The sequence below is a fragment of the Nelusetta ayraudi genome, unplaced genomic scaffold (genome assembly GCF_046127955.1).
Source record: "Nelusetta ayraudi isolate G7.1 ecotype Tasmania unplaced genomic scaffold, CSIRO-AGI_Nayr_v1 ptg000026l, whole genome shotgun sequence".
Classification (NCBI taxonomy): Eukaryota; Metazoa; Chordata; class Actinopteri; order Tetraodontiformes; family Monacanthidae; genus Nelusetta; species Nelusetta ayraudi.
In genome coordinates this window covers 247,190-302,500 of record NW_027466076.1, presented here as the reverse complement: position 1 = coordinate 302,500, position 55,311 = coordinate 247,190, and the positions used below count along the sequence as shown (strand labels likewise).

Below are 55,311 nucleotides of genomic sequence, written 5' to 3'. Positions count from 1 at the left end.
ATACTTTGAATTTTCCAAAACAAAAGAGGACGTCCGTCTTTAAAATTAGGTTCATCTATTTATTTGTTTTTCTCTCGGATTAGGAAACGGTTTCTGCGTAATTAGATCAACTCAAGCAGGGATGGGTTTTTTTTAGACTGAAATCTGCAAAAACATTTTTTAGCCATGTTGCTCGTTTTTCCTGTTGATTCAGTGTCTGGTTTAACATGTTTTGATTCAATGACGAGAATTAAATCAGGGTGTGAATCGCAATGTGTCTTATACTAAAGGAATGAGAGCCGCAGCTCTGCTAATTGTTTGCATTTCAGCTTAGTTTAGTTCAGTTTTTGAGTACTTTTTGTATCCGTTTAATGAGACAACCAGGACCAGGACTATGAGACTTTTCCCACTTTCTGAATAAAATGCCTCAAATATTTTTTTTTTTTGCAGATTTTAGTGAATGGACGTCACTACATGGTGAAATTTTGCAGCATTTCTTTGACTTTGAAAACAGGCTGAAAGTGCTTCAATATTCATAAAAGAAGAAATGATTGAAGATTTATTGAACTAATCTACTTTTAATGTGTGTACGTTTACGTTTTGTTTTTACCATCTATTAAAAAAGTTGATTGATGAATATTAATTTCAGGCTTTTGTAAAACTGGATGGTAATAAGAATAAACAAAGAAACAAAAAATGGGCATTAACGTTGACCTTTTCTGTTTTTTATTTATTTTATTTTTTTTGCACATGCATTTAAGACTAGATTTTATCCTTATAGCAAGCTCTGGCGGTCTTCATAAAGTGCATAAAGTCACTCACAGCAGGTGGAAAACTCTGGCCCAAGGCACTGTGAAGTGCCGCGTCACGCACACAAGGATTCAAAAGTTCACCTCGGACGTTTGGAATCTTGCAAACAAACAAGTGAGCTCCAGTTACACAAAGCGTCCAAGGCCAAAGGTAACTGGTGCCCCCCTGCAGCCCCCCGCTCCCCGCTAATTAGCTCCATCCAACCTTCCATGTCGTGCGGTGACAGCGAGTTAATTTGAACCGTACAGACCAAACAAACACATGATACCCCCCGCGATAAAAAACAACAACTATAAAATGAAATGAAAATAGATAAAATAAAAAATAATTAAAATGTGGCGTCCAGATGCGGCCTGCAGCTGTGCTGACGTCGCTTTATGCAAGAGGGCGGCCTGTCATTACCGGCGAGCTCCCCCTGCAGCCCCCCTGCGGCGCCTGCATCCCATCAGCCCCCCTCTGGCGCTCTCTAAAACATCCTCGCACTCATCAGCCGGAGGTTATGAGGCCTGTGGCACGCGCGCCGCATTCCTGATGGCTGACGCCAGGCAGAAATGCATTAAATTCCCGATCTGGAATCCATCGCTGGGGGTGTGTTGGAAAATAGAGGCAAGATGGCAAAAAAAAAAAAAGCGTGTGTGTACGTGTGTGTGTGTGTGTGTGTGTGTGTGTGTGTGTACAAAGTACAAAGTGTCTGAGGATGTCAGAGGAATTCCATCTATACAGGGTTTGGAAGTTCTGGAATTCCGGCCGTTCCCCCGGGATGCTCCTATAAAATGCCTGCACAGCGTTTAACTTCCTTCTCAATATCGCACTTGACAATTCACGGCGCCCAGGGGTGCGATCGGGCGGCATCTGGCGTGAGGCGAGACAAAAATAGCACATCGCCGGATCTCCGTCCACATCGTGGATCTCGCCGTGATGGATTGAAGGCTCCCTTGGGGGTTGGGGGAGGTGGAGGGGGTTCCCGCAGAGGGTCAGAGATGCAAACAGATGTCGTCCTCCTCTTCCACCTCCTCCTTCTTCTACTTCTTCCTTTTTCTTTGCCTTGTTGAAGTGAAGAATCCCGAGAGTTTGGCCCCCAGACCGAGGAGTCAGCACTAGTTGGGCCTCCTCTCCGGTGGAAAAGGAGCCGTGAAGCACCTGCCAGTCGTCCCTCAACGTCCAGCTGGATTGTCGGAGTGAAACTTTTGGGGTTTGGGATTTTTTTTTTTTTTTTTTTTTCAAGATTCAGGACAAAGGATCTGGCTCCAGTTAGCATCAGCATCTGACTAAGGTCAAGTGTGCACCCACAGGAAGGCCCGGGATTGGGCAGGGGAGCGGGGGGGGGGGGGCCCAGTGGGGAAATCAAACCCGTCTTTCCCAACTCTTCATTCCACATAGAAAGATCATGTGACAGCAGGAGGAGGAGCTGAGCTGTTGGTCAGCCTTGCGCCACTTTTCACACCTGCACATCATTGACCCTTGACGGTTGATTGTCTGCAGGTATCTGCAGTGGCCGCTTCATATGGACCTCGCAGAACTCCGTGAGGTCACCACCTTCACCGCTCGGCCTCTCCATCCTAAACGCTGAACTGAAATCGTGCTGTGTGCGTTTCTCTGAAAAAACCTGGAAAATCTCATTCTGGAGGTGGAAGTGGCGCGCCTACGAAAATCATGCGCCGACCAGACGCGCATTTCTCCACGACGGTCAACAAGCGCTTCTGCTCAGCTGTTGTTCTCAGAAGCCTGCTTCCTTTCGCCGCCCACGTTAACCAATAGTGTCTTTCACACCAGACCCGAAGCGGCGCGCACCTCTGCAGTCGCTTCCTGTCCACTTGAACCAAGCTGGACAGGAAGTCACTCAAAGAAACACGAGATAAAGTTAAGTTACATATAGAGCAGCGTAAAAAGTTTGCAATTAATTTGTGATTAATCACGAGTTAACTCAGGACACTCATGCGATTAATCGCACTTAAAATGTTGAATTGACTGACAGCCCTAATGTATATATGTATGTCCACATAAAAAAAGGACAGAGTGAAACTTTGGGACTCAACTCACACGTTTGATCGAAACGAATCAACATTTTTTTTCACGTCTTGTTGGGACTGTGAGGTGACGGACGGATGAAACGGAAACAGGGACGCTACTGTGCCTCCAGCATGCGACGCCTCGCAGAGAGCTGGTGACTCACGGTGGCAGAATGTGTGTGACTGAGCAGTAAACATCTTCTCGCAGGCTCCGGCATTGACCTCGCAGGGGGAACCAGAGTCAGCTGCAGCTATTTTTGTAAGCTGTTTTTTTTTGTTTGTTTTTTTACAAGCCACTTGAGGAACATTAATCTCTTGGAAGATGCAGAAAAAGAAGAAGACGAAGAAGAAACACCTTGAAACGTGATGCATGTTTGTTTTTTAGTTAAAAAATGTTAAAAAGTTAAACAAATACAGACAGTGACTGGTATTTGTTTGTGGCGTCACGCGTTGGTGAGTTTGATTTCATTTCAGCTGGCAAACGAAGTGGATCTGTAATTGTTGTAACTGTTGAAATGTACACGCAACTGAACAAAGAATCTAATCAAAAGTAGCTGTTACCATGAGTCAAATAACATCTATGTGTTGTTATTTGACTCGTGCTAACTCTGAAACCCTTTGATTATTGGATCATGATGATGAGCTAGTGGAATTTTAAATTTCCCTCCAGGTCTGAGGATTGTGCGGCGACGTCATTGTTTGTGCGACTCAAAAAGAGATACGTTTGTGTAAATATTTGGACCAAATCTGAGATGGTGTTGAGCAACTTAGCCCCGCTTTTGTTGACAGCGTGGACAACATCAGCATCAGCGACTTGTAGATTCTCAGAAACTTGGCTTTTAATATTCGTTTTCTATTCTGCACCCCACCCGCTGGAATTCTGAAACTTTCCAAAGCAACCCCTGACGTGTTTGGGTTTGCAATGCAAGAGTAGAATTCAAGATGATGAACCCGCCCCCCGCCTCCCCCAAAAAAACAAAAAAAAAAACCTGTTGACACAACACCTTTGACATGCCTCTGCAACCCCAGCTCTTCTTTAAGGCTTTGCAGCGTCAATAGTTGGTTGAAAAATTGTAATAATAATTTTGTCTTTTGTTTGTGCCCTCAGTCCTACATTATTTGTGGGGTTCCACTGGGACTGACACTTGGACCAATGTTATTTTCCCCAAACAGGTTAAAAACGTGTGATCCTATCGTTGCATTTCAAAGACTCCACTGCGGTGACGGAGCTCACGGTTGTTGAGAGTCGCATAATGGAAAATCATGGTCATTCCTCTGGATCTTCTTCGAAATAAACTCAATTAAACATTTGAGTGCTTTGAGACCGACAAATCTTTGATAGGTCCCCTTGCTTTTGCCACTTTGCGAAATGTCTGAAGTTGTTGGAACGTTTGTCATACGATTTAATCCTAAGGTTACTATGGCTACGCTATATTAGCCTACGACATCAATACAGTTAGTCATTGCCTTTGTTGATACAAATCAAAGAACAAAAAAACAAAAAGAAACAATAAAGGGTGGGGGGCACAAAAGATGGAAACAAAAGAATGTCTAAAATATGCAGATGAAGCTGTGAATATGGAACATCTGAACAAGCTATGGCTACTTGCTATAACAACCTCACAGGAGCACGGTTTTACAGTTTCACCACTAGATGTCGTGGTTTTGCACAGACTATCCACCACAACAAACCGGTGCAGGCACAGCGGCCTCCCGCCCCTCGGCTTTGCAGCGTAGCCTAGCAGCACCACCGTGCGAACAAAGGCGTAATTGACTGGTTTGTGGACAGTGTCACGTAACAAAGTAAGTCCAGAACAAAGCAGCCAGAGGGTGGCGCCCTGGCTGCTTTAATTTAACCACCAACACACTGGCACCAACTCCTCCCACCTGGGCGGTAAAACCAAGAAAATCAAGGAGTCGGTTGCCCTTCGCCATGTTTCATGTTCTCAGGTAAAATTAATTTCTGTCGTTGGCCCCCACTAGCATAAATTGTGAAACTTGCTTTGTTGCCACATTGACGCTGACGTCATCACCGTTTACTGCTGTGAAGTACAAAGTAAATTAGACCATATTCCAAAATCTGCCTTTTAATTGTACTTCCCGATAGAGTTTGTTTGCATATCAGGAATCAGGGTTTCACGGAACACCGACTTTGCCTCGGGCTAATTGGAATTTTCCACCTGATCTGAACAATCTGACGTCGCAATTTTCCAAACAACAGAAAATAGATTCTGTGATTTCTGCTTTGTGGAGGAAAACAAGTGTAACACTTTTCTTTTTAATGAAGGTGTTACCCTTTCTTTTCCTGACCCATAATGAGTATCATGGCTGCATACCAGAGTTAATAAAATCAAGAGAATTATCTCTTTTGTGTATTTATAGTGAATTTCGAGGCTATAAATAGACGCACAAACGTCTCACCAATATCTCACAAAGTGGCCATCTGCCAGTGCTGAGCTCAGATTGAAATCAGGGACGTCCTCCGGCCGGCATATGATCACAATGCCAGGATTTGTCCTCAAGAGCAGGTAAAACAATATCATGTTGCAGTGGGTTGTTTTTGTTTTCTTTGCTATCATAGCTATTTTCCAAAGAGATTTGTTGTCTCTGCCTTTGTTAAAAACAGCACTTCGGTCATTGAGGATTAATCTTCAAGCTTTTTCATACACTGTCCGTCCGTGTGCACTGGTTTGGATCAGTTGGAGACAAACTGCCCAGCGCACAAGAATAATGATTGTCATTGAGATTTCGTAACAATTCTGTGATTATTTCCTGAATGTTTACAGGACATCTTTATTTAGTTTTAGAGGCTCTTACTCTGCTTGTGTGTTGCACTGTACATCATGGATGGCTAATTTAAACTGAGGAAAAGAAAAACAAACCTCCAGTGGACATTTAAACTTCATTTGACGACAGCGTGCGTGACCCCATGCTGCAACCTCACCACTTCCAACAACCGGCTCCAAGACGAGTGCCGGCTGGAGTGATCAGATTTTCTTGGTTCACATCGGTGTCCTATTTGCAAAATCCCCTCAAAAAAAAGAGAGAACTTTTTAAGGCCAATTAACAAAATCCAGAAAGTCACCAAACCAAATCTTTCAACACTTTTCAGAGGAAGTGGCTGCATCCAATCAAAAGGAAATATGCACAGAGTTTGTCAGACCACTTGCAGGGCTGCTGACTGGATCAATAGCAGCTCTTGGTTTTAACTGTCCATACGCGGGTTGGACGAGCTCGACACCGACTGTCCCTCGGCCCCTCCCACTGGCTCTGGCATTCAGGTAGAGCCCCTCCCTCCCCCTGTCTATAAAGTCTCTCATGCTGGCGGCGTAAACCCCAGACTTCCACTAATGGTGTCTGTCGCTGCCCTGGAAACCACAGCCGACGCTGCCGCACCCTGCGCAACACACTCGGATGAGCATCCCTTGTCCCACAGCATCGTTTTCAAACTGCGGCCTGAGGTAAGTCACTTTGGAGCCAGTTTTAATAAACCCTTCTTTTTTTTTAAAATAAAAAAACAAACAGAATGTTGTGCAGAACAATTGAACTGATATTTATCAGTTTTAATTTCTCGTCCTATCAAAGTTGCGATATGGTCATATAGGTTATGGTTTGTGTTGATTTTTTTTTTTGGTTAGTATGATTTATGACGATTTTAGAATTTAAAATCAATGGTTTAGGCTGTAATGACAAATCAATATCAAAATAAAAAGAATCAATTTTGGAATGAGAACCAGAATCTTGAGTTTCTGTATTTGCCAATCTACTCTTGTCTCAAAATTTGTCAAATGTGTCAAATGTCACACTTGTTAAACATGCATATTTTTTGTTATGTTTTCTTAGTTGTATTTATACTTTACTTGTTTTATACTTTCCAGCACCACCAACAAAAAAAATCCAGAACAACCAAACATGAGATTCTCTCTGCACGCTGTCATCTCCTGCTGCGCTTTCGCCACAGTCATGCTGCTGCCTGTGGTCAGAGGTGCTCCAGTGGAGTCCAGCAGCAGCCTGAAGCAAAGGTGAGCCACGGTGTCGACACTGAGGTGGAAACTCACACCACTGCTGTCACATCCACCACACTGGGGAGGAGGGAAAACACCTGGATTTTGCTAATTCACAGAGAATTTACATGAAGTAAATGTGAAATTTTGACAGTTCTAACCTCTTTTCTTTACTGCTCGTAGCAGGGTTAACATGCTGCTGCAGGACCAGGTGGAGACAGACCGGCAGAATCTCCAGAGCACATCCAGCCAGGGGGTCGACCACTCCCAGGTCGAACCCCAGCAGGACAAGGACACAAAAACGGCTGCGCCTCTTTCAAGGTAAATCAAAAAAAAAGAAAGAAAAGGTCATTCTGACCTTTGGAAAGAAGGAAAGCTGATGGTGAAAAGTTGATGGTTTGTAGAACCAGGAGTTTAGGGTCTGGTCCAAACGGGTTGCCAGAACCCGGAAGACGCTCCAGAGACTGTCAAGGTTGAAAATAAAAAAAGCCACACTGTCAGAATAAATTGAGTTCCAAAAACACAGACTGCACAATTTAATTCAATTCACATGAATTCTTCTAAATCTTGATAAAAAAAAAAAAAATACATCTGAGTGTTCTCAGTTTGTGTCCTGTCTAGACAGGTCAGCCTCCCTTCCAGCAAAACTGGAAGGGCACGCATTGGGGGGAAAAAATGCCTCCAATATGTTTCTCTCTATTTCAGCTCTGGCCTGAAGATCAGGCAGCGGAGAGCCGGCTGCCTCCTTGTCACTTGTGCTTACAACGACCTGCTGCACCGGCTGCTGCTGATCACCAACAGGGAGACCGACAGGAACGCACCTCAGGCAAAGATCAACTCATCCGGCTACGGCCGCCGCCGCCGCCACGCCCCGCAGGACGGCGCTCAAAGCGAGCTGGAGGCGGCCGAGCCGGGCCGGGACAGCGCAGCCGCTGGGCAACTCTGCAGGGTCAGGAGGTCATGCACGGCGGCCTAAAGAGGCCAAGGGAGATCCTGGTCGCTCGGAAGAGATGCCGCTGAGGGGGGGGAACCAGGGAACCAACCTGAGCTCACCAGCCTGGACCAAGGCAAGATTCCACTTCAGCATTCACAAGATTGCGGCTGAAGTCACATGTCTTTGATTTATAACGTGACCATGTGTCTCTTGGTGGCTGAAGTGCCAGATCATCCTCAGAGTTCTGTCTCGTAGCTGCGAAACTGAGGGGGAACCGCAACGTCAGACGGTGGACTGAATGTATGAACTGTTTCCAAGTGCAATTTATACAGCGTGCGGTGTCTAAAAATATGTAAACTTTTATAAATGACTTATATTCTTGTGGAGGGGACCATAAATATTCAAACGGTTTTAATCGTAACTTAAATGTGGTGTTTTAAGTGTAAATTATTAGCCGCATCTATATTTGTTTACGCGAACTTCTGATATAATCCTACACTTATGTATGTATTTGTCAATTGTACCTTAAATTTAGAAAAACCTTTTGTTTTTAATGAAAACCTTTTCACGTTGCAGCATTGAGTTTTGTTTTTTGGAAGGGATGGACGGAGATGAAGAGAATCTTCTCACCGCCATGGGGAACAGGTAGTGAATCAAAGTGCTGTGCTGTGCTGCCATCTAGCTTCATACTGACTGATGTGTGAGAAGCTGAGAATAAACATTTCAACAAGAACATTTCAAACGTTTTCAGTCTTTTTTCTTTTATACATTATTTCTCCTATACAGTGTGAATGCAATAAAACAAGTTCATGAGCTCATCATTTAGCTTGCAAATTCCCATCTTGTTATTACGTCTTGGAAGAGTCTTTATAAAAATGCTTAAAAAAGCTATTATTATAAAATTAATGTGTGTCCTGTTGAAGGAAACACGTGATGGGTGTCGGTCTTCCATTGAAAAAAAGGAACAAACAAACAAACAAACAAACAAATAAATAAATAGATAAAAAACGACAATCTTTTCAGAGGTTGCTTGGTGACCTAATATCGAGTCTTCTGCAGAAATTCTTCAGAAATTTATGGGTAACGCAATGCATGAGCCCCGTCATGTGGTTATTGAGTGCGGGTTCTATCAAGAGCAGCATGTGTGTACACTGACGCCGTGCATTCCCTTCTAAAAATAAAGCCTGATTTATTGGCTGCGCTCACACAGGCAACACATGTAGCGGATTACACTTTGGGTTGTTGGGTCGATGCGGTCTTCAAATTGTGTAAGCGTTGCACTTGAATTAAATCAGTTTTGGCAAAAAAACAAAAAAAACAAAAACAAAACACTGCAAGTTTTGATGAACGGACCAGTCAATCCATCCAATGCCATCCTATTACCGCTGGAACACTCCAATAAGAACTAAACACATTCATTCAGCACTGTGGAATGTGACCCCCGCTGATAGTGTGTGGATGCAAGTCATTCTGTGCAAATGTTGCAACAGTTGAGCCATAAATCTGCTCATTGTCCATAAAACATCCCCTGAAAAAAAAAGAAAATAAAACCTCCCGCAGGGATATGTACAAAATTAATATGGTTCAATGGTTTGATTTTTTATTTATTTATTTGCCTGTGCAAGCAGTCCCGTATCCCTTGGAGTCTGTTTTAATTGACAAACAAATACTATGCTTGTTTCTATTTATTAAACACACACACACACACACACACACACACACACACACACACACACACACACACAATTTTGACATCCAACAACATTTTCTTGGTTCTCGGTAACAGATGTGACACCCTCTCAGCTGACTAACACACGGGATGATAAATGGAATGGAACACATCAGCACAAAAGTACTTTTACTATAAACAGTTCAGTGTCAAAGAGAAATTCCACAAGTTTGATTGAAAAAAGATGTTGCAGTTAAAAAAAAAAAACCCCAGTTCATTTAATTTTAATTATCGAATATCTACTGTATATAGATATATCAGACACTCATCGCGCATCTTTAGTTATGCGTCTCGGTGTTGAGACCTAAAGTGCAGCGGCGTTTAGTCAGGCATGGTGAAGTTCAATTAAGTCTCACGTGACTTGACGACCTAGCAGCCGGGACTTCCGGCTCGCAGCTAGCTAGCCGTTAGCTCGTTAGCAAAAGCCAATGGCTAGAAATAGCAGGACTCAGGAGATCAGTTCGTGCCTGCACCTCACAACGCGTCAACACGCCACGGTCTGACTGACTGACATTAATGTATGTTTTTAAATTACTTTGTAAAGTGTTGTAAATGATTTCTTATCTTCTTACATTTAAAAACACGAAGATATTTTTTAGGAAATACAACCTAATATTTACCTGGTGTCTGTTCCGATTGGACGTTAGGGGGCGCCAAAGCAAAGTTAAAGATACACCTCTGACAGGCCAGTCTACTACTACATCTACAGGATCAGGTATTGGGCACACACGTAATAGAGTGGCGCTGTGGTCTCACAGCAAGAAGGTCGTGGGTTTGATTCCGGTCCTGGGGGTTTGCATGTTCTCCCTGTGTCTGCGTGGGTTCTCTCTTGGTTCTCCGGCTTCGTCCCACACTCCAAAAACATGCTTGTGAGGTGAATTGGGAACTCTAAATTGTCCGTAGGTGTGTATGTGAGTGAGTGCGAATGGTTGTTTGTCTCTGTGTGGCTATGAACTGGTGACATGTCCAGGGTGTCTACCCTGCCTTCCCACTATGATACCTGGGAAAGGCTCCAGCAGACCCCCGTGACCCTGAGGTAAGGAATAAACTTGTATTGAAAATTGATGTAATCGAGTCAGACTAGGGGACGAATAACAAGATATTTTGTATTAGTATTGATATAATAATAGTATTTGGGAAACAGTATGGGAGGCGGCAGATGTACAGTTACAGTCTATATCCAGTCAGCCACAGCAATAGTAGTGTCCAGATGGTGGCGCTATTTGCCAAAGAACTCACACACCAGAATGCCCTTCGTGACATCACAGTAATCTGTGGCAGCGATCTTGAGAAAACTTTTCTCTCAAACAGCTGAAGGACCTTCACTGTTTTACAATCCCACTTTGTCATCCAAATAGGTCATCACAGACGAGTGACAACCCTGTCGGCACTTTGGAACTGCAAAACCAAATCATTCTGCCAGTCAGTTCATAGGACAAGTCGAGGAGTGCTGGATGTGAATAGTGCGGCGAGCCTCCTCGCCCTGAATAAACAAAGTGGCTCGTGGCTTATAAATAGTATTGCCTTATGAAAAAGTTGCCAGAGCGGTACGAGCCTCTCTCAGTTACAACTTCCTGTGTTGCAATGATATGCAAAGAACTTCCCCTCTGCTTAGTTCACCAGTCCATCCTCCACTCCTCCCCCCAGACTGCACACCTGAGGCTCCAGCGCCTGTGACTGTGGTTTCTCCGGCAGTCAAAGGGTCCTGCAGCTGACAGAAGCTACTCTGACGACGCTCTCGTGCTGTGACGCCCTGTCAGACTCCGCACAGTCCCAGAGGTGTTCGTGTCTGGCTCTGCTCCGCTAACTGTGAGTACACTCTTCATCTCATTCACTTCTCTGGACTCGGTTTGCAGAACCACTTCCTGGTGCCATGTCTTCCTTCCATCACTCCTGCAGTGTTTTTAGTGCCAAGCATGGTGTTTGTGCAGAAATGCCATTGCTGCAGTCGGTCTTGATAGAGAGCAAATAGTAATAGCCAGGAAGAATCTTTGGAAAACATGTTGAGGCCTTTTTGGTGTTTGTTTTGCAGCTAAAATTTCAATGCCTGATTAAACTAAAGTATTCTTTGACCTTGTTGTGCTGATGAAAGTTCAAAACGATAACAGACCCTCCACTGGGTCAGGAACGTATCCAAGCCCAGAATAAGCCCTGGTACCTGCAACACATCTGTCTTCTCTCTTTTTACCATCACACTTCCACTTTCAACACCTTCATGTATTTTGAAACGTTTCTAGGGGAGGAAGAAACTTAAGTTTTGCAACAGGATTGGCTCTAAGGCACATATTTGCAATTTCTTGAGAGGTGGGTGTCAAGTGCAGGAATGAACTTGCCTTCAATTTTAGTGTACTTGAAAAAAAAATATATTGTTAACTTGTTGTTGCAACTTCAGGTGTCACTCAAGACGAGTTATGTAGTACATAGAAATGCCCTGAAATCACCTGCATTCTAATCATGCTTTTCACATATGACACAAGTAAATTTACTCTTCTGCACACGTTCTCCGCCTCAAAGGGTTGCACAGCGCCGCCGGCAGACAAGACGAGGCATGTGACTCCACGAAGAGTTGTTTCAAGCCAAACGAGTCGGAACTAAGGCAAAGACAAGGCTGTCAGTTAGCGTTGGTCATCTGCAGCTGGTGGGTGCAGCACATTCCAATCTCAGAACCAAGTCCTTTCCCAGGAAGCCCAGAGGCCTGAACAAGCCTTTTAAGTCCAGTTGTCTGAAGGACAAGGTCCCGCTGCAGATCCTCAGTAGTTTGTGTTCTGCAGCCACGCTGTTGAGCTCCACAACTCTGAGCCTAGCATAACGTCTCAGCCCCACAGTTCCACCCAGCATTTTATTTTTATTTTTTTTTACCACCGTTTAATTTTGTACGTATAGAAACACCAACGCTGTGAGCGATGGTCTTCTTGCGGCACAGTGCAGTGTGTCTGCGGCGTCCTCAATCTTCAGAGCTTTGGTCATATTTGGTATACATTAGGGTTTACTTGTTTTGTTTTGTTTTAGATCAGGAAATAACAGGAAATTCCGAAGCCAGCGGCTTCAGTTCCTTATCTCCACTGATGGAATCTCTCATGATCCACAGGGAAAGTGAACAACTGAACAACTCAGGTAGCAGGAGGCCGCGTTTCACAAGCGGCCCAGCTTGAAAAAGAACGTTTGCGCTTCGGCTGCGGCCTGAATCTGTCGGCTGTCCTTAAAGAGACGAGAGCGGATGAGATAAGAACCACTTCCTCCATCTGACAGCAACCGCCACTGTGAAAGAGGTGTCGCAGTGTAATGACAGAGGGCAGAGGAGAGCCTGGCTGCGTGCAAACACGCTGCAGAAAATCCAAGTGATGTAGGTCAAAGCGTGGCACAGTTTCACTCCCTTTTTTGTTAATTTCCTGTTTCGTGGACAACAGTGACAAAATAGAATAGAGAAAATATGACTAACTTCAGAAGAATCTGTGTGGGTCATCGAATACAGCTGTTCAGTGTTTTTTTTTAATCTAAATGTTTCATTCCTTTTTTCTTTGTCTCTTCGGGCAAAAATTCTCATCTGCTTAAAACAACAGACCCTCAGAAAAGTTGCTCCATGACCTACTTTTTAGAATCCAGTCTTGACTTCAACAAAGTTAGAGGTGGAACACACAACTACTGTTTCCTTAGCATAAATGTGTAAATAAGAAGTATATATGATCAAGATTCGGCTGGAATCAGTTGTACAATCTACACCGTCAAAATCAGTCTGACTTTCATCAGCAAAAAAAAAAAAAGACATTATCATTATTATACATTATCATAGTTGTTAGCTGCAAGGCCTCCAGCAGCTAACAGGATGCAGACCAGCAGCTACAGACCTTAAACAAGTACAATCAGACAGTAAAAAAGTGTTCACGGCTCAGCAGCGGCCAGGCCACCCTTTAGCTGTCTCACTTTAATCCCTGTTGGAAAAACCTGTTTCCACCCCGGCTGCCTTCCTCTGATGTGAACAAAGTGCTTCTGATTTGCTCCTGTCAACGCAGGTCAAGATGAAGAAACGGGACACGCCCCTTTGTAAGCAGCAGTCCACGCCCTGCTACAGCAAAGGTGCGACCACACTCACGCACACACACACACACACACACACACACACATACACACACACACACACACACACACAGGGTTTAAGTTAGAGATTGTTGTTGCGTCTGTGGACCAGCGTTTGACTGGCGCCCGCCACGAGACCACGCCCACTCATGTCCTGTATGCTCTGATGGTGCGAGAGCGAAGCAGATCCAGGTCGAGCTAAAAGTAAAAAGTTGTGACAGCGACCCGGACAAAAGGCTCTGTCAACACTCAGCTGGCCTCCTGCCGGCCAATCGCGCGCCTTGTTCCCGTTCTGTTCCTGGAACACGTTTACATTCTGTTTCCTGCAGGGAGACTAAAACTCCGCTCTGGAAAAACTCTCCTGTGTTTATTCTCTTCCAACCACCTGGAACCCAGAAGCTTTGTCATTGTTATTATTGTTATAAATTTTATTGATAGAGTGCTTTTCCGAAATCCTCAAAGATACTTTACAAAAGAAGGTTAAAACATTTCAAAATAAAATTTGCAATCAAAAAAATACTTCAAATTCATTCATTCATTCATCTTCCATTACCGCTTATTCCCGAGCTCAGGGTCACGGGGGTCTACTGGAGCAGCTGTCATAGGGCGAATGCAGGTTACACCTTGGACAAGTCGCCAGTTCATCGCAGAGCTACTTAAAATTATACAGACAAATAAATCAAACGCAGATTAGAGTAAAATAAGCGAAAGCAAGGAGATTAGCAGTAACTAAACATTAGAAGCAGTATGGAGAAGATGCATTTTAAGCAGTGATTTGAATGATGGCAGGTCAGTGCAGTCATGGATGTCAGTTGGGGGTGAGTTCCACAGTGTGGGGGCAGCAACGGAGAAGACACGGTGCCTCCAGGTTTTTCCGACCTTTATTACCCACTGATCAGTCAGTTTTAAGAACCAAACTCTGCGTCCAGTCGGTGATTGTGATACCTGGCGGCGACGTTTCTGCCTCTCTTGCCACATTCCTCGCACCCGCGTGCGTGCCAGCCGCCAATTGTGACATGCCGGCGTGAAATTAGCCCGGCCTGTTGCCAGGGACGCCCTGGGAGCCCCAAAATAGAGGGAGAGGGACACTCAAGACGGCAACAACAAGCAGCAGCTGCATGGTGCGTGCAGCCACCGGAGCTGATAAAACAGCAGCAGCAGAAGCCCTGAGCAGCCAGTCGCAGCTCCAGAGCCGCCAGGGACGCAGCGCAGACACTCAGGAGAGATTCAGAAGGAGTCGGCAGGGAGTCCGTGCGTGTGGGTGCGAGTGTGTGTGATAGAGAGACAGAAAGAGATAGAGAAAGAGCAAGGGAGCAGGAGGGGAGAAGATCCAGTAAAATAGTGTATAGAGTGTATAGAATAGAGTGTTGAGAGAGCTGCCAGGAAACAGGCCTTGGCAAATGAAAGTGACTTAAACTCCAAAGAGTCAAACATGGCCAGAATCCCAGAAGGTAAGAAAGGAATGTTTCCTCTGCTGAGCTCGGAGAGCTTTTCACTGCCGGCACGGAGATGGAGGAGAAGGGGGACGAGGTGGAGGAGGAGGCGGAGAAGAAAGTTGCTTTGGGATGAGAAACGGTTACAAAAGTAGTGAAAAAAAGAAGTTGTGATATTTTAGCACAAATAAACTTTTTGGCTCAGGCAAAAATGCATTTTGACAAAATACGTCTAGTTATTAAATAAATGTAGCTATTTTGTTAAGACCAGTCTGCGAAATTAACAAAAACATCTGGGTGCAAAACATTGTATTTAATAATAATCATAATTATAATATAATATTTCCAGGAATACTTCCTGCACAAGCTGCTGTGATGTCGAAGGACTGAGCTGCCTGCTGGCTGTGGCTCTGCCTCCACCCCTCACAGAGGGGATGTAGGTCAAGGTCACCGTGCCAGCCCTCAGCTGTCCTGGCCCCAGTTCTCACACATGCTGGAAGGCTCGTCAGGAATTACGCCTTGTAAAAAAAAAAAGAAAAAAAAAAAAGGAATGTGCCGTTGGCTGGCAGCTCTCTGGTGGATCCGGTTCCACGCCAGCCACAGACTCTGCAGCCGACACGTTGTTAGCACCACGTTGCTAGCACCACGTTGTGCCGGTGGCTAACTCTAGCGGTGATATTATTAGCAGAGGGTTACAGGAATAGTGGTGGGATCCTGGATGGCAGCAAAAGTTTGTTTACGCTGGTGATGAAGCAAGTTGGAAAAAAAAATCTCAAGTCTGCCGCCTGTCATCACGTCCAGTTGAAATATAAACAGTCTCCAGGGCCGCGGGCTTAAAAACAAGAGTGCATAAGAAAGTCAAGCAGGCAGAAAAGTAAACAGAGATGTTTTTCCAACTTAAAAAAAGTCATGGGAACCAGAAGACACTTTAAAACACTCAAAGTAGGCATTTTCTCTTTTTATAGATGAAGCTACACAAGAGGCCTCACTTGAAAAAAATGCAGTTCTGCTGCTGGAGATTTGGAGTTCAACCCCCAAGGGTCCAGCAGGTTGAGACGATGTCGAAGGAAACAGTTATATTTAGCATAAAAATACAATCTGAAGCCAAGGAAATCGCCTTAAAACTCCTCAACACCGACATTTAAGAAGATATTTTTCCAAGGTACAGATATTAGATATACGAAGAAGGAACTGTTTCAGAGTCGGACTACACCTGACCAGGAAGAGGATCAGAATTCTGAGGATGAGACTGAAGTGGATCCAAAAGAGGGCAATGCTGAGAATGAAATCGATGTAATTCCTTTTTGAACGGGTTGTGTGAACGGGTTGTGAGATGCTTTTCTAAAAACTGTAGTGGACAAAAAGCGGTGAGACATTTCTTTATCTTTGAGCTTGTGTGCCTCCAGCCCTGCCGCCAAATCTCTCAGTGGCCTTGAGATGAAGCACCTGTTGCATGTTTTTGTTTAGTCTTGATTTCGCTCTCCGTCATGTATTCAGCATCGACGGCCAGCGACCAGCGTCTGGTCACCGCGGCAGAAAGTCTCCACGCGCAGAAGGAGAATGGGCGGAGCTTAGCGTAGCTCGGTTCTTTCTTAAACGTTTGGAATTTTAAGATTTTGACATATATAATATTTATGATTCTCTGCACTGACTCCTAACTGTCAGGCTACATTGCAGTCCTGTTAGCAAAGCAGCTGCTCACCTCCAAACCCTCCGGGGGGGGTCAAGAGGTGAAAGCGGCCGACCTGGTCGGCGGCGACGGTGATTGACGGCGTCCCTCGACAACGTGCCCGACACACAGGGAGAAAGAGCAGCGGGCAGTGAAACGGGAGTCGGCCACCGGAGACGTGTTTACCGCGGCCGGGCATCTCGGGGAAACGTGCCGAGCTCGTCGGCTGCACTCTGGTCTATACTGCCAGTAATAATGTTGCTTCTCCTTCTCATCCGCAGCCATCAGGGTTTTATGACATGTTTTGAAAATACGACTTGTCCAGCAGGAAGAGGCTTAGTTTAGAAGAATGCCAACCAGACTGTCGCCAGAGCAGGAAGCCCTCTAGAGATGAGATTAGGTTCGACTTGACTGTCGCTGCACGTGGTCGCATGTACAGGCGGCGGAGTGCAGTTTGTGCTCTCAACAGTGTTCCGCAGGATATAGATAAGCTGTGTGACTACGAGCAGATGTATAAATACAGTTTATGTGGCTACGTGCGGATCTATTTCTGGGGGTCTGCACAGGCTGCATGCAGAAGCTATCGTGTGGTACAGAATCAGTATGATTGTGGGAAAGGACAAGATATGGAGAATGCAAATGGAGATATAAGCAAAAAGTGCATAAATTAGCAATGAGGCTGTTCTTCACTCTCACCGCATAGCATCTGTTGAATTGCATCTCCATCGTTGGGTGAAAAATCCCAGAGGAAATCCTTGAAGAGCAGTAGGTTAGCTAGGACTTTAACCTCTGACCTTCAGACGCTGAAGGCCTGCTGATTCTGTAGAGGCTGCAACCACCAACTCAGGGATTCTATGGCAGTTCTGTCATTGTGTTTCCCGGTTCAACATTCCAATCCAGGACCAGGAGTAAAGGGTTTGGGCATTCCAAGACGCCATCAGTGCTTTTGGAGCAGAGGGAGAATCATGACCATGGAAAATGAATCCAATCCAGTTTGTTTATATAGCACAGTTTGAAAAACGCAGTTTCTGCACAACAATACCAACACAAATAAATATGGTAGAAGCACAAAAATAATAATAATAAAATAAAAAAATCAAATAGGATATAATAAAGCAGAATTAAAGATAAAATACAGAGGGATAAAATAGTATAAACTTACCTGCACAAAATTAAAATAGCATAAAATAAAATAAACTTTGCACTTGTACACACAAAACCAACACGCAAAATGGTGCAAAACCCAGAGTAATAACGTATGATTAAAAAAGGATAACTAACTAAATAAATAAGTAAATAAATGAAAATGCACTGCCCACATAGGATAAAATCTGTGTCTATACAAATGAAAACCACCTGGTGATCAGACCTGGTCCAACATTGTCCACCTTGCCGCTGTACTTGACTGTAACACACCCCTACGTTCCCCTGTGACGTCCAAACTGTCTCCCTGCCGCGCAGAAACGCCGCGGCTTTTCCCCAGGATGTCCATGAGCGAGGTGGACGAGAAGGTGCGGCTGCTGGCGGAGAAGGTCTTCGCCTCGGCGCTCAAGGAGGAGGACACCAAGGACGCCATGGCCCTGTTCACCGTGCAGGAGGACTGTCCCATCGGCCTGCACGAGGACCGGCAGCGGGCGCTGCAGAAGGAGCTGGCCGAGCAGCAGTCGCAGGAGTGCGCCAAGAGGTAGCCGCCACCACCAGCACCACCGGTAGCGGCGCCACCTGCTGGCAACCACTGCCCCTGCCCACCTTCTGACTGTCCTTTCTCTTCTCCAGGAAGAAGAGTTTCATGCTGAAGCGTTCGCAGTCGCTGTCGCTGCAGATTCCGACCGGCGCCGGAGAGTGGATCGCCTCCCTGCCCTGCACACCTGAACCCGGCCTGCCGCAGGCCTTCCCAGACTTCCAGAGGGTGACCATCAGCGGAGATTACTGCGCCGGGGTAAAAAGTTCCATCACACTCTTGTTGGACTTGACTGTGGTGGATCTGAAATGACGCGGCTCGAAATGGGAAAAAAAAGTTGATAAAGTTGCAAAAGACGCGACAAAACAGACTTCAATCTGCCGCCCCTCAAAAAAACACAATCATTTATACACAAGGAAAGAAGTGAAATGCTGGCTGGTTGCTTAAGACATCCTCCATTTTTTTTTCATGTTGTTCTTTGCTACTAACAAAACTAATAGTTCTGCGCGAACCTTCCAGATCACGGTGGAAGACTACGAGCAGGCAGCAAAAAGCCTCCTGGGGGCGCTGTTCATCAGAGAGAAGTACTCCCGGCTGGCTTACCACAGCTTCCCCAGGACCACCGCCCGCTTCCTGCGCAGCTGTCAGGACCAGAAGTGGAGGGAAGAGGATGAGATCCGGCCAGGTGACCGGGAAATAACGAAACAAAAAAACTTCACTTACAAACGGGAAAACTTCTCGCGGGCGTCTGGTGTCTCCAACGACAACAACAACAACAGTGCTGTTGTGGTTCTTATATCAGTTTGTTCTATTTTTATTCCCCCATCGCATACACATTGAGGTTTGAGGGGCTTTGGAGTCAAGGTCAGTCACACTAATCCAGAGGGCAGCCAAGAGCTTCTCCGAAGTGCAGATGAGATGGAAAATGGTGTAATTGGCAGACATGGAGAAACAAGTCTTGGCGGTGGAGGAGGAATGAGTCAGCCTGACTTGGACCCTGATCTTAGATTAGGATGCCACATGAAAAACAAACACAAAAACAGCTGAAATGAGTTCTGCAGCAGAGTCCCTGTGTTTGAAGTGCTCTTTTCTTTTTCTTCTTGGCCTCGGTAGATATCTGGCCTTTCCCCCACGAAGGCGAGGACCCCTACACCATGGAGGGCATCCCCGAGGACCTCGCCTACCAGCTGCAGATGAAGGACGGCATCGTTCACGTGTACGACAGCGCCGAGGACCTGAAGCAGCAGAAGCCACACAGTCTCCCCTACCCGGACCTGGAGACCTTCGCCATAGACCTGAGCCACGTCCTGGCGATGATCGCCGACGGCCCCACGTAAGCGCCCCTGGTCCAGAGTTGAAACCATCAATCAAAAGAAAAGTAATTAATGACAAAGCGTTTTGGCAGGAAGACCTACTGCCACAGGCGACTGAACTTCCTGGCCTCCAAATTCTACCTTCACGAGATGCTGAATGAAATGGCAGAGCTGAAGGAGCTGAAGAGCGTTCCACACCGGGATTTCTACAATGTCAGAAAGGTAGAAACGTTCCATAAAGGCGGCGATTTAGTCTTCATCTTCACCCTTCGTCCTCTCATGTTTTGCCAGTGTGACCTCCATCCGGGAGACTTCGCTGTTTGTCTCACTGTGCCCCGTCTTGCCGTTGTTTGCCGTGTGCCGAGTGCAGGTGGACACACACATACACGCCGCAGCCTGCATGAACCAGAAGCACCTACTGAAGTTCATAAAGACCACGTACCAGACGGAGGCAGACCGTGAGGTCCTTGAGAAAGGAGGTCAGAAGTTTAAACTCAGGGAGGTGTTCAGCACCATCGACATGGACCCGTACGACCTCACAGTGGACTCTCTGGACGTGCACGCTGTAAGTGTGAATTCACAGTATGTCACATTGTTGGAATGAGAACTTCACTTGTCATTGCGTAACGTCTCCCCTGGTGCTCAGCGTTGCCTTTTTTCACCCAGGGAAGACAGACCTTCCACCGCTTTGACAAGTTCAACTCCAAGTACAACCCAGTGGGCGCCAGCGAGCTGCGAGAGATCTACCTGAAGACGGACAACTACATCGGGGGAGACTACTTTGCGCGTCTCGTCAAGGTGGAGTCAGACTATGGTTAAGGGATAGGGAGTAGAGGGGGTGGTTGGAGTTGAGGTTGAGTTTAGGGTTGAGTTAGCATTAGGTTTAGGGTTTGGGTTTGGGTTATTTGGACACAGTATATTCTTGATTATTGAGTCGCTCAAAAACTGTGAAGTGTTTTGTTTTTTGGGAACTAACTCAGCTGAGTCAGCGTGGGTTTGCAAGCAGCTTACATATGTCAGCATTGTCCTTTTTCTCTGGGTGGGGTCAACGGCGATGAACTCTTGCCTTATAAAAGTGTGGCACTCACTTCCTGTGGTCTGCTGTCTTTTTCAGGAAGTGGCCAAGGACCTGGAGGAGAGCAAGTATCAGCACGCCGAGCCTCGCTTGTCTATTTACGGCCGCTCGGCCAGCGAGTGGGACAACCTGGCGAACTGGTTCATCCAGCACAAGGTGCACTCGCCCAACATGAGGTGGATGATACAGATTCCCCGGATCTAGTGAGTCCTCGGTCAGAGTGAGAGATCGTACATGTGCATCCGCCTGAGATCATGCTGCCCGATGCTCATGTGCCGCTGGACAGACTTCATTTCTCCTTCTTTTGCCTTCAGCGACATCTTCAGGTCAAAGAAGTTGGTGCCGCACTACGCCAAAATGCTGGAGAACATCTTTCTGCCACTGTTTGAGGCGACCGTTAATCCACAACAGCACAAAGCCTTACACGTCTTCCTAAAATACGTACGTACCCAACAAACTCCACATCCTCCTGTGTGCAAACAACAAAACACAAACTGAAATGAGAAAAAAAACAAGAAAAAAAAATCCTATCTGTCCACCAGGTGACTGGCTTCGACAGCGTGGACGACGAGTCGAAGCACAGCGACCATATGTTCTCTCACCGCAGCCCGAAGCCTGAGGTGTGGACATCTGAAAACAACCCTCCCTACACCTACTACCTCTTCTACATGTACGCCAACATCATGGTGCTCAACAACCTTCGCAAGTAAGTCCAGCACAAGAGCGAACACAGATAATCACAGAGATCTTCAGGAGTGAGCTCACACACCTTAACTTAACTTCTGTTCCGTGTTCTTCTCAAGCCTCCTGTAGTGCTGCAATGTCCCACACTCAATGTGCTTGTCCTTCAATCCAAAATGCTCATTAGCCACCAAGACCAACCCCAAATCCAACCAGAAAGCCAACCTGAACCCCATTCCTAACTGCAGTACCTAGCATAACCTCAACCCTGACCGTTCCCATAACACTCTACCCGATCCCTGAACCTAACCTACCCCAGCACTGGCCCTGACCTTTTCCTGACCTTAACTCTAACCCAGTTGGTGTTCTTCACTCTCAGAAAAAGCCTTCTTCTTATTATTATTTTGTAGTTGTGTTTCAATTCACTTGTGGACAACAGCAAGGTTCACACAGCGTTATCGTCTGTCCCTGCACAGAGAGCGAGGACTGAACACATTCCAGTTCCGTCCCCACTGTGGCGAGGCTGGATCCATCACGCATCTGGTCACCGCCTTCCTTACGGCAGACAACATCTCCCATGGCCTTAATCTCAAGAAGGTGCAAGAAACTCAAGAGTTTTTTTTCAGCATGTCGCCAGCATTTTCCCACATAATAACAGTACGCTGCTGTATCTTCCTCAGAGTCCCGTGCTCCAGTACCTGTACTACCTGGCCCAGGTTCCTATCGCCATGTCGCCACTGAGCAACAACAGCCTGTTCCTGGAGTACTCCAAGAACCCGCTGAGGGAGTTCCTTCAGAAAGGCCTGTGTGTGTCGCTGTCCACCGACGACCCCATGCAGTTCCACTACACCAAGGTGGGGAAACCGAGGACGGCCGTGTGCGTATGTCGCTGGTGAGATGTTCCTCAACCGCGATTGTTCTTGAAAACCCCTTTCCCAGGAGGCCCTGATGGAGGAGTACGCCATCGCAGCCCAGCTGTGGAAGCTGAGCACCTGCGACCTGTGTGAAATAGCCAGAAACAGCGTGTTGCAGAGTGGCCTCTCGCATCAGGTAGCGTCTGCTATAATGACTCAATAGGAGGATGGAAGAAGAGTCTATTTATCACACACAGTGGGACATTCACATGCTGCAGCAGCATCAGACCGTAATGGAGGCTGGGCCTGCAGTGCACTAAGAGCAACAATGTAGCAATTTAGAGATTAGATTAGATTAGACACAAATTGTTCCGTAAACTTCCCAGCATTTGTTGAAAGCCAAGTTAGATTCATTCTGTTGTCGGTGTAACAACAGAATGAATCTAACTCGTGGATATTTATTGGTGTTTTCCCACCAATAAATAAACTGTAATATAGTTTCAGTATAGTAGATCAATAATATAAATATATATTGATCTACTATCACTACATTGCCTAAACTTTTTTTTTCCTTTAAGCCCAATCAAAGTACATTACAAGCAAGGAATAAACAAGAGTTTCATATTATTTTTTATCTATTATTTATGCTTTACTAAACTAGGTCACTGAATCTTTCTTGATCGCTGCTGGTTACTCTCACCTCTGACAGTAAAAGTGTTTGCGGTTACGCACTCAGAGTTTTTGTCAGCCGTTGGCCACAGCTTTCAGAAACTTGGCCATTTTTCAGGAAAACGCTCAACAGATGAGAAACATAAAAAGGACAAATTTTCAAACAGCGCCCCCTGCCTGCTGCCGTGCTAACTTACTCGATCGTCTGCAGGAGAAGAAGCACTTCATCGGTTCCAACTACCTGCAAGACGGGCCGGAGGGCAACGACATCCGGCGGACAAACGTGGCGCAGATCCGCATGGCCTACCGCCACGAGACTCTGTGCAATGAACTCAGTTTCCTGGTGGACGCAGTGAAGGCCGACGGCGACGCCCTGATTCTTCCTCCAGGGGTCATCGCCAACGTCCCCGGGCAGTAGGCGCGTTTTTTCAAAATCCTCAAATTCCTCGTCCAGAATTTAAAATCAGTGAATTTCCACTCTGTTATTGTTTCTCTTGTGTGAACGATATCTTGTTGCATGGTCATATTTCTGTTTTCACCGCAGTGTTAATGAGTCTGGTCAGTCCTTCAAGAGGCTCATCTGAGCCGGTCAAAGACTTGAGCTCCGTTGCAAAGACTGTGTGAAAAAAAATTGAGTTGGCTCTACAACTCGACAAAGTGAAGTGCACAACATGACACAGTTTGATGCTGCAGTCACATTTCTACCTTTCACACTGAATGTCAAAAGTTTGCATGTTGGCAAGAAGAAGCGAGTGGCTGGAAGGCACAGCGTCAAGGTTTGCACTTTTCACACTTGATTAATGTGTAAGAACTACCAAAGTACAATTTTGATGTTTTTTTTCTATGTTAATTCTCATCTTTTTAATATTGAATAAAAGCCACAATGAACAGTAACTGTTGTGTTTGTTCGCCTCGTCAGTGTGCATCAAAGGCAGCTTGCAGTTTTTGTCATGACCAATGGAAGTACAGAGCCACTGCTAGCTTAATGGTGTTTCCAATATTACCATCCACTTGTACATCTACTGTGGTACAGAAGGTCGGCGGTTCAAGTCAACCTAAAATAACCTTTAGTAATAATCTTAGTAAAGATTTTTTTTTAGTGAATTGATATTTTCCTTTTTTTTGTTAGAGCAAGTCATACATCTTAATATTACATTTCATGATGCATGAATTGATGTAATTTTACCACTTATCACCCTGCATATTTGCAGTACGGGGTAAAATAAAAAGTAGTAAAATTAAATAAATGTATATATCATGAAATGTGCCAATACATTTGAAATAATTGCTTGAACAAATAAACATCAATGCATTTGAAAACGTTATTTTCCTGATGTTGCTCAACATTTAATGATTTGGCTGCAGCGCCAGTGAGAAACTTCACCCCCTCTGGCCAACATCTGTCACTGCAGCAACGCCTAATTCCTAGAAATATAATTTAACCATTGATGAATCATTATTCTCCATAACAAACGCAAACTCATAAAGTGCAAAATGTGTGCGTCTGTTTATTAGATATGATACAATAAGGGAGTTTTTTTTTAAAATTCATTGATTATTATACAATTCATTTACATGTAGTTCTTATGACTATAGTTAAATCGAACAGAATTATTTCCATTCCCCAGTATATTAATGATGCAATAATTATGGAATTTTGGTAAAACTTATTATTACAGACAAGTCTCTTTTTCACCCCCCAGAACTTAAAAAAGATTTCAGCATCTGATATTTTAGACCACAACAACAAAACTGTGCTGTCACTGTGGTGATTAACAAAAAAAAATGAAAATAAAAGCAACGGCGGAGCTTTAAAGTGCCAAACATCTGCAGCAGCAGTTCATGACTGCTTTATCAACAGTACATTAATGAAATACAGCTTTAGAATAATCTGCAAAATACATGTATATTGCATCAGCCTTGCATAACTGTGTAGAATTGCTGTGTATTATTTGGATGATCGAAAGCTAATCGGTGTAATATGCAAACTTCGCAGTGAAAAAAACTAAACTAGTTAAAGAGAAATTCAAAACTGAACTAAAAAACTGAGCATTCCTACAACAACCCCAAGCAGGTCGTCTTCAGCTTGAAATCACATGACTCATAAATCAAGGCAAAGTTACTTCTGTAGACCTGAAATGATGCACTTGTTTTTCTCCATTATCTAGGAAGTAAGAGATGACTTGTTTCTGACGGGTCATACAGTACACAAGCAGGAAATGAAAAAGAATGAAGCTCAATTTAAAAAAAATAATAATCTAGACATAAATTACAGCATAAAAAAAGAACAGCGCTGAAAAGTGGTTATTTCCATCAGAGGAGAAGAAAACCTCGTCACCAAATGAAGTGACAGGATGGTGAGTTTCGCACGTCACGTTCTGAGCTGCAGGTCGGGAGGAGGAGTTTGCCAGAGAGGTCACTCAGGGTCGGAACATGCAGGCTTGCGCTGCATGGCCTCGTTTTAAAAAGCGTTTTTAAAATTTTCACCACCAGCCTCAAACCCGCAACCAGCTGCTTGGTTGGGAAAGTGTTTCTCTAGAGAAGGGAAGAGATGAAAAATGCTGGCCTGAACCTGAATCTGGACCTGAACCTGGACCTGGTCTTGGATCTGGACCTTATTTAAGATGATTACATGATCTATGAATCAAAGCCAATTCTCACTCATCTACAGGTTTCCATCAGTGGGAAAATATCCAGCTGATGAGCCGTAGAGGTTGCCAGGTTCTCTGTGACACAGCTAAGCTTGCACCTAGCGAGCCTCACACGGCTCGCGAGGCAACATAAATTCTCATAGTAAGGTGCCTGGGCGTTTGACTTGGGCTCGCGCTCTCACGTCAAACTCCGCGTGTTGAAATGAAGGTGTGACACCGCCCCCTAGTGCAGGCCGCTTACGCAGCACGGCCTGGTCCCGGTGAGTTCCGAGCGAGGTGGCGAGGTGCGTTCCGCTACGGCTGGTGCGGCTGGCCGGCGTCGTCGGCCAGGTTGAGGATGTAACCGGCGATGTCCTCCTCCGTGGGGATGTCGGACAGCACCCACGACTCCTTGGCGGCCGTCACCTGCAGCCGACACATGGGACAGTGTCGACTCTGATCGCTCCTGGGAGAGAAGGTTGTGGAGGAAGAGGAGGAGGAGGAGGAGCAGGATGGTAAGTAGGAAGGACGTGTTGAGGAGTTGCGTCATGTTTTTTTTTTTTTTTTTCAACACGAAACGGTTCTGATTGGGCAGTCTCACCATTTGTCGATGCACTTCTGACAGAAGCTGTGAGCGCAGGGCAGGATGAGGTCAGCCTTGCCGTCCATGCAGATGCAGCACTCCTCCTCGTCGGTCAGCTGCTTCACCCTGCGTGGCAGACAGCCAATCAGAGCCAAGCTGAGTCTGGAGCGACGCCAACTGAGTGGCACGTCTCTTTATTCGCCCCCCTGACTGAACGCTAACAACCGTCCGCCCTGCTGTCTCAGAGGTGGAGCGCCAGCAACTTAGTGAGGGGGAATTATTTTATTACTTTTTCACAATTACACAGATAAATGTTTTTATTATTGCTGTCAAACAATTCTTTTTTTTTAATCACGATTAATTGCAGAATCTTCATAGTTAACTACGATTAATCGTCGTCCGGTGCTAACCTGGCCTTATTGATGAATGCGTTAACACTGACAGCCCTAGTTTCTACTGTAGTTAGTTAATTAACTATCTTTATGTTATTTACCTAAAGATCTTTGTCTTTGTGTTTTACCATGATCACAATCTATCTATAATCTATAGCTAATCGACTAACTATTAAGACAAAAACTACAAAAACTACAAAGTATCGGTATCAGTACGGGCGATACTATCCCTTTACTTAGTATGGCCCACCCCTAGTTCTCAGACTGCTGCTGGACACAATCACACTGCCGCTGCTCTACCTGCCCATCCACATGCTGGCCTGGCACGACTCGGCGGAGGGCAGCTGGGCTGCGGTGGCTGCGGCGCCCTCTGCTGACAGCACCTGGGCAGCCTGGCTGGTGATGTCGCGGTACAACTGGGTGAACTGGTACAGGTTCATGATGCGCGACGCCTCCATCGTGCCCGTCTCCTTGTTGATCTGGGCGAGAGGCAGAGGCAGTCACATGACCACTAGGGGGCAGCAAAAACGTGAGCGTGACAGCGACACGGGATTCACCAGCAGGTTCCGTCGTTTCCGTCGACAGTTACGACTCTGGCGATCACTTTGACGGTGTTGCATGGTCACTTCCTGCATCCTACCTCTCCAACGTGTCGACGGCGGACGTGTGTGTGTGTGTGTGTGTGTGTGTGTGTGTGTGTGGACCTGGGAGATGGTGGGCTCTCTCTCACCTTGGTGCACAGGACCCGGACGGCGACCTTCCACAAGGCGGTGGCGTCGGATCCTGGCTGCACCTCAAACAGCAGGTGCTTTGGCTGTCCAGTGGCCAACTTGGCAGTGCTGAGAGGACACACACACACACACACACAAGGTAAACTTCGGGAAAAAAAACAAACATCCTGCACTGTGTCAAAGCCAGCTGTGAGCAGGACAGGAAACGCACACTGTGACTCATGCAGACGCACAAAGAAATAATGTTTCCACAAATTTCAAGATCCAAGAGAAAAGACAAAACTTTCATTTGTTTGTTTGTTTGAACTTGAGCCAAGTTTTCCTGCCACTTTGAGAGCAGCAGAGGTAAATGTCCTGTTTGCAGAGGCTGGTGCTTTAGAGGACGGTGGGAAGGTCAAATTAGAGATATTGGCTGGGCTAAAGCTCGCAAAAAAAGAGGCAAAAAAAAACAATCTGCCTGCAGCAGATGCAGCTGTTTTTTTTTTTTTTGTTTTTTTTACAGAAGTGAACACCTTCAAACTTCCGGTAGCTGCTTTGAATCGAGGACGAATGCTGACTTACACGTCGTTCAGCTCGGCAACTCTGCCCAGAAACTCCTCGTAGGTCAGGTACCCGCTGTCGCGGACCAGTCCGATGTGTTTCACCAGCTTCTCGGGCAGATGGCTCACCGCCTGACCTGAGAGCTGCTGGCCCATCGCTGCTGCTGTTGCTGCTGTTGCTGCTGCTGGTGCCACCACTTGGACAACAGTGATGGAGGGAAGTTCATTCAGCTCCACAGGGTCTGGTGAGAAACGATTGGTTCTATTTATTGGATTAAATATCAAAAAACAACAACCAGAATTTAAGCTCAGAGTATGAGGAAGTTTTTTTTTCTTTTTTTAAATGTATGATGATGTATGATTTGTGTACATATATATATTTTAATTCCCCAATTCTGCCAGGGTTGTAAACACTATAATAAAAGCAGGTGTTTAGACAGTCATGTGACAGCAACAGCACCGGCTAAATAATGGAATTATCACTTTTAGTTGGAACTTAAACTGTTGTATTTCGATACCAAGCGATTTGATAATGAAACTGCCTCCTGCAAACAAAGTGTGTGTGTGTTTTTTTTCCTTTTGTACAGTGTTGGAATATCATCGGGCCGCTCGTGTCACGTGACAAACAGTAGCCGTCAAAATCAGGAATTGGGAAAATAAAGGAAGAAGTGAATCCAAAGAAAGGAAACAGGGTTTCTCACGTTTTCGTGAGTCAACCTGTGCGGAAGTTTTTTTTTCCTGTTTGCTTTCACTTTAGCTGCAGCTCATTCGAGCCCTGATTCCAGGGTTTAAGACAAAAAGAGACCAAGGTAAACTACAGATTAGACTGATCACTGATGTGATTTATTATGGGAAATAAAATAAAACGTTCCTCGAGTCAAAAACAGCTGCGACTTTGACCAACGACGTTTCTGTTTCACAACGACCACCAACCTGACGGCACCAGATTGAGACGTCAGGAGAGGACAAGTTTAAAAGCAGACACGCATAAAACAAGAAATATCAGTACGGTCCAAAGCGGGAAGGACGAGGCTTCCTTACCATGAATTCCACATTTAGCGTCCGCGGCTCACTGGTTAGCTTCGCTGTCAAAACACGGTCGCCGTGTGATGACGTCATCACATCGCGCACAATTTCTCGTCGTTTTTTTCCTATCCACCTATCATATGCTGTTGTCTTAAAAATGTAATCACCAATACTTTCCGTCCTTCTTTGTTGTACACTGTAAATGTTACTTGTAATCACCACAATAAAATATAATGTTTTCTGTGGCGTAATGAAAGGCTAAGGCTTTATTTTTAAGATTACAAATGGTTCAGAGAAGTAACAGAATAACTAACGGGATTCATGATGTCTTCATTTAACAAATGCGATTGTTAGTATTTTTTTTTAAAATCACAAACACATGATTTTTTTTTTTAGTTTTCATGTTTCAACGTAAACTTCCGTCTTCCCCAGAAGGTCAAATGGGTAGTGTTGTGTGATATGTTTTATCAGCTGACAGGTGTGGTCCACCTGTCAAAATCATCTGACAGGTGGACCACACCTCCTGCTGTTCGTGCACTAGGACTGCGCTCCAGGTATGGGCAACACCATCACCATACCTGGAGGCTTGTGCTGGTAGTGTTTCCTAAATATGGTGCACAGGCCATAGCCATGGAGCTATTCAGACGGTTCCTAGCTGGTATGGACCCAGTTCTGTATGCACAATGTCATGAGCATGGAGCCACTTTGTTGATGGAAGCTTTAGCTGTGTCATGCAGATGGGAACAAGCTCAGGAGGCTCTGCGATTCTTCCCCCACTTGCTCTCACACCAGCCTGCACACAGAGGACAACTTCCTCTTTTCCACAAGATGCGCCACTACATCACAATCAGACCAATCTCCTCCTAACCTTATGAATGCAATGAAATGGCTATCAGAGGATGTACGTGCACTCAAACTGGAAGTTGCTCACCTGCAACAGCACCATGAGCATTCTGCCACCTGCAGGACAACTTGCAGCACCACTGAGACTTTTCCAGGAGCAGGCATGACTCTCCTACCTTGTCTTGGCAAGCATGGTCGGGTCGTAACCACTCTGGTTTGACCTAACCAATACATGATGATTTTTTCTAAATCACATTGTGCATGGTCGCTTCTTCTCCACCTCCTCTTCGTGAGCATCATGCTACTGGCAGCAATAGTCGCTTCTCACACTGCATAATCATTTATTTATTATTATTATTATTATTATTATTATTATTATTATTATTATTATTATTATTATTATTATTATTATTATTATTATTGTTATTAGTGGAGTTTGCATGTTCTCCCTCTATGTAGGTTCTCCTCCCTCAGTCCAAAGACATGCATGAGGCAAATTGGGAACTCTAAATTGTCCGTAGGTGTGAGAGCAAATGGTAGTTTGTCTTTCTATGTAGTGCTGTGATGAACTGGTGAATTGTCCAGGGAGTCACCCTGCCTTCACCCTTTGGCAGCTGGGAGAGGCTCCAGCAGATCCCCACAACCCTGAGTGCAGGATGAAGTGGGTATTCCAAATGGATGGATGTATGGATAATAATAATAATAATAATAATAATAATAATAATAATAATAATAATAATAATAATAATAGATTAATTTAAAAAGTCAGGTTTCAGTTATATAAGAATCTTTTTCAACTTTTCAAAGGTTTCTTTTCAATGCTTCCGAACTGCAGTTCATCTATCGTGAGTCGCTGTGGAAGATGGAGCAGGCAGCAGATGACAATAAACATAAAACGAGGTTCAGAATATTACGAGAGATGAAACGTTGAGAGGGAACCCGGAAGGCAGAGCAGAGGAGCTGAGCAGAGCAGAGCCACCTGAGGACACACGAGGAAAGGATGATACAAAATTCCTGAGTGAGACATCAGAGAGTCAAACATGAGACAACTGGAGTTGAGACTGAAGTGTGAAGGAGAATTCAAGATGACAGCAAATGAACATAAGGCCCAGGCTGCTGATGGGCTGATAAAAGAGCCAAAGGAGCTCTTGTGATGCAATAAAATGTCACCTAGTGGGGCGTCTGAGCAGCAGAGAGTCTCCACATTCAATATATATTTTTGTGTAGAAAACTCATTTTGAGTTTTGGCTCAGACTAGAGCTGCACCATCTGTTTCCAGCTGGCATCTGAAAAGGACACAAACAGGGAGGAGGCTGCAGCGTTGTGACTCTGAACTTTCCAACATCAGAGAGCAACACAGGGCAGATCAAACCTGAGTGCGGGGACTCTTTTCATCTGCTACTCAATGATTTATTCAACTAAAAAAAGCTGAAAAACTGAATTTGGGATTTTAGATATATGCAAACAAAAAGCCTCATACTTCATCTATCAGTGTATCAGTGCTAGAATCTGTGTTTTTACACAAAAACCAACTAACTTCTAACAATAAAATACTAACACAACGCTGAACGTCCGGGGCAACTGTTCCAGTAGGTGGCAGCAAAGAGAGGGAAAATGTAAGATGAACACAAAATTCCGACTGTTTCTTAAGACGACGGTGAAAAACTGATGCAGACAATGTGAGTAAAATAAGAACAAAAACACACAATTTTCAGCCATTTAAATTGAGCGCATCTTCAAGAAAACTAGTCTCAAGAATGCGTCTGCTAACAAAAAAAATCATAAAATTCACCTTTACAAAAGTAGCTGGTTAATTTTTACATTTTTTAAGCTTCGAGATTTAAAAACAATAACAACTTTTCAAACAATGCTTTTTTTTCTTCTACACACGTCTAAGAGAAGAAAAACCCACTGCAATATTATGCAATCTCCAGCCGTAGAAACCTTAGACAGTCTGTCTACAAACCGTACACAGAGAGGGAGAGACAGAGAGAGAGAGAGAGAGAGAGAGAGAGAGAGAGAGAGAGAGAGAGAGAGAGAGAGAGAGAGAGAGAGAAAGAGAGAGAGAATGAGACAGTGTGAGTGGAGAGAAACAAAAACAGGCAGTCATTTGGGAGTTTGAACAGTTTTATATAGAGATATTTCACTTTAGGAAAAAGATCAGTATAAAGGCCCCAAGTTTACATTCACTTTGATTTGCACCACAGAAATCTCAAAATCAGCCAAGAAAAATATTGATTGCTTTGAATTCCCGGAGAGAGCACACACACACACACACACACACACACACACACGCACACGCGCGCATGCACGTACGCACACACACGCACGCGAACACACATATCAAAAAAGAGAACTGGTAGAAAAAGTTGCTGCAGTCCACAGCAGTAGCAGCAGCAGCAGCTCTGCTACTTGAGAAGATGGCCGGCAGGCTTCTGCAGCGTCCACAGGCTGACGGTCTTGATGATGAGCCACTCCTTCTGGCAGGCGGAGACCACCAGCCGCACACACTCCACGTCGAAGCCGACCTTGCGGTGCACGTCGTCCACGTCGACGCTGCCGCCCTTGAACTCGGCCAGCGTGACGAAGGAGGAGCACAACCTGCCCTGCTTGGTCTGCACCACCTTCTGCCCCACCTCCAGGGCGCCGTGTTGGAGGACGTCGCTGGGCCGCTCCTCCATGCCTGTCACTACCTTGATGCGGCGCAATTTGGTAGGCCCAGTGAAGACCACTGCGAAGAAGTCGCCAGTGCACGGCGACTTGCCCCAAAAGTACTCGTCGGCGGCGTTGCTGTACGCCTTGGCGGCGTCGTACTTCTGGAAGACGTCCATGTTGGTGTGGAGGCGGGCCGGCGGGTTGTCAGGGACGTCCACCGGGTCCTCCTCAAAGTCGTCGTCCTTCAACTTGTTCTCGTTGGCCTTGAACGAGGAGTAGTAGCCCACGTGCTGGAAGAGCGAGGGCTTGAAGCGGATCACGTCCCGCTGCACCAACAAGTCCCTGAAGTGGGTGAAGAGCCAGTCGCACGGCATCTCCTGGTAGAACATGAGCAGGAAGTGGGCCAGGCGCGGCAGGTCCTTGGACTGGTACAGCTTCCCGATGTAGCCCAGCTTGGAGAACTCCAGCGTCACCCAGTAAGAACCTTCCCGGGAGGTGATCACCTTCTTCAGCGCCGTCAGGAAGTTCTTGGAGCAGCGCACGTCGTCCTCCAGCATGATGTAGTAGCGCGAGAGGTTGGCGCAGAAGTTGAGCATGTAGGCATAGTCCACATTCTGCTTGGAGCGGAAGCGGACCCGGTCCTCCGGGTCGTTGTAGTTCCTCTTCAGGCCGTCCAGCGTAGGGTAGTACTCCTCGGGCGTGTGGACCACCAGCAGGCGGCCGGCCATGACGTGGTGGGCGAACTTCCTGCTGATATCCTGGGCCTGGCTCTCGCACCAGGATACGTCAAAGTCGGCCAAGTGGACCATCACCACCATCTCCTGCAGCTCCTCGTAGCTGGACTGCTCAAAGATGGACTTGAGGGTGTCCATCAGGTAACCCCCTCTCTTCCTCTTGACCGACGACAAGCCTACGGTGAGATACTCTGCGGGCAGAGACATCAGCAGGCTGTGAAAAGAAAATGCTAAAACATCTCCTCGAAATGTGTCTTTGTGGCAGAGCGACACCTACTTTTATGTGCCGGAGGCGTTCCCGCCAGGTAGCGGTACGTCACGTTGATGGTGGCAGAGAAGTTGGTGGGGTCTCTGAGGGTGGGAGCGCATCTCTTGGACGTCCTGTGATGCGTCAGTGACTCTTGCAGCTGCGTCTGCCCAGCCTCCTGGAATCACAAAGACCAAGAGGGAATGCTGGGAAGGAGGGAGGTTGTGGTGGACAGAAGTTCAAAGTTCTCCTGACTGGAGAGAAGGCGTACCGGCACAAAGGCGTGGTCGGCGACGAGGTTGAAGATGACGAGGCAGGTGACGAAGAAGCCGAGGACGGGGATCGCCGTGCGCTTCCGGAAGCACCTCATCGCGACGGCCAGGCCGCACCTGTGGTGGGATTGGGTGGAGACGCAGGCAGAACACACGACTGAGTCTCTCGTCCTTGCCCACGTTTGGGGAACGTATGAAAAAGACGACATCACCCACTTGTTCCCTACTCCCTCTGGAGGGAGTTCTATCAATCAGTCAATAAACTTCTATTTGTATAGTGCTAAATCACAACCACAGGCATCTCAATACGGTTTGTACAATCAGAGGAAAACCAACTGGTACCCCCAGAGCAAGCAAGGTGCGACAATGGCCATAAAAACTCCCCGGTGGGAAGAAACCTAGAGCAGATCCAGGTCAACAACCCATTTGCCTGGGAATTCAATCCCAGGAATTCAATCGCAAAAAAAACAACAAAAAAACCCCCGCTTCTGAGAGACGCAGCGGCCTGTTAAAAACGCAAACAAAAGCACCGGCGCTCTCTCTTCATTACGAGAGAGTTTGTGTGTGAGGTGAAATGAACCGCACGACGGAGAAGAATCACGAAACAAAGCAAAAAACAAAGTAAAGAATTTTGTTTTGAGAAATCAAGTGCTGTCTTTCTCGCTGCTGCCGAAACGAACCTCCTATAGGTCACTTACATTTATATGGAAATGAAGGTGTGTCAATGAATAAATAAGCAGCAGTGGTGGCTGCAAATCTTTGTTGACAATGTTTCTGTGCCAACCTGGGTGTGTGTGTGTGTGTGTGTGTGTTTTTTTTTTTCAAATAAACATTTTAATTTATTTCGCAGCCGACGTGCCAAGAGAGCTCCTTCCAACGACCGCAGCCGTTTTTAATTTGAACTCCTAAAAATAAAGATAGGTGGAGTGGAACGGGTAGCAGGAGGAGGAGGAAGAGACAGTAGGGAGGCGAAGTGGGAAAAGGTGGAGGGAGGAAGGAGATGGAGGTGGGGGGAAGAGGAGAAGGGAGATCAGTAGAGAGAGGAAGAGGAGGAGGAAGAGGAGCAAGGGAGAGGAGGCTTTGGGAAAGGCTGAAAACACTGGGAGATGAACCAGCCACTCAGGGCCTTTAATGAGAGGCCGTTTTAATGGGGCCACGTGTTGAACAACGGAGCTGTGTGGTAAACACTGTTGTTCACTGGCCTGCTGACATCTCATCTGCAAACCAGCCCACACATGCACACACGCACACACACCAAACCACGGCACGCAGTGCGTGTGTGTGTGTGTGTTTGTGTCAGGAAGGAAGTGAGAGAGAGAGGCAGGGAGGAAAACTGAAAGGTTGTTTTGCATAAACTGTTGTGGCACAAAGATCAAGTCCACCAGCCGGCTGTGTTTCCACCGCAGTCCAGAGAGTCTCATGGTTTCACTCTGACAGTGAGCAAGCATCGGGCATCAACACTACCTGTTGCGTGCATTCTGACCACTAGGCGGCGCTAGATCCAAAACATTGGACTTTTTAAAGAAATGCTAATGCGCAGGGGGTTTTTTTTTTGTGTGTTTTTTTTAAGCCGGTTGTTGTTAAATGTCGGTGAATGGTTGAATGTGAAACTGTCCGTCGGACGAGTCGTCCACTAGAGGGAGTTGGTCTCAAACGAATCTCAACTCAAAAGCCTGCAGTTTGTGGGCCTAATTCTTGGTGTTTGTTTGAGAGAGTCGTTGCAGTCTTAAAAGGCAACAGACATTCACCTTACTAAAGTTGAGTCTGGACCCTGACGAGCGAGAGAGAGAGAGAGAGAGAGAGGGAGAGAGAGGGAGAAAGAGAGAGAGAGAGAGAGAGAGAGAGGGAGAGAGAGAGAGAGAGAGAGAGAGAGAGAGAGAGAGAGAGAGAGCAACTGGAGCTGAAGGTGAACTGCCCACTGTGAGGCCAGCTTCTCCAGCAGCGCTGCAAGCAAACAGCCTGTTTGGTTCGCTGAGGTTTTGACTCCTCGGCCACCAGGACGCGTTTTTTCAGCGGAGAAACGGCGCCAATGAAAATACAAATGAGCAAAACAGAGAAACGAAAGCCTCGTCTGAAGTGATGATGGACTCGAAGGACCCGCTGACCTGCTCCTGACTTCTAAAATCACACACGTCCGTCTTGATAACATTGAGCCGCAAGTGATTTTTCCAGTGTGAGCTCACAGTCGACCTCCTCAAAGTCACCAGGAACAAGGAGGAGGAAGACAAGGACAAGGAGGAGAAGGAGGAGGAGGAAGGAGAAGATGCTGAGTAGTACATTTGGTTCCTCAGCGACAGAAGTTGAGATGCAACTCTGAATTATAAAAAAAAAAAAAAACATGACGCCACATCGTTACACACAGTTGCATCACGGCTGGAGGATGAAAGAAACACCTTCCTCCTCCTCCTCCTCCTTCATCACCGCGGCTCTCTGCTCAGCCACTGCTGTTTACCTCCTTATCATCGGCTCCCACACAGGGTGCGCACGTCATGAAAAAAGGGCGGGGTCGCTGACCTCCACCATGTTTCCATCAGCCGGGAGAGCTTTCGCCCATCAGGTGGCAGAAGAACCATCCAGGAGCTCTGCTGAGTACCGTGGACAACAAACACACAACTACTGAGCCACACTAGTGATGTCATCACTCCCAGAGCCGCCACCTCACATGAGACAAGAGCCTCAAGGAAACATTTGGGACAAGCAGGGCTCCTCAGAACCACACTGGAAGGCTTCCTATTGGTTCCAAAGGACCACACACACACATACACACACTGTTCTTACTGCAGCATCCACGCTGTCACACACATACATACAATGTTAACACTGTAGCATCCACGCTGACGCACACACTTTTTAAACTGCTACAGCTGACACCATGGCTGTGTCCTCGCCTCTTTCTCCTCGGAGGACACCGATTGGTCCGGTCGTATTCTGACCAGCTGAAAATGCTTCAGCTCGGAGCAGTTCAAGATGGATGGATGGATGGATGAGAGAACTCAAGACTTGAAACCAGTTGCCTAGCGAGCCCAGCTGTGCTTGTGAATGATGTCGCTCTTGGTTGCGATGAAAAAAGTAATGCAGACAGACACACAGGTCAGATTCACGTCTACGAGCAAACGAATTCAGATGCATTTAAAAAAAAAAATCCTCCCTCTTACTATGCACGTGGATGCCACGTCATATCTGGATCTGCTGGTGGGTGGCGATGATGCTGCACTCAGACAGTATGACATGAATCATTTATATTCTGAGGGCTTGAAGTGTTCACACAGCAGCAGCAGCAGCAGCAGCAGTGATGCTGTGGTGAAGGTTTTTGATGCTAAATTCTGGAACAGCGATGAGTTATGTTGTGTTTTTTTGAACTCATGACTGTTAAAACAGTGCGTTTGGGGGGAAATAATGATAATTAGGCGGCCTAGTTGTTGAGTGGAACAAGCGTCCTGTCAAAAAAAAAACAACAACTCTGAGCCCAGCATGAGTTAAACCCTGGTGGAGATGAAATATTAACGGCTGCTGTCAGCGTCTCGTTATTTCCCTGCAGTCGGTGTCAGCTGCTTGAGGGAATTTGCCTCTTCTTTATTCACTTGCTAATAAACATGCAGTCACCCAAACCGCTCGGAGTTCAGACTGACTTTCTTTTTTTTTCTCATTTTTTAAAATAATGAGTCAGTTTATCTGCGGAAAAACATGAAACCAAAACAAATATTAAAGGTTTTTTTTTTCCTCCCCATCTTTCAAAAACTCGCTGAAGCACCAGCCAACGCAGCACGTCTGCCACCGCTTGGAAAGGAAACAAGCAGAGAAAAATACGGCATTGACGTATATCCGCAGCGACGGCCGTTGGTGCAGCTCCAGTGAGCTGTGAACATATCAGCGTCTGAGGAGAGTTTATCTCGTGATAACTGGGAGTGGGAACCCATGACTGGTTCCACTGGGAACTTGTTCCAAGCGGCTCAATCCATCAGCGCCACTCACAGAGGAATTTCCTTATCAACGCCCTGCTGCTGCTGCTGCTGCTGCTGCTGCTGCTGCTGCTGCTGCTGCTGTATAAAGCAGCTAGTGTGAAGCAACATCTGGAAACTTGACAACTTCAACAAGACTTCCTGTTCACCAAGTCTGAGCCATGAATGCATTATAAGAATTGGACACCGGATTGCCAACGTGGCGGTGCGGTGATTCTTCCCCAGTGGCCACTTAAGGTACTGCAGCAAAAACCCCATTCAGCCCAAGAAACGTTTTTCATTTTCCCCGGTAGACTGCAATACAAAAAATAAACAGCTGACAGGACCACCTTTGACCTGAAACATGATAATATTTCTTTCTATTGTATATTTTTAGGAGCTGGGCTTTCAAAAAAAAAAAAAAATGAATCAAGGCCAGGAAATCTCCACTGGCTAAGCACATGGAAATAGCTGGTTGTCAGACGTTGTAAGACGGTAACTTTCTTTCATGACTCATTGTGTTTAATCTCTATGCATCATTTACTCCACAGCTTCGCTATCCAGAGAACTCTAACAGTGATAATGTGGTATATCATTAATTCTTACATTGTCCTTTAAGTTAAGGCAATTTCATTTTAATCATGCCCACAGTCATACATATTTTATATTGTAATCAATTTATTGAAATTTTTGAGGAGACAATGTAGTCAAAGCCACACTGATGTAGAGCTATCAGAGAACATGACTTTGCAATCGACCCAACGTGCCGCTGCACAACACATTTCCCCCATGATCCCTCGCGGCTCTGGGGGCAAATAAATATCAACAGGCGACCGGCTGTTCCCTAAACGCACCGTTTCACACCTTCCTCCTTTGCACATGGACTTGAATCGCGCGCCCACTAGTGGGTCATCAGATTGGTCTTTTTAAAGAAACTTCTGACACTCAACTGCCGCAGAGTTGTTTTCCTTCTGAGTGAAGCCACCAAGGTCATGCATCAAGAGAGACAATAGCCAATTAGTTATTGCGGTGGCTGGTGGAAGCTGGAAGATCCCCAAGAGCCGCAAAAGATCGTAGGGGAATGTTTTGTGCAATTACGTAGTGTGTTGTCCTTGTTCAAACGCAAATGTGCGAGTGTGTGTGTATCTGTTAGTGTGCTAATGAGATGTCTTGTGTACGTCATGTGCCATGTTTTGTTAAAGGGGGGTTAGAACTGCGAGTCAGTATGGACTCTCTTTGATTTAGTCCCTGGCCAGCGCCACATTGAGGTGAGTTCATGTTGATTTAATGTCAATGCAACTGCGATGTGCTGATGCCACATGTCAAGAGGATGTTGACGAATCGGCGCAATAATGTATTGATTCGTCGGTCTACAATCTTTTGTGATCAGTTGCCTGCTGTGTTCATTTGATGTTAATGGTGTCAGTGCACGTTGTCCAGTGAAGGCAACACACTCGTGGATTGGCTGAGGTCACGTGTGGGTGTGTGAGAGAGCACGCTGAGACACGTAAAGAAACTGCGTGACGTCTTCACGCCATGTGTCTGAAGTGGACGTAGCACTCTGCTCATTGCCGCCAAGTGGTCCGGGGTGAGAATTGCAAGCTGTCAAAATGACCGACGGCCTTCAGATTTTACCATCACCGTTAAAACAAAAAAGGTCAATGATGAAAAATATCCAGTTCACGTGACCTCTGGTATATGTCTACGTATGGCTAGCAAACTAGCTAGCAACTTCATTGAAATGAATGAGCCAACATATTAGAGTCTGGGCGTCTGGCTGCAGACAATGCAAACTGGAACTGACCGGAAGAGGCCCACTGCGCCCTCGACTGAAGACGTTGACCAAGAACAGAGGGCGTATTCATCCAGCTAAGAGACTCAAAATGTAAAAAAACAACAACAACAAACCTTACCGGCTGCGATAAACTGGCGACTTGTCCAGGGTTTCACCCTGCCTTTGCTCTATGACAGCTGGGAGAGGCTCCAACAGACCCCCGCAACCCTGAGTGCAGGACAAAGTCGTTATTGAAAGTGGATGGTTGGGAAACATCACAGGCCGAGATTTTATCAGGCGGAAAAAACTGATTCTGGGAGTCAATAAAGTTAAGTTGTCCTCCGCATTTGACCCATCGTGGTGCCACACCTGGGAATCATTGGGTGATTCAAACCCAAATACTGAGTGCCAAGCAGGGAAGCAATGGGTACCATCATCACAGTCTTTGGTATGACCCAGCTGGGGATTGAACCCACAACCCACCAGTCTCAGGACACTCTGCCACTCGACCACTGAGCTGGAACAACAACAACGCCAATGACTTCTCGTCCTGATTCAATCCCGCTGCAAAAAAGAAAGACTCTGGAACAGCCCTTTAATAAGCTGTTGGGGAAACAGTTTATTCTTTGTTCCTTCACAGGTTTTCAGTAAACAGCGAGGCTCCTGGTGTGACTCGGCTCGAGTCGTGATTCCAGCAGCTTGTCTGATTACTATGCAGCGACGGGAATCAGAAGCTCCACTGACTCAGACGACGCCCAGGCCGAGGATGTAGCGCCGACTGACTGGGATCGAGAGGGGGTGTGGTGGTGGGGCGGGGGGGTGGGGGGGGGCTGGATTGCTTGAGGGGCCTCTAAAGCTTCTGCAGTTTCCTTGTTGCTGGAGCTGTAATGAAACAAAATGACTTGAGGAGTAGATAGTTGATCTTTCATACCCAGATGAATATCATGTTTGCCTTGATTTATGCCTTTTCTTTTTTTTTCTTTTTTATCACATTGTGTCTCTTCTCTGTTGTCCTTATTGGTGTTTTTTACACGCACTCCTTGTTTCTGATTTAGCCCAACTTGCTCTTCGCTCTTAGCACGACTCTTTGCTCTTAGCAAGAACTACTAAGAGCAAAGAGTCCTGTCAGAGGTGAATTAACGACGTGTAGCGCTCCCCTCAATATGTCAAACCAATGAGGGCAGGGCTTTTGGGTTCTTTTAATATATATGTTCTTATATCCTCTATTTGTTATGTTTTGGCTCTCTCTTTAATTAAATGGGTTTTAAATATTTTATTATTATTATATTATTTATATTTAAATAAATAATTCTATAAATATTTATTCATTCATTCATTCATTTTCCATACCCGCTTAGTCCCGAGCTCAGGGTCACAGGGGTCTGCTGGAGCCTATCCCAGCTGTCTTAGGGTGAAGGCAGGGGACACCCTGGACAAGTCACCAGTTCATTGCAGGGCCACATAGAAACAAACAACCATTCACACTCACATACACACCTACGGACAATTTAGAATGTTCAATTGACCTCACATGCATGTTTTTGGAGTGTGGGAGGAAGCCGGAGAACCCGGAGAGAACCCATGCAGACACAGGAAGAACATGCAAACTCCACACAGAAAGGCCCCAGGCCCGGAATCGAACCCACAACCTTCTTGCTGTGAGGCGGCAGCGCTAACCACTGCGCCACCGTGTCGCCCTTATTTATTTATATTTAGTTGGCAAAATGCCCGCCTTCACCACACTTGTAGCAGAAATTCTCTTCTGAGCTTTTCTGTGGTCCTCCAGAAGACCGGTCCAGAAGCCTCCATTGCTTCAACTGTTTCTTCAAGGCAGCTAACTCAGCGTCCTGCTGGTCCTCGGGGCCTACTGCTGCAAACAATGCCTTCAGTTCTTTCATCTCTGCCTTCAAACTCTGGAGCTCAGCTCGTCTTGTATCCACTTCCGAATTAGCGTGTACTTGACGGACGGAGGCATTGCGCTTCTTTCTAGAAGTCTCATACTCTTCTTCAGCACGAATCTCTGTCAACAGCTGTAGGAAGCTTGGGGGTGCAGCCTTCCTTTCTCTCAAGCGCAGCTGGATGAGCATCAGGTCCGAAGCGACAGCTCCCCTTAGCAGTTGCTCCAGTCGGGCTTGATCCATACGGCTGGCAGGAAGACCACCTCGTTGAACCACCTTGGCGAGAGATCGCTCCAGGCGTCTGAGGAAATATTTCTCTCCTTTTTGCTGTTGCATCCATCATTCTTTTGGGACTGGCGTCAGGGTTGGTGTGCCGCACTGCTTGCACAATTTCTAGCTGCTCTTCTCGTCCCACGGTCTCCGCTTCCACAGTTAGCGGATGGCTAACTGCCGCAGAGCGTGGGGCCGCTAGCTACTGCGTTAGCTGCCAGGTATCTCCGTCCTTCCCAGGACAAACTCGAGCAGGCTGCACACAATGCTTAAGTTTTGGGAGAGTCCGGGTTGGAAACTTCCTGCAGGTTGCTTCCTCATCCGCGCCGTCGGTCTCACTCGTTTTTCTTCTTTCTCCCGCGGCCGAACACACCTGTTCATTAAATACCATCCCAGCCGGTGATGGTTAACCCTCTCACTGCTGATTATGACCGTTTACATTCATTCCATACAGCACGATAAACAAACAAACAAACACATTGTTAAAACGCCTGCTAAACATTTTAACAAAAATAACTGAAAAACAACCTTTTTAACCCAATTTCTATTTTATAATATAGAAATAGTATTAGGCTATTTAGATATTTTTAACCGGGTTACAGACGCATAAATATTCACATCCTGCGCTAAGAAAACCTCAAATAAAAAAATAGCGAAAGATTCCACGAGGCCGCAGGCAGGAGAGCCGACGACGCTGCTGATGTTTTTTGTTTTTTTAAGGAGGTGTGAAAGGAGAGAAAAGGAAGGATGAAAAGATGGGAATGAAAGCATAAGGGGGAAAAAAGAGGATTAGAGCCAAGGAGCGACTCCGGGTGGGAAACCAATTAGTAGGGAAATTATGGGATGTTTTCATAACACCATTTAAAAAGCACCAAAAAAATGTCTCTGAGCTCATTTCCACTGCAGGCAGGAAGGGATGAAAGTAAAACACAGGGTTGAGGAGGGATTAACAGGTTGAGGGTCAATTACCACCGGACTAGACGGAAACTTTCTGGCAACATGGGAATTTACCCTCCCGTCAACTCCCAGAATTACCTCCCTTCTTTTGTGACATGTTTTGGAAGAGAACTGCGACACAACTGGTGCAGAAACACCAAATAGAGCACATGAAATTAAGTCTTAAGGTTGCCGTGCATGAGGGCCAGGATTTAATGACACATCATGGACAAGATATATTTTTTTGTTTACTGCCTGAATGATTGAGATGCTCCAACAAGCGGCCTCATCTCTCTCTCTCCCTCTCCCTCTCTCTCTCCCTCTCTCTCTCCCTCTCTCTCTCTCTCTCTGTTGTGAGTTGCTGCGACTGACGCACCTGCAATAATCTACCTGCAGGGGAAATTTTGTTTGCAAGGCCGTTACGAGAGCGTTCGCACTCATTAATCATTCATCGGTCGGAGTAGCATCTGCGAGGAGCCCATCATCGGCATTGAGATGAGGTCGGGGGTGGGTGTGTCGGGAGCAGGAGGGGGGGGGGGCATATAGGGAGGCCGGGCCTGGCCGGGCTCCACACACTTTCCGAGGCCTGCTGATAATCAATTCTCCTCATATTGCGTTTGATCTCCTGTGAGGCAACAGGGTGAAGGGATGTGATAGCAGCCCGGTCTCGGCTATAATGAAATTCTTTTAGCGAAGCTGCAAAAGCACCTGAGGGAGGACGAGGGGGCGATGGGGGGGAGGGGGGGGCGTGGGAGGCAGCCAGGGGAAGGACACATCTGAGTAGTCAGAAAACACAATTCCAGCAACAAGCAGCCGTCCTGCCGGGAGTCAACAGCGCCCTCAGGGTTAGACGGGTGCCGTTTGTCACAACGGCCTGAAGACGGCTGGCAGCTCCATCACTTCCTGTCAGCCGCGGGAAACACCGGGCGGCAGTCTCCAGGAGAGCCATGGGGGCGGGGCCAGTGGTTTTGGGGACGTGCGAGGTGAAACAAAATGGATTTGCTGTTGAGACGACGGTGAAGAAATTGGGGGGCTTGGGTGGTGGGGGTGTCGCCATGGCGACCGAGTCTTGTGAGTCTGAGCTCAGCTGAACAAGCAGGGGGAGGAAGTCGCTGTACTCCGATTCCCGGTGGAGGAAAAATAGTTTGGAAAGATCAACGCCAGATCAACAAGGAAAATCTTTTGTCCGACAAACTCATTTGTGGTTGCCCATTGCATCGGGCCGAGGCTACTGGACAGCGCTTCTCATCCGTCTTCAAGGTTTGGCAACGCGTGAAAGACTTTCTCAACCGGCGCTGCCGCCCTCGTCCTGCTCACACGGGATTATTTTTAATCAGCGACAGCCGACACCTGAGCAGGGATCCGACGGCGTTGACGCACAAGTGCAGCGGTTTGGAGCTGAAAGAAAAACACGTCGGAGAAAATCATCACTGCGCCGGCTGCCAGGAGAAGCTGCTGCCATAAGACCGACATAATGGGTCACTAACACAAACGGCCAGTAGTTTAAAAATAAGAAAAAGAAAACATGTTTCCCAGAATGCTCATCTGTCAGTTGCTGCTCTTGGAAGGTTTCCTGGTTCCAAGTACAAAAAAAAAGCAGTCTAACGGACAGAAACTCCAGATGCCGACTTGCTCGGAGGAAAAGTTCACTGTGGCTAAAGCATCAACAGTCGCCCCCTGCTGGTGCTGTGAGCAGATTCCTCGTTGGATTATTGTTGACAAAACTGTGAATCTGCCCCCCTGCCCCCTCCAGCTCCATCTGACCAAAAATGAATACATTGATGCACAACAGCCCAGATATGCAAGTGGCGCACTACCACCCACAACCATTGGGTGCACTGATGAGTACTGTTTAATTAAACAACAACAACAACATAAGAAGAAGAAGAACTTATTAGCTCCCGTGAAATTACGGAGCATTTTTCTAAAACTCTTCTCCTCAGTCACATGGAGCCTTGTTTGGGTGACTGACATCATGAAAAAAAGAAAATGATGATTATTTTTGAGGGATAATATGCAGAAATCTGCTCATAGTCCATGCCCATGCCGCCACTGGGTCTTCCAACAGAACACCAATCCAAAGCATACATCAAAAGAGGGTGTATTCAGTTATGGCTCAGAGAGACAACGATTCTGGATGTCTCATTTGCTCTTCCTTATTGTTGTTTTAACTCAGTGTATAACAAATACACCATAGACACTTGTTGTCAATGTTCATTTCCATGGACAAATCAAGAATTTGTCTAATTTCACAAGACTTTCACGAGTGTTCATCAGGTGCCACTCAAACAGGAACGTCAGAGCAGCTAAACAAAGAACAAACAGATGCCAGCAAAGAAGAAGAAGAAGAAGAAGAAGAAGAAGAAGAAGAAGAAGAAGTGGGGGGTGGGTGAGAGACCGACTCTCTTTAGTGGATGCTTAATGTCAAAAAAACCACTGACAATAACAAGGTGTAAACGTACCATGGTGTGTGAAGGACCAATTAAAGGCCCAGTGTGCAGTGATTTAGCCCTCTAGTGTTGAGATTGCATAATGCAGAGGATGCTGATGTTAATCCTTGTTTTCAGCAACTTTCTGGGCTACCGTATAAATACAATGTGACACAATGTTGCCACCTGGTTATTCCAAGTGGACCTGCTCTCTATGTGCATGTCTATCAGACTACATTTTAGCAGATGAAACCATGCCAGCTTTTTGAGGCCTTTTGACCGTCGCTGACAACAGGCGTGACATCTTCGGAGAGAAAAAACAAAAAAAAATCCAAGCCACTCCGGCGCCGCGCCATGGCAACAGTAGCCGCATCGCGACGAAGCAGGTGGACGATCAAATGCGGCTCGAAAATGGAGGAAATTAAATGTGAGGGGTGGTGATGAAATCTCCCCCTGAGCCGCGGCGGGAAAGAGCCGCGAGTGTCAAGCGACGGTCTAATCCAATCAGAGAGCAGCAGGCTGCCGAGTCGGGGAGGAGAAACGCATCGGCGCCCAATCAGCGGATTGGTCCACGACTCCGAGTCGCCGTGCGGAGAGGAGCGCGCTGGGAGTTTGGTACTGGAAGTGCTCTTCACGGTCGGCTGAAAAAAAAGACGGATGGATAAAAGTCCGGTGAACGGGCTCAGCGAGCCACAGCCAAACACAACGGACCTGCGCGACAACTCGAGCAAGTGTCAACATTGCCACCGGCGCTGATTCACCGCCAGCCCGTGTTTGAACAGCGACAAAGAGCAAAAGGCGTCTCCACTCCCTCCTCCTCTACCTACCCCATGACACTACCCTATCTCCTCCTCCTCCACCTCTCCCTGTTCCTCCTCCTCCACCTCTCCCTGTTCCTCCTCCTCCTCCTCCTCCACCTCTCCCTGTTCCTCCTCCTCTCCCTGTTCCTCCTCCTCCTCCTTCTCCTCCTCCTCCTCCACCTCTCCCTGTTCCTCCTCCTCCTCCTTCTCCTCCTCCACCTCTCCCTGTTCCTCCTCCTCCTCCTCCTCCTCCACCTCTCCCTGTTCATCCTCCTCTCCCTGTTCCTCCTCCTGCTCCTCCTCCTCCACCTCTCCCTGTTCCTCCTCCTCCTCCTCCTCCTCCTCCTCCTCCTCCTCCTCCACCTCCTCCTCCACCTCTCCCTGTTCCTCCTCCTCCTCCTCCTCCTCCTCCTCCTCCACCTCTCCCTGTTCCTCCTCCTCTACCTTTCCCTGTTCCTGCTCCCCTCCCACCTCCTCCACTTCTCCCCACTCCTCCTCCTCCACCTCCTATCTCCTCCATTTCCTTCCCCCTCCTCCACCTCCTACCTCTTCTTCCACCTCTTCCGTTGTCATAAATCGTGCTCGTCTCTAAAAGTCAACTTTCAGTACGGAGACTGATAACGACTCAGTAACAGCGACTACAGCTGCCGACCACAGGAGAAACAGCCATAAAGATTGACTGCTGCTGTTAATGTTTGATTTGTGTCGGCTGAATTCTTGGGGTTTTTGTTTTGTTTTTTTTGTTAGTTTTTGTTAGTTTTTTTTTTAGAAAAGATTAAAGCTTCGCTTTTCTTCTTCTCCTCCTGACCAGCAGCCCTGCACTTTGACGTTCCTGGATTTTAAAGCTGCTGTTTGTTGTCGGCTTTTTAAAGTACACATCGTCGTGTTTGTCTGTGCATGCACGGAAGCGACACGCTGCGTTCCACGCTGATCCAGAGGAAACACAGCCAACAAGCTGAAGTAAGACTAAAACTGCAGCGATCTTCCGTCTGAGCGTCTTGACAACTTGAGCAACGACAGAATTAAAAGTGACAAACAGAACAAAAACAAAAATGAGAAAACAACTCACGGATCAGACACAAATCCCGTTCCCGAGGCTCCGACAGCAGGAGCAGGGTTCGGCGGCAGGTGACGGTGGCGGCTAATGATCTCTCCTATACAGCAACAGGTCATGTTACCAGCCATCCATCCATCTTCTACTGCTTTATCTGGATCATGTGACCAAAGCCTCCTCTGTCAAAAATAATAACATGGCGCTGCCAGCAGGGACGGCAGGAGTCCCACCCTCACCTGCCACTTATTAACCATGGTGAGTCCCTCGTCCGGTTGATACATCAGCCGCACAGATACAAAATCCCCTGTGAGGAAAAGAGTGAGCCGCACGTGCCGGTGGCCACAACGCTTTCTGGTCACAGAAACAAAGACAAATCCTACAATTTGTACAAGTAAAAAAGAATTCTGCTGCTACAACCGGTTTTTCAGCCTCATGCATCAAATGGACGTCTGTTTGTGCAAAGCAGGATTTATCTCTATTTAATCCGTGTAGCTTGTAAGTCACACTCTGGCGCTCTGGCAGCAACTGGCCTCACTTCATTTCATTTCTGTCGGAGGAGTTGCCCAAAATGTAAAAGCTTGTAAATGAAAATTAGCAGCTATGCGGCTAGCAACTTTGTTGGACGAGACTTTTCATCTGCATTGTCTCCTCAGATGTGTACCAACAGAATAAAGATGTGTTTTTTGATGGACCTAGCATCTGAAATGTTCAATTTCCACAAACACCTAGAAGAGCGCCATCTTCTGGCTGCAGCAGTGCACTGCGCTGCTTGATCTCTTCCGACTGCGTTTGCTCAGTGGAGCTTCAGCGTCGCAAGGCTGGGCGGCACTGCAGGGAGACGGTTTGTTTTGGGTCAAACCCTGAATTGGTCAAAGACCGTCTGATGGAACCACCTCACCCAACTAGAACACAACGCTCTCAGAATACGGGGCTGCTTCTCTTCGTCCCAAAAGCAAAAAGCGGAGGCAAATCCTTTAGCTCCGCCTCCTGGCCTTGATTTGAGCATTGGGATCCACTCGTGGTTTCTGCCTCCCACAAAAAAAGGCAGCTACTCCCTACCACTGCTGCGTCAGCGCTCGCTCTCGCTAACACTGGACCTCCTCAACACCAAAGTGCTCCCTCCGCAGGCTGAGCTCGGCAGTACAGGAAATGTTTGGGGGGATGAGAGAGGGAGGGAGAAACCTGCTGCCCAGTGATGAGAGACCCAGCTAGCATGAGCACATGGACGCTAATCCCCCTGCTCTGTGTTCTGGGCTCAGCAGATCCTCGTCGCTCTGAGGGATAATTGAGCCTTTTGGGACGACTGTGTTTTTTTTTTTTCTTTTACCCTCCTTCGAGTTGCGAACAAAAAACTTTTGAGCGAGGGAGATCAAACACTGGAGGAATTAAAGAGGAGTGAAAGCAGCAGAGACCAAGAGCCGCCCCAGACCATCCATTGGGAGGCAGCAGAGGCGGAGGGGGATCTGAGGGTTCTTGGGTGTCAAACCCAAAACAAAGAGGACCTTTGCACTGTTTGCAAAAGCGATGATTATCCAAACCATTGTTACTGATACTGGTATTCCATCTCTGAGAACATCCAATGTCCAATAAAAAGCCTTTAGTTATTTGATTATTGAATTTAATTATTTAAGTAGCTGTTGCAGACCTTAGATTGAAAATAATACAAATACAAATAAATCACAATAATAATAATAATAATAATAATAATAATAATTATTATTATTATTATTATTATTATTATTATTATTATTATTATTATTGTTATTATTATTATTATTTATTTTGGAGAGTGAGCACTGTAGTTTGAATTGTGAGAACTGAATGTGAAGATGTCTAGACAGTTGGATTTTCAGTGACAATCAATTTTTTATTGAATTTCAATTTCAAATTTTACTATTCAAATACAGTTTTTCAATGCAATGATTCAAATTTAACAATACAATTTCAAATTATGTGATTCAAATTCAAATTTTTAGTTCAATTATTCGCATTTAGCTATTGAAATTCAAATATAAATGATTCAAATTCAGTTTCTGGTGGCACATATTTCAGCCCTTAGCCAGGAACTAAAACAGCCCCTTGAATGCGAGATCACGATGATGTATTTGAGAAAAATGTCGACGGAGCCACAAGTTGCGTTGCTGCTTGTGCGTCGTCGTTTTTACTCACAGTGACTTTGCCGTCCAGACACGAGCAGCGGGAAGTGAGAGGCCTCTGAAGAGCGGAAGAGGCTCGATTATAGTGGTGCAGGTGATTTGCGTAGATGGTTGATAAAGCTGGCAGTGACGAGTCTCCACGTCTCAGTGCGTGGAGACAAAGACAGGAACAACCACCGATAACAACCAGCCTGTTTCCTGTGTTTAGTCGTTTACGGCTCTGCCACTCAACCTAACGCAAAACATCTTCACACACACACACACACACACACAGACGCACATTTGTCACACACGGCGTGAGAACAGTCTGTCACAAAACGCAACGACAACACGAACGACAACGTGAGTCAGCCGCCGACTCCATGACGGTGATGTCAGGAGAAAAAATAATGTAGGTAAAAATAAGGTGGCGGCGGTGGCGGTGGCAGAGGCAGCGGCCTGCTGGTGGTGCTCAGTGGTTTTCTGAGTCCAGCTCAGAATCACAGATGGAGAAAATCACAGAACTCACAGAGCCACTCGAGTCACAGACAGACCTTCGAACAATCTGTCTGGACGACCTGGACAGCCTGTAGCGTGATAAGTCAGACCCACAAAGTCAATGATGATAATAATAATCATAAGAAGAAGAAGAAGAAGAAGAAGAAGAAGAAGAAGAAGAAGAAGAAGAAGAAGAAGAAGAAGAAGAACTGAGCTGAGCTGCATTTCATTCAAACCACAAGCCAAAGTCGTGTGAAAAGCAGCCACGACCACCAGTTCTCCCAAAACATACAAAGATGATTCAGAAAGCACTCAAAGTGTCAGAAAATGGAGATGTTAGAGTCCTGGGGCCTTGTTGCACAAAAGCAGGATTCCAACACCCAGGATCAATAACGAAGCCGAGTTCAACCAATCCAAAACACCAGTGTCCAGCCTTCATCAGTCGCACAAAGATCCATCCAGGATGAGCAGACAGGGATTCACCAGGCCAGGTGGGGGACCCACCCTGGATCAGTGCGGCACGCGGCTTCCTTCATTAGACCCCCGCTGTCGAGCTCAGATTCACCGATTCACCGCGGCAACCAGAGCGGCGTCCTTTCCCACGTCCGGGGCGGAAATCCTCAGGGGGCACTCGAGGGGTGAAGGAGCAGGTCAAAAAGAAAAGCACCACCGCCACAGATATGAAACAAAGAGGAAACAGCGTGGCAAAGTTTTTCAGACCGCTGGATTCAAAGCAGCGCACAACTGAAGATTTAGCCATAGTCAATTTGTATTTGTAGGTGAAATTCATTGTGGGTTGATTTCTTTACATACACTACGTATATTTGAGTGTGTGTGTGTTCATGTGCGTGTGTGTGTGTGTGACTACCTGTGTGTGTCTACGTGTGTGTATTAGCCTCGTAACAGCCCATACCTGCTCAGACTTTCAGCCTGCATATGCGTATATAACATTATAGCTACGCCCCCTCCACGGGTCACGTGACCCCTCCACCCTGTCACATGACCCACCAAACCCGACTCCCCCCCCCCGTTTCCCTCCGTCCCACTGCAAGAAGTCGAGTGGCGGCGGCGCTAAGAAACGCAAAGTGTGTGCGTGTGTGGTTGTCGACGAGGAGCCGAGTTGCGCGGCTGAGCAGATGGCGGCCGCTCGAAAAGCAGGCGGCTCCGCCCACCAGCCGCCTCCTTCACAGCGCTGATTTATTTTGTCTGAGCAAAAGAAGCAGCAGGAGCTGCGAGAGAAGGTCAAGAGCCCACAAACCCAGGAAGACACGAGGATCTTCTCCTTCTGCAACAATGCTGTTGTTGTCGTTGTTGTCGTTGTTGTTGTCGTCGAGTTGAAAGAAAACCTTTGTTCTCCCTCTGCTGTTGTTCCTGCTCAGCAGCGCCTACAGCTGGTGGCACTGCTGTTTGCGCTGCTGTTTGCGAGCGTTTCCTTCTGCAGATGGAAGGTAAATAAGTTGGTGGAGGTGACTCAGGCCTGAATCACTCGAGTGTCTGGATGAACACGGACACTCTGCGCTTTGGTGTGCGACTCGGCCTCCTCCACCAAGGGAGAGAGAGAGAGAGAAATAGCTAGTGAGAGAGGGAGAGGGAGAGAGAGGGAGAGAGAGAGAGAGAAATAGTTACTGAGAGAAGGAGGGAGAGAGAGAGAGAGAAATAGTTAGTGAGAGAGGGAGAGAGAGAAATAGCTAATGAGAGAGGGAGAGAGAGAGAGAGAGAGAGAGAGAGAGAGAGAGAGAGAGAGAGAGAGAGAGAGAAGGGGAGCGAGTGAAAAAACAGCCGCCGTCGTCCGTGGATCTGTTTCAGAAAAACCACCAAGGCCTCGATCAAATATTGATCCCCGGCTTTGAGTTAAACCACTTAAAGCAACTTTTCAGACACACACACGCACGCACGCACGTACGCACGCACGCACGCACACACACACACACACACACACACACACACATGCACACACACACACTGTCGATAAACAGCGAAGCGGCATCACCGTCGGGAATCGAGAAGGGGACAGTTTTTTCTCCCAACAGAAATTGCAGATGAGCAGAAAAAAAAAAATGTTCCTGCTCGTCTGCGGCTCCGGACGAACGGACTTCCACATCCCTTTGTCTCTTTGTCTCCGTTGTGACAGCTGGAGAACCATCAAACTGTTCTGCAGCCGTGTCACGACCAAAAGAATACCACCCGAACCCCACCCGACTGCGACTCATCCGGGCCTCAACTCTCCCTCTTCCTCCCAAAGTGACTGTAAACACTCAGCGCTTTTTTTTTCTTTTAATTACAATTCACTTATTGATTATTTATGAAATTACAGCAGCAGAAATGAATTATTTAGGGGAATTTTTTTTAGGGGGAAGCCTTTGATTTACAAGTGATGGGTTTCATCTGCAGCATCTGGGAATCAATTATTCAGTGAGCAAGTGTGTGTGTGTGTGTGTGTGTGTGTGTGTGTGTGTGTGTGTGTGTGTGTGTGTGTTGCTCTGTATAATTTCCTGCCTTTGCACACTCGGTATCCCAGAGTCAGCATTTGTTTAGGAATCTTCACTCACTTTTAAAATTCAGTTTAATCTCTCCCTCTCTCTCTCTCTCTCTCTCTCTCTCACCCACACACACACACACACACATGGTCAAGGACGGTCTAGTTCTCTCTCTCTCTTATTTCTTGCATGCAACAGGAGGTTTTTGTCTCTCCACCAGGAAGCTGCCAACTCTATCTGTCTAAAAGACAAACAGTCAAATATCTCAACCTGGCCGAGGTCAACAGTTCACATCATAGGATAATCTAATATAATGATCTCACTGTCCCCTACACACACCTCAGCCCTTCACTCTGGTTGTAATAATCTTGTTAAGCCTGAGATCGGCGTTACACAGCAGCAGCAGCAGCAGCAGCAGCGGCAGCAGCATCAGCAGCGGCGGCAGCGCCTCCAAATCTTCTGGACAGAGATTAAAAAGTCTTCCTAAACTCTTCAATTCATAAGTCATTCGGGAAGTTTTTGTAAAAAGAAGGCAGGTTATTAAAATGAGAATAGAATAGAATGAAACACCCCGAGTTTTGATCAAAGTACATATACACATCCATCAAGAGTAACCTCCGGTCGCGACCATTTTCAGCCGGTCAGAGGGCAACCGGACCAATCACTGTGGAGGGAGGAGGCGGAGCTTCAGCTCTGCGAAGGAGACGGGCAGCAGCTTCAAGCTTAAAAACGGCGGCTTTGTTGGCGCGGACACTTGCGTTTCAACACTGACGGCTTTTCTCCTCTTAGTTAAGCTCCGCCCACTCCCACGGCTCACCAATAGGAATCTTCGAGCTGTTGATGCCGCATTTTTTTTATTTCTGCAAGGAGAGTTTAGCGAAGCCCCACCCTTACCGGCTTCTGATTGGGTTAGGGTCAGGGTTGGGATGAAGGTGAGGCAAGGAGTCGTGGCCAATCAGAAGCAAGCAAGAGAGGGTGGTTTTTTTGCACATTGCTGCTGCAGAAAAAAAATACTAACTGGAGAAATGTCAGTCCACAGGTTTGGAGGTGAAAGCAGGAAAAACCATATTGAAACGCGTTCCATCCGCGAGCCACTGCCGCCATTGTTTGAAGTCACTTGTTTCTTCGCATTGTTCCGGTTTGCTGTTTATTGATCCGTGAGAAGCGTGAGGCTCCATCAGACGGCCGCCAGCGATCAAACTTTAATACGCTGCCTTGAACAGTTCTGACAGAGAGGAGGATGGAAGGGGCGAGATTTCTGAAGAAGATCGAGGTCTCTCGGGGGGAGAGGCCGGGGAGGTGCGGGTAAAAACAAAACAGAAGCAACAACCGGAGGTGCGGTCGATCGGCGGGGGAGCGGAGGGGCAGGGCTTTGTTTACCTGGACGAGGTCAGACCAGGTGAGGGCCTTGTTCTCCCATCGATCGGCAGAAAAAAAAGCTTTTGCCGATTCACAACTCAGGATCGATCACAAGGATTCTCAAACCAGCCCGGGACTGGCCGACGCTAACGTGACGCTAGCTCCGCCAGGGGGAGGAGCCAAAGACATGAGAATACTCCGCCGACCCGCAGGATAAATCCAGCGCCGCAATAAATATAATATGTGCTTTTAAGGGCGACATTAATTCTGGTTCGGCACCTCTGCTGCGAGGAGGGAGGGGGAGGGGCCGTCAGCGGGGGAGCTGGGAGATGGAGGGCACTGATGTTACGACTGCAAGCGTCTCCTTTGACGGTGGAGATGAGGTGCAGTGCCACCAGGTGCCATTAGGGCGGCGCCACACTGAAAGAAGGAGGAATCACAGTGTTTCCACAAATACAGGAAACAGTGATTCAACCAGGCGATGACAGGACAGACACGTCAACAACAGCGCCAGAGACACACAACAACAATAACAACAACAACACACAACAACGCACAACAACGCAACCATTTCCACCCTGAGTGCTGAGGGACAAATCAGCTGTGACTTTTTCTGTGTGGATGTGGCGAGGTGATTTTTTTTCTCCAGTGGACGCTTGATGTACTGCAGCCAGATATCTAAATGTTGCCCATTATTCCCCTCAAACTGCAATACAAGAACAAAACGCCAGTAAAACAGCTGACAGGCGACCTTTGACCTGAAACACAGTTCATATTAAATCTTTTAATTCTTCTCCTAGAAAGAGTTTATTCCCAGCGTGACATCACGGCAGGTCACATGCTCTGTAATGGCTCGTTTTCATTGGCCGATGCTTGCACGAACTTCAGAGTGTGGCAGACAGAGGTGCTTCTGTTTAGCAGACGGACGGGAAGTAAATCCGGCAAGAGAAGGAACCTTCTTCTGCCTGATGTTCCTGGTTCTGTTCAGCCACGGTTCCTCTCCTCTGCTGAGACAAGGAAGTTTGACTGATGTCACATCCAATCACAGCTCGTCCTCTGGACTGATGGTGCGCTACGTGTTGGGTTGCACACGTTCTATGTCATTACAGGAAAGGAAAGAAAGGTCTCTGCTCTGATCCTCACAGGCGAGAAGAGTTTGATCAGCTGCCTCCTGCAGCTTCCGTCTCCTAACCAAACAAGTCTGCACATGATGGACGTTCCAGGGTGGTTGGCTGTTGTTCTTGGTTGTCCTTTGTTTTGTTTTTTCTTTGGAATTTGCACATCAGCTGTTGCTCTACGAATTTTAATTTATTTATATTTATTTTTTTTCTTAAAGGCGGTGCTGTGAAATGTGACAGTCAGCCTGGGCTTGGAAGCTGAGGATGATCCTCCCTGTTTGGACAGGATGATGATGATGATGATGATGATGATGATGATGATGATGATGATGATGACTGACGTTCTTCCCCTCCTGCTCCCCCCGCCACTATGATTCGACTTAACACCACCTCCCCCTCCAGCAGCAGCAACACGCGCGCGCGTGCACACACACACACACACACACACACACACACACACACACACACACACACACACACACACCTGTCAACGCGGACACACCGAGCGGAGCGCCGAACTCTGACCGGCAGCGACAGTCGGTCCTCCGGGAAGAAGCACGTCGTGAGAGCCGGTGGAGGAAGACCAAGAAAACTCGGCGCAAGTTGTTTGTTTACAGAACGAAGAGTAGAGAGAGCGGGGCCGAAATGTGGAGAAGAGGGGAACTAGGAGGAGGAAACACGGACGGCTCACCTGGTCCCCGACAGATGCGCCCTAAATCACTTCCATGACCGGCGGCGGCGACCAGGCAGGCGGAGCTGCAGCGGCTCCTCTCAACCTCCACACTGTCTCTCTCCCTCCACCGCTCCGTCCACCGCAAGGTGCCACAAACACAGCGTGGGGGCTCCTGACGATCCTATTGGCTGCCGCTCTCTCTCTCTGTGTCTCTCTGTCTCTCTCTCTCTCTCTCCTTGTCTTAAAGAGGCATCGTCACGCTGCAGCTTCACGACTCTCCAACAACAACAATAATAATAATAATAATAACAATAATAATAATAATAATAATAATAATAATAATGATGATGATGATGATGATGATGATGGTGATGATTTTCATCATA

The 55,311-nt window shown here is 46.7% G+C and overlaps 4 protein-coding genes across 10 annotated transcripts; 2 read left to right on the top strand and 2 right to left on the bottom strand.

The window, feature by feature from the left end:
• The first annotated feature begins 5,566 nt into the window (after positions 1 to 5,566).
• admb (adrenomedullin b) lies at positions 5,567 to 8,547 on the top strand. 2 transcript variants are annotated; one of them, XM_076028543.1, is made up of 4 exons: positions 5,567 to 6,259; positions 6,677 to 6,820; positions 6,989 to 7,123; positions 7,508 to 8,547. In XM_076028543.1, the coding sequence occupies exons 1-4, from the start codon at positions 6,213 to 6,215 to the stop codon at positions 7,776 to 7,778; spliced, it is 597 nt and encodes a 198-aa protein (XP_075884658.1). In that variant the 5' UTR covers positions 5,567 to 6,212; the 3' UTR covers positions 7,779 to 8,547. The 2 variants fall into 2 exon arrangements, with proteins under 2 accessions (XP_075884658.1, XP_075884657.1); XM_076028542.1 differs by having other exon boundaries at positions 5,569 to 6,259; positions 6,986 to 7,123.
• Positions 8,548 to 11,093: 2,546 nt separating this feature from the next.
• Positions 11,094 to 23,808, top strand: ampd3b (adenosine monophosphate deaminase 3b). Of its 3 annotated transcripts, XM_076028616.1 has the most exons (17): positions 11,094 to 11,274; positions 11,703 to 11,769; positions 13,476 to 13,539; positions 18,103 to 18,325; positions 18,418 to 18,580; positions 18,842 to 19,007; positions 19,436 to 19,655; positions 19,728 to 19,857; positions 20,006 to 20,200; positions 20,302 to 20,433; positions 20,750 to 20,913; positions 21,025 to 21,151; positions 21,253 to 21,416; positions 21,868 to 21,988; positions 22,072 to 22,245; positions 22,331 to 22,441; positions 23,126 to 23,808. In XM_076028616.1, exons 3-17 carry the CDS (start codon positions 13,482 to 13,484, stop codon positions 23,330 to 23,332), a joined length of 2,355 nt encoding a protein of 784 aa, XP_075884731.1. In that variant the 5' UTR covers positions 11,094 to 11,274; positions 11,703 to 11,769; positions 13,476 to 13,481; the 3' UTR covers positions 23,333 to 23,808. The 3 variants fall into 3 exon arrangements, with proteins under 3 accessions (XP_075884731.1, XP_075884730.1, XP_075884732.1); XM_076028615.1 differs by lacking the exon at positions 11,703 to 11,769 and having other exon boundaries at positions 11,095 to 11,274; XM_076028617.1 differs by lacking the exons at positions 11,094 to 11,274; positions 11,703 to 11,769; positions 13,476 to 13,539 and adding an exon at positions 14,890 to 14,990.
• Positions 23,809 to 24,611: 803 nt separating this feature from the next.
• rnf141 (ring finger protein 141) lies at positions 24,612 to 28,878 on the bottom strand. 2 transcript variants are annotated; one of them, XM_076028613.1, is made up of 6 exons: positions 28,831 to 28,878; positions 27,812 to 28,031; positions 27,250 to 27,358; positions 26,820 to 26,998; positions 26,146 to 26,253; positions 24,612 to 26,010 (listed from the first exon to the last, which is right to left on the bottom strand). In XM_076028613.1, exons 2-6 carry the CDS (start codon positions 27,943 to 27,945, stop codon positions 25,860 to 25,862), a joined length of 681 nt encoding a protein of 226 aa, XP_075884728.1. In that variant the 5' UTR covers positions 27,946 to 28,031; positions 28,831 to 28,878; the 3' UTR covers positions 24,612 to 25,859. The 2 variants fall into 2 exon arrangements, with proteins under 2 accessions (XP_075884728.1, XP_075884729.1); XM_076028614.1 differs by lacking the exon at positions 28,831 to 28,878 and adding an exon at positions 28,491 to 28,510.
• Positions 28,879 to 31,767: 2,889 nt separating this feature from the next.
• Positions 31,768 to 55,058, bottom strand: LOC142889930 (alpha-1,3-mannosyl-glycoprotein 4-beta-N-acetylglucosaminyltransferase C-like). 3 transcript variants are annotated; one of them, XM_076028611.1, is made up of 4 exons: positions 54,944 to 55,058; positions 33,566 to 33,683; positions 33,325 to 33,472; positions 31,768 to 33,238 (listed from the first exon to the last, which is right to left on the bottom strand). In XM_076028611.1, exons 2-4 carry the CDS (start codon positions 33,662 to 33,664, stop codon positions 32,067 to 32,069), a joined length of 1,419 nt encoding a protein of 472 aa, XP_075884726.1. In that variant the 5' UTR covers positions 33,665 to 33,683; positions 54,944 to 55,058; the 3' UTR covers positions 31,768 to 32,066. The 3 variants fall into 3 exon arrangements, with proteins under 3 accessions (XP_075884726.1, XP_075884725.1, XP_075884724.1); XM_076028610.1 differs by lacking the exon at positions 54,944 to 55,058 and adding an exon at positions 48,835 to 48,857; XM_076028609.1 differs by lacking the exon at positions 54,944 to 55,058 and adding an exon at positions 46,681 to 47,348.
• Between the last annotated feature and the right edge of the window lie 253 nt (positions 55,059 to 55,311).

Excerpts from the sequence above, each read along its gene's own strand:
- admb (XM_076028542.1), top strand. The coding sequence starts at position 6,213 with ATGAGCATCCCTTGTCCCACAGCATCGTTTTCAAACTGCGGCCTGAG. Across the intron at positions 6,260-6,676 it reads TTTTCAAACTGCGGCCTGAG|CACCACCAACAAAAAAAATC; the intron begins GTAAGTCACTTT and ends TATACTTTCCAG. Across the intron at positions 7,124-7,507 it reads ACGGCTGCGCCTCTTTCAAG|CTCTGGCCTGAAGATCAGGC; the intron begins GTAAATCAAAAA and ends TCTCTATTTCAG.
- ampd3b (XM_076028616.1), top strand. The coding sequence starts at position 13,482 with ATGAAGAAACGGGACACGCCCCTTTGTAAGCAGCAGTCCACGCCCTGC. Across the intron at positions 13,540-18,102 it reads CACGCCCTGCTACAGCAAAG|AAACGCCGCGGCTTTTCCCC; the intron begins GTGCGACCACAC and ends CCTGCCGCGCAG. Across the intron at positions 20,434-20,749 it reads ACTTTGCGCGTCTCGTCAAG|GAAGTGGCCAAGGACCTGGA; the intron begins GTGGAGTCAGAC and ends TGTCTTTTTCAG.
- rnf141 (XM_076028613.1), bottom strand. The coding sequence starts at position 27,945 with ATGGGCCAGCAGCTCTCAGGTCAGGCGGTGAGCCATCTGCCCGAGAAG. Across the intron at positions 27,359-27,811 it reads GTTGCCGAGCTGAACGACGT|CACTGCCAAGTTGGCCACTG; the intron begins GTAAGTCAGCAT and ends GTGTCCTCTCAG. Across the intron at positions 26,011-26,145 it reads CAGAAGTGCATCGACAAATG|GAGCGATCAGAGTCGACACT; the intron begins GTGAGACTGCCC and ends CTTCTCTCCCAG.
- LOC142889930 (XM_076028609.1), bottom strand. The coding sequence starts at position 46,796 with ATGGCTGGTAACATGACCTGTTGCTGTATAGGAGAGATCATTAGCCGC. Across the intron at positions 33,684-46,680 it reads ACGGGATTTGTGTCTGATCC|GTGCGGCCTGGCCGTCGCGA; the intron begins GTGAGTTGTTTT and ends ATCCCACCACAG. Across the intron at positions 33,473-33,565 it reads CCGACCACGCCTTTGTGCCG|GAGGCTGGGCAGACGCAGCT; the intron begins GTACGCCTTCTC and ends TTGTGATTCCAG.